Source organism: Gordionus sp. m RMFG-2023, chromosome 2 (assembly GCF_954871325.1).
Source record: "Gordionus sp. m RMFG-2023 chromosome 2, tfGorSpeb1-WG-v2, whole genome shotgun sequence".
In the NCBI taxonomy this organism is placed as follows: Eukaryota; Metazoa; Nematomorpha; class Gordioida; order Chordodea; family Parachordodidae; genus Gordionus; species Gordionus sp. m RMFG-2023.
In genome coordinates, this window is record NC_088776.1 from 44,169,555 (window position 1) to 44,241,643 (window position 72,089).

Genomic DNA, 72,089 nt, shown 5'->3' on the forward strand with positions numbered 1-72,089 from the left:
TTTTTTATATACTTATGATACTATGATCTTGTTAAAATCGACCAAATTTATATATTGCATACAATCATTCCCATTATATTTCAAATATAAAACTTATTTCTTAATAATTTACTGTTTAAATGTAATTTAAAGGGGTTATGTATTCTATCAACAAACTCATATGCATCAAACAATTTACTATAATAATGTGCATGGTGAATGAGGAGGTTTTTAATTATTCATGTTCTAAATAACTCTTTTACATTCATATTATTGATGGTTGGTGGTAAAGTATTGATAATTTAAGTTATTCTTTTTAAAATATATGAAGGAAGTGCCACTCTAATTTATTGGTTCCCTCTAAGAATAAAAATGTTGTCTAGTGTCTACTCTTCTACTCTGATATTTTGGCTCTTTGAGGTTTCAATCTCTGGGAACAACTAGCTATAAAAAAAATAATATTTTCTGTCACTGTCATATTGCTACTTTTATATATCTAACCAGGCTATGTATTTATTAAATAAATTTATTTGAAAATGGAAAACTAATTAAAAATATACTTTTTACAAACAATTAAATCAACCCCATGTCAATTCATAATGTAATTATGCCAGATAGCAGATTGATATACTAAAAATAAAATAAAACAAAGTTGAAATGCATAGCAGATCACTCTAATGCTATAGATGACATACTATTAAACTCTACCGCAATCTTTTATGATTCATTAAGACCATATCTTAATACATTAAAAAAAAATAAAAAAATGAAATTCTCATGGGTCATATGATGTAATTTCAATTTTTTAGAACTAGGCTCTGGTTAAGAAAAATAGGTTCGACGCATACATCCAATTGATTTAGAAATTTTTTTATTAACCAAGATAAAATGCATAATTCTAAAGCTATAGAAAAATTTTCATTTTTGTCAAATTTAAAAGTTGGGATATACTTGGTGGGCGGGTACCCCAATGTCAGCCCGTTTATTGCTTTAAGATAATTAACCCTTTCCCCTACCCGCCTGTCTATTTATCTAAAACATTTTTTTAACACGCCTGTTTAAAAAAATATTTTATTAGTTGAGTCTTTTTATATTCATTTTAATGCGGTATGACTAAATACTGCATTGCTAAACTGTCTCGCTAAAAAGAAATTAATTATAATCAATCATAATTTGATGATATAATATCTTTAAAAAAAATTTTTCAATATTTTATATAAATCAATTTTTAATTAAGTAAAAAATTGATATTAAATATCATATAATTTAAAATTCTATTTTTACTTAATATTATTGGAAAAAAATATATTTACTAGCTAATTACAACTTAAATTTTATTTTTCAATTATAAAATTTAACAAATTTATATCCATAAGAGGGCGTTAAATACATAAATATAAAAATATATTCTTAGGAAACCAGAATAAATATTGGATAGCGCTTTTTTTGTAATTGGGTTACATGTGAAAAAACTGAAATTTTTTTTAAAAAAATAGAGGTTTCTTTGACATTTAATTAATGAGTAGGTTTATAATCGAAAAATAGTAGAAAGTTTGTAAGGAACTGCTGGCGTTATTGATCAAGATCTCTTCATTTTTGGTTTATACGTGTATATTTAGGTGTTAAACATTATCCTAAAAAATATTTTGAAAATATTATGATTTGACGGAATGCCGAGCTCAAAACCGACCACTTACTAAATATTCGATAGACCAAATTTGGTAGTAATATTATTTGGAAAATGTTCATTTTTGGTTAATTTATCTATAAATACGTGCAAATTGTTATCCAAAATATTTTATAAATATCGTGATTCGATAACCGATTTGAAACCGAAATACTGCGTAGCTGGCGCTCTCCATGGAAAATTCTTCATTTTATAAGTGAACAATAAGGTGTTAAGCATTATCTTAAATAATATTTTGAAAATATTAAGATTTGACCGAATGGCGAGCTCAAAACCGACCACTTACTAAATATTCGATCTACCAAATTTAGTAGTAATATTATTTGGAAAACGTTCAATTTGATTAATTTTACTGTAAATACGTGAAAATCATTATCCCAAAAAATATGGTGATTTGACCGATAACCGATTTGAAACCGAAATACTGCGTTGCTGGCGCTCTCCATGGAAAATTCTCCATTTTTGGTTTAATAGTGAACAATAAAGTGTTAAGCATTATCCTAAATAATTTATTGAAAATATTAAGATTTGACCGAATGGCAAGCTCAAAACTGACCACTTACTAAATATTCGATAGACCAAATTTGGTAGTAATATTATTTGGAAAATGTTCATTTTTGGTTAATTTATCTATAAATACGTGCAAATCATTATCCAAAATATTTTATAAATATCGTGATTTGACCGATAACCGATTTGAAACCGAAATACTGCGTTGCTGGCGCTCTCCATGGAAAATTCTTCATTTTTGGGTTATAAGTGAACTTTAAGGTGTTAAGCATTATCCTAAATAATATTTTGAAAATATTAAGATTTGACCGAATGGTGAGCTCAAAACCGACCACTTTCTAAATATTCGATCTACCAAATTTGGTAATAATATTATTTGGAAAATGTTCATTTTTGGTTAATTTATCTATAAATACGTGCAAATCATTACCCAAAATATTTTATAAATATCGTGATTTGACCGATAACCGATTTGAAACCGAAATATTGCGTTGCTGGCGCTCTCCATGGAAAATTCTTCATTTTTGGTTTAATAGTGAACAATAAAGTGTTAAGCATTATCCTAAATAATATTTTGAAAATATTAAGATTTGACCGAATGGTGAGCTCAAAACCGACCACTTTCTAAATATTCGATCTACCAAATTTGGTAGTAATATTATTTGGAAAATGTTCATTTTTGGTTAATTTATCTATAAATACGTGCAAATCATTATCCAAAATATTTTATAAATATCGTGATTTGACCGATAACCGATTTGAAACCGAAATACTGCGTTGCTGGCGCTCTCCATGGAAAATTCTTCATTTTTGGGTTATAAGTGAACTTTAAGGTGTTAAACATTATCCTAAATAATATTTTGAAAATATTAAGATTTGACCGAATGGTGAGCTCAAAACCGACCACTTTCTAAATATTCGATCTACCAAATTTGGTAGTAATATTATTTGGGAAATGTTCATTTTTGGTTAATTTATCTATAAATACGTGCAAATCATTACCCAAAATATTTTATAAATATCGTGATTTGACCGATAACCGATTTGAAACCGAAATACTGCGTTGCTGGCGCTCTCCATGGAAAATTCTTTATTTTATAAGTGAACAATAAGGTGTTAAGCATTATCTTAAATAATATTTTGAAAATATTAAGATTTGACCGAATGGAGCGCTCAAAACCGACCACTTACTAAATATTCGATCTACCAAATTTGGTAGTAATATTATTTGGAAAACGTTCAATTTGGTTAATTTTACTGTAAATACGTGAAAATCATTATCCCAAAAAATATTTAAAAAATATGGTGATTTGACCGATAACCGATTTGAAACCGAAATACTGCGTTGCTGGCGCTCTCCTTGGAAAATTCTTCATTTTTAGTTTATAAGTAAACAATAAGGTGTTAAGCATCATCCTAAATAATATTTTGAAAATATTATTATTTGACCGAATGGCGAGCTCAAAACCGACCACTTACTAAATATTCGATAGACCAAATTTGGTATTAATATTATTTAGAAAATAATCATTTTTAGATTATTCATCTATATATACGTGTAAATCATTATCCCAAAAAATATTTTAAAAATATTGTGATTTGACAGAAAACCGATTTGAAACCGGCCCAATGACTAAATACTGCCTTGCTGGCGTTATACATGGAAAATCCTTCATTTTTGGTTTATACGTGAACAATAACGTGTTAAGCATTATCCTAATTAATTTTTTGAAAATATTATGATTTGACCGAATGGCGAGCTCAAAACCGACCACTTACTAAATATTCGATGGACCAAATTTGGTATTAATATTATTTAGAAAATAATCATTTTTGGTTTATTTATCTAGATATATGTGTAAATCATTATACCAAAAAATATTTTAAATATATCTTGATTTGACAGATAACCGATTCGAAACCGCCCTAATGACTAAATACTGCGTTGCTGGCGCTCTACATTTAAAATTATTCATTTTTGGTTTATAAGTGAACAATAAGGTGTTTAAATAATATTTTGAAAATATTAAGATTTGACCGAATGGTTAGCTCAAAACCGACTACTTACTAAATATTCGATCTACCAAATTTGGTAGTAATATTATTTGGAAAATGTTCATTTTTGGTTAATTTATCTATAAATACGTGCAAATCATTATCCAAAATATTTTATAAATATCGTGATTTGACCGATAACCGATTTGAAACCGAAATACTGCGTTGCTGGCGTTCTCCATGGAAAATTATTCATTTTTGGTTTATACGTGTATTTAAACGTGGTTTATGATTTGACCGAATGCCGAGCTCAAAGCCGACCACATATTTTATTTTTTCTTACTTCTTTATATTTTCTTTTATCTTATTTCATCTCGATTCTTTCTTCATACATTTTTCTTTTCTTTTTCTTTTTCTTTTTGCTACTTTTTATATCTTCTCTCATCTTTTTTCTCTCTAATCATACCAGTTTATCAATGATTTATAGATGAAGATTACAGAAATTTATTACACTCGAAATAGAAAACAATAAAATAAAATATTCGATATTTGCGAATAGATATTTATATAAAATAGCATCATTTAAAGATTTTCTATTACATGAACATTATGTGCGAAGTTTGAAAGCTTTAGAACCTAGAGACTGCAACCGAATATGTTAGTAGTAAGCATGACCAGAACTTCTAAGCCCATCACTATGAACTTCTCGAGAGGGTATAGATTCTAGCCAATATGCCTTATTAGTATCGAGTTACTTATGATCAAAATAAATGTAAATTAGAATCCCGATACTTGAAATATTCAATTTCTTCGCTCGTTTTAATTTTAATTAATCTCTAGAAAAGGTCGATCTTCAAATAATTTCATTATCCATGTGAGAACTCAATCATATATTTTTCGAAGATATGCTCTACGTAATTATAGATTCAGAGCATTGCAAAGCGTCCTTCCTTTTATTATGAAATCCATTTAACTTTAGCCACAATCAAACTATGTATAACATTATAAAATTTAATGACAATAATTAAATAATGATTTATATATATCTTTATTATTTTTATAAAAAAGTGTAGAAAGCATCGTTGTATATTTTTTGATTTTAATATTTTATTAACTAATTAAACACGATGTTACGTTTATAAAAAATATATTTGCTTGAAAGGAATAACATAGCTATATCCAAAATATAAGAGAAGCCAAAAAATACATTAAAAATACAAAAAGTATTTATTAAAGAGAGACTAAATATATTATATATATATAATATTGTTTGTATTTGTTATTAGTCCTTTGTTTTCGAACAGAAACTATTTAAATTCCTCTTAAGCGTGAGTTTCTTGCAAACATAAGGCTTTTAAATAAAAATTTAGTTGAAAAGGTTATCTTTATGTGGATGAAAACAAGAATTTTTTTACCAATTTTAATATTTTATAAATCGATCATACCCTCTCACTCATTGTTAGATAGACTTGATGATATATATTATATTTTCTAAATTTTCTCAAACTACTTGATTTATTAATCGTTTCTATTATACAAGATACCCATGTCCTGAGTCAAATGCCCCGGTCCTAATATCTTATTAAATTAAACATTGACCTTGCCAATTTAAAAGAATGGATTTAATAAATATCAATTCAATAACTGGAAAATCATATAATAGAGAGTTTAAAATTTTTTTCGGATCATATTTTCAAAATTTATAAAACAAAGAAAATTTTTCATAGTAATGAAATATACAAATTTACAGGCCGAGGTCTAAAAATGTTGTTATCGGTCAAATCATGATATTTTTAAAATATTTTTTGAGATAATGTTTTACACGTATTTATAGATATATAAAAAAAATTAAACATTTTTCAATTAATATTATTACCAAATTTGGTAGATCGAATATTTAGTAAGTGGTCGGTTTTGAGCTCGGCATTCGGTCAAATCTTAATATTTTCAAAAAATTATTTAGGATAATGCTTAACACGTCAATGTACACATATAAACCAAAAATGAAGAATTTCGAACGGATAACGCAAGCAATGCAGTATTTCGGTTTCAAATCTGATATCGGTCAAATCACGATATTTTTAAAATATTTTTTGTGATAATGATTTGCACGTATTTATAGATAAATTAACCAAAAATGAACATTTTTCAAATAATATTACTACCAAATTTGGTAGATCAAATATTTAGTAAGTGGTCGGTTTTGAGCTCGCCATTCGGTCAAATCTTAATATTTTCAAAAAATTATTTAGGATAATGCTTAACACGTCAATGTACACATATAAACCAAAAATGAAGAATTTCCAATGGATAACGCAAGCAATGCAGTATTTCGGTTTCAAATCGGTTATCGGTCAAATCGCGATATTCTTGAAATATTTTTTGAGATAATGATTTGCACGTATTTATAGATAAATTAACCAAAAATGAACATTTTCTAAATAATATTACTACCAAATTTGGTAGATCGAATATTTAGTAAGTGGTCGGTTTTGAGCTCCCCATTCGGTCAAATCTTAATATTTTCAAAATATTATTTAGGATAATGCTTAACACCTTATTGTTCACTTATAAACCAAAAATGAATAATTTTCCATGTAGAGCGCCAGCAACGCAGTATTTAGTCATTAGGCCGGTTTCGAATCGGTTATCTGTCAAATCAAGATATATTAAAAATATATTTTGGGATAATGATTTACACATATATATAGATAAATAAACCAAAAATGATTATTTTCTAAATAATATTAATACCAAATTTGGTCTATCGAATATTTAGTAAGTGGTCGGTTTTGAGCTCGCCATTCGGTCAAATCATAATATTTTCAAAATATTATTTAGGATGATGCTTAACACCTTATTGTTTACTTATAAACTAAAAATGAAGAATTTTCCAAGGAGAGCGCCAGCAACGCAGTATTTCGGTTTCAAATCGGTTATCGGTCAAATCACCATATTTTTTAAATATTTTTTGGGATAATGATTTTCACGTATTTACAGATAAATTAACCAAAAATGAACGTTTTCCAAATAATATTACTACCAAATTTGGTAGATTGAATATTAAGTACGTGGTCGGTTTTGAGCTCGCCATTCGGTCAAATCATAATATTTTCCAAAAATTAATTATATAATGATTAACACGTTATTGTTCACGTAGAAACCAAAAATAAAGAAGTTTCCATGTATAACGCCAGCAAGCAGTATTTAGTCATTAGGCCGTTTCAAATAGGTTATCTGTCAAATCACGATATTTTTAAAATATTTTTTGGGATATTGATTTACACGTAAATATAGATAAATAAACCAAAAATTATTATTTTCCAAATAATATTAACACCAAATTTGGTCGATCGAATATTTAGTATGTGGTCGGATTTGAGCTCGGCATTCGATCAAATCATAATATTTTCAAAATATTTTTTAGGATAATGTTTAACACCTAATTATACACGTATAAACAAAAAATGAAGAGATTTTGATCAATAACGCCAGCAATATGTTCTTTACAAACTTTCTACTATTTTTCGATTTTAAACCTACTCATTAATTAAATGTCAAAGAAACCTGTATTTTTTAAATTTTTTTAGGTTTTTCACATGTAACCCAAATACAAAAAAAGCGCTATCCAATATTTATTCTAGTTTCCTAAAAATATATTTTCATATTTATGTATTTAACGCCCTCTTATGGATATAAATTTGTTAAATTTTGTAATTGAAAAATAAAATTTAAGTTGTAATTAGCTAGTAAATATATTTTTTTTCCAATAATATTAAGTAAAAATAGAATTTTAAATTATTTGATATTTAATATTAATTTTTTACTTAATTAAAAATTGATTTATGTAAAATAAAAAAATGTTTTTGAAAATTCTTTTTTAAAAGATATTATATTATCAAATTATGATTGATTATGATTAATTGCTTTTTAGCAAGACAGTTTAGCAAGGCAGTATTTAGTCATACCCATTTTAATGTATTAATATTTTTTTTAAAATTAATATAAGTCAGTTCTGCTCATCAAAATATTTGAAATTCACCTGCATATAACCTGCCCTTTGTTTTAAAAAAATTTGTCACCTCCCAACTCACATGCCCAGTGTTTAAATTTTTTAGCCAGCCCGTTGCAGTAAGCAATTGCGAATAAGGCAAAATATCAACAATATGTGGTGGAAATGAAATCATTTATTTCAAACTTATAGATAACAAAATAAAATCATATTCATAAACAAACCACATGAATTTTTTATTTATAATTTTATACATCGTCCGTTACCTCCTAATATAAAAGATAGTGAATTATAATTATTTTAATACAAAAGTAATTTCAAGGAAATATATAAGAATCGATCAATTTGTCATAATTATGTATTTGAATGTTGTATATTATTTGAAATATTGCCTAATTCATTTCAAAAAAAAATTATTATTTGAGCCATTTTTTATTAAAGTATTTAAAAAAAATTATAAAGGAAAATTATATTATGCAAAACTGCCATAAGGAACATTTGCCATCTCTTGACTTTCATGTTTGTTCTTGTTAAATACAGAGGCTACAGGATAAAGAGCTTTAGTTGTAGACCTAAATCCTGATCTAAAAAATTATATGAATTAATTTTTTTAATATTATCGTATAAGCAAGCATCAAAAAGGATATTTATTTTATTAATTAAATATTCACAATGTATTAAGATAATTCATCTAATTAGTTGCTTTTATGGAAAAATTTTCCATGTATGCAAATTTATTGAACAGTCTTATGGCGGTAGGGTTATTACAATCAGATTAAAATGTTAACTGTAGCCATAGACATGATTTTGCTAGGCGGGGAAGTAAGCTTTATTAGATTTTCTCGCCATAAGTTTTATTCGAGGACTTTAGACTTACTTATACCAAGCCTTTGGCGAGGTTGTGGCAAAACCAAAATAATTTTATGTTTTCACTTTTTCCTTATTAAAATGCCTTTTCTCAAAATTTAAAATTTTAGTCATTATTTGAGAAAATTATTAACTTTTACTTATTTTCTTTAAATGATTGTTATTAATAACAGTATATATACAATTTTTGTGGAGAGGGGTAGGGTGGTAAGGTATAGGAGGAATTTTTGTTAGCTTTAATAACATAATTTATAACTTTTTGGGGTAAAGAGAGAAGTGAATAAGTGTATGGTGGGGATATATTTTATTAGCTAAAAATGATGTTTAAAAAAATAGGCAATACCGAAGGTCCCCCCCCCCCCCACCCCATTTGCTACATATATGTCTAAGGCATTGAAACGCCGTAATATAAGTTGGAACCAAATAATACAAAATATTTAACGATGAAACCATCGGCTGCTGGCGCAATGTTTAAGGTGGCCAGGGTTAAACCTCTTTTTAGCCGCCATCATCAAGAGCGGCTATTACTCATTATTTTTTATATTAACTAATTAATTTATTTAAGATACGGTCAAAGTTATATAAATATATAAATTAAATTTACAATAGTAATAATATATTTTATTTATAGAAAATTCTAATTATGCATTCAAATTTAATTATCGATTTTATCGTTTTAAGGCTGTGTCTTAAATGTTTTGAAAAAATCCTTATAATTTATAAATTTTTGGAAATTAATAACAAAACACACTAGACAATTCAAGTTTTATAAAAATTAAAATATTCAAAATGTTTGATATCATTCAATTATTAGTTATTTATTATATAATATTTGAAGATACGACTGAACATAGAAATAGGCATAGATATTTAGAATTCATGTATATATTATAATTAGAATATTACTAAATATATTATTCATTATAGAGTTCATGGACTTTTTAAAATATTTGATGCATCATTATCCTTATAAAGTCCTTGAGACATTTCACATGCACGTGGAAACTTTTAATTATATTCCAACATATTTGAAGGAAATGGAGACCCCTAAAGTCATACATAAAAAACAATAATAGCATGAAGAATAGGCTTTATTAATCGATCCTTTTAAAAAGATCGATTCCCGATCACGATCTTTTGAAAAAAAGAGGATCGACGTTTTTTTAAAAAAAGGATCGCGATCACGATCCTTTTCTTATTTAAATTTCTGATCGATGCAAACTTAACTAATATAAAAAAAAGCGATGGGATACAACAAGGTGACCCTCTAGGTTTTTTTTGTTCTGCCTGGGCATTAATAGTCTAATACAATACATTAATGACCAATGCAAGCTAAATCTTCATAACTGGTATATCGACGATGGTATACTAGGCGGCGCACCAACTGAAGTTATGAAGGCAATCCAAATAATACAGCGAGAAAAGTTTGGGACTTCGAGTTAATCAAGACAAAAGCGAATATTGTCCTCTTGGGATCATTGACCTTAACCACGATACTATGTTCAATCATACACCATTGAACGCTTAAACACATCTCGGATCACCAGTAGGTAAAGACGAGTCCTTTATCAAGTTCTTTGCCGATATTTTACGAGAGATATCCCTTATGCGAGATACACTATCTCGCCTCCCAGCTAACCAAGCTTTCTTTTTATTAAAGAACTACCTTCTAATTCCAAGAATTTTATATACACTCCGATCGTCACTGATCTTTCAATATGACGTCAACCTTGCAGCACACGAACTGGAGATTAAACGCCTTACAGAAGATATACTCAATCTTAAATTTGGGGAATTATCATGATTACAGGCTACCTTACCAACCAAATCCGGCGGCATTGGCATAAGAACACCTTCACTACTTTCCGTTAGTGCGTTCATACCCTCTCGCCTGTCCTGCGAGCCCATCATACAAACACTCACCAAACATCCTGACACCTTACTCCTACAGGCAATTGATCTATGGAAGTCCCTCTCATTAGTCGATCCTCCATCGTTGGCACTAGAGAAGGATTGTGATAAACCTCTAGTTGGCAACTCCGTTGCATTCCTTAAATCGAGGAGCCAACCAGAAGACCCTTCTCTACTCTTCTCCATTTCCGCAGGTAGTGGATACGAATTTCTTGAGGCTTTCCCATCGCGAAACCTTGACCAGCTCCTAAGCAATGATGAACTACGTCACGCCATAGGTCTTAGACTTAATTGCGATATGGTAACGCCTTATCACTGTATCCTTTGTCAAACGTCGGTCAACTCCAAAGGCAGTCACTCTCTACACTGCAAGCGCTGTAGAGGTAGATTCATTAGGCATTCAAAATGCAATGATACCAATGCCAGGGCCTTAAAATCCGCCGACATCCCATCAACCCTAGAAACTGCTGGCCTTTACAATTCCGATGGTAACCATCCCGATGGTTCGACTATGATCCCTTAGAAGAGGGGGGAATTCCTAACCTGGGATTTCTCATGCATCGATCCTCTTGCCCCGTCCAATATAAATAGAGATGTCATACTAGATGCCGAGGGGAATAAACTAGCTAAATATTCGCCGTCTCTTCCCGCTAATTATACATTCCTACCATTAATCGCCACGACTCTAACGTCGTTCGGCTCTCCTGCCCTGGCCTTCTTTAAAGAGCTGGGAAAACGGATCTCTGCTAGGACCGAGGATCCCAACGAGGGATTCTACCTACGCCAAAGATTAGCCATAAACATAGTAAAATACAATTATCTCAGCTTTATTTTTTCAATATCCGAAACCCCCTAGTTGAACACTATGCATAGGATAGATTTTAGCCATTTTGCTGCCTATTATAATGTTAATGCTAAAAGGGAACTTGAATCTTAATCAATAAAAAATAGCAAGAATTAATGACTTATAATTGTGATTTACTAATATTATTTATTTTTTTACTATTATTTTAACTTACCTTGTAATAACATATTATTATAATATATATATATATAGATTATATATATAATGTTCAGATAAAATCTTTAATAAATTTATTGTAATTGAATAATATAATATAAGTATAACAATTAGAATATATTTATTTATAATTAAATTACCATTTAATAATAATATTTTTTTTAAATTATCTTCATTTAAACAACCACGATCGCTTGATGGTCAAGGTTTGTTATTTTCAATAAATGTTTTTGTTTTAATTAACATAATTATTAAAAATATTCACTGAATCATCATTAAAATAAAAAAAATTTTTAATGGAAAGAGCATTTTGTGACGAGTTTTTTCCCAAAAAGGTATCGATCCATGCATTCATTTGAAGGATTTGCATATGATTGACCCTGTATATTTTCTAAATGGGCAATTAACCTTTGTTTTAGCAACAAATTTTGTAGCAGATTAATAAAAGGCCAATTGAGCTTAAATTTTGGGTGAATTATTGATGTCAATATATTACTGTCTTTGAAGGAAACCTATAATTTTTATTATATGCCTATTGTTATGATCTTCACAAATATAAAAATTGTATTTTTAAAAGAATTAATTACTTCTAAATGCCTTTTTAGGTTTGAACTGCTAATCTTTGAAGAAGATATTTTGTTTTTACATAAAGATCATTTTGCATAGATCATTGTATGGTTACTTCCACCCGTTTCACATAAAGTAAAATACTTACGTAAATTATGAAATGGTAAAAGATTCTCATTCTCACTTATATCTGCTGTCACATCAATAGAAGTAGATGTATCATCTTCTAAATCTATAATGGAGGACATTATTAAAACCTAGAATTTATAATATAATATAATTAATAAATAAATATAACTTGTTCTTACAAAAAATTTGGGAAATTGTTGAAATATAAAATCTGGTGGAATGGTGGTTGATAAAATATGATGTAGATAGATATTTTTTTTAAAATAATATTTAAATTTAATTTTCAAAATTATTATTTTATTTATTGCTTTTTAAGTAAAAAAATAATTTTTAAAAGGATCGGGATCGAATATTTAAAAAAATGATCTTGATCACGATCCACAATTTAAGGTCAGGATCTTAAATCCGAGAAAATTGACAAATTTAGGATCGAATCCAGGATCGGCGATCTTTTGATTCGATCCTTTAACAACTCTGGCTTTATATAACCTTGTGTTTGATTTTTATTTTTTAATAAATTAGTTTAATATTTTTAGATATTTGATAACAGGAATGAATTATAGAAAAATAGCATTATTTGGAAAAATTGGCAAATCATCAGTAGCTACTATTGTTACATCTATATGTAGATTATTATGGATGTCTACAACCCAAGCATCTCTCTTTACCAACAGTTGAACAAATTCTGATATATCAGCAGAATACTGCAGGAAATCTGGTCTTCCTCATATAATATATGCTATTGACGGAAAGCATGTGAGAACAAAACAACCTAAAAAAAGTGGATCTGTGTTTTTTAATTTTAAAAAATTTAATTCGCATGTGCTACAAGCTGTAGCTGATCACAGAGCAAGGTTATTATATATTTTACTAATTTTAATATATAATCTTTATTTTTACCAGATTTTTGTTGGGTAGTGCATATAATTTGTTAAATTTAGCCTTTACAGCTAAAAATTTCTTCTTCACTTGATCATAATTCAAGTTATATGTTTGTCCAATTTCCTCCCAAATTTTCCTATTTTGAATCTCTATTTTAAGTCATTTTTACCAGAGGTTCCTGTCCTGTGCACTCTTATGCTTTCCAAAAACTATTTTCTGATACTAAAATATATTTATAATATAAATGGCAATAATTTTTGGGCTAGTAAAAAATTTATAAACTAATAATATTTATTAAATTTTTATTCAAATTTATTAATTTTTTTTAAAAATAAATTTTTATAAATACCGAAAAATGATATAGGACACCATTTTATTTTACATTAAAAATAGCTTATGTTATTTTTTTATTCAAAATTTATTTATATTTTTTAGTTATGGACTCAGCCTAATGCATAAAAATTATTTTATTCAAATTTGCCGAACATAAGGATAATTTCTTTGTTAACTCAGCTATAGAGAAAATGCTTTGCATAAGTTTTTCATTCTATTCCATTTAAAACATCTACATCATGCGGATGAAGTTTTCTCATTAGAATTTGACATTCTTGCTCCAATTTATATATATATATATATTATAATCTGTGCTTGGAATTGAATGATAACTTATTAGCTTTGTGCCTTCAGTCTTTACATTTACTGATTGAATACCATCGTTCTCTAGAAGTTTAAGATAATTTATAAATGAGTCGACGTACAATTTTGTTATATGAAATAAAAAAGTAAATTAAAATACTTATTCAATATTGTCTGCATATCGCTAATAGAAAATTTTAGAGCTAGCTTTTATTTTAAACATATTTTCTTTAAGTAGAATAATTTTCGAGCTACCATTATTATTTACTAAGATATGAGGTTTTATCTCACTTAAATTCAAGGTAGTCCCTTTTTATGATGAAAGAAATTAAATTGTTTCTTTGAATTTTGAAAGAAATATCAATATATCCTCCACTAGATTTAATGTGTGTTTCAGTTTAAGTTAATATTTTTCAATTCTTAAAACATTATTAAAAAGATTTTTATTAGCTCCAGAAATACTTAAGGCTGTGTCCAAAATCTAAAAATATAAATTTTGAAGAAATAAATAACATAAGCTATTTTTAATGTAAAAATAAAATAGTGTCCTATTTCATTTTTCGGTATTTATAAAAAAATTTTTTTAAAAAAAATAATAAATTTGAATAATAGCTAGATCAAGGTATTAAAGTTAACAAATAAAATGATGACCCTATATTTATTAATAATTAAGCTTCATTTATGTAAATTATCTATTTTTGTTATTATATTATTTATATTACAATTTTATTATATAAAATATAATAATTTATATATATTTTTTATGGAAAAATTAACTTTCTAAATAAAAGTTATTATTGGTTTTCCAACTGTTAATATTGATATAATTATTTACAACATTGTATTTATTAAGTATATAAATAATATTTAAATATAACCATGATCAAATAATAGATTCAAACAAAGTTTAACTGAAAGGTAATATAGAATAATAAATACAATTAAATATTTACATATCTTTTAATAATTAACTAATGATTGAATAATATCAAGCATATGAATATTTTAATATTTATAAAACTTAAATGTGTCCAAAATGTTTTGTTATTAATTTGCCAAAATTTTAAAATTTTAAGGATTTATTCAAAACATTTTGGACAGCCTAAACTATAATTGATATATTGTGGCATCTGGTAGGGACATTAAATTTTAAGGCTATCATTTAAAGGCTATGATTGTGATTATGTGTGTTGAAATGGAATCACCAATTGGAAAAGAGTAATCATGATATAGATCGATGTTATCAAGTCAAGATCTAACATATCCGATGTAAAATCTATTGTAATTTTCTCTGACCTTCCTCACACTCAAATTTAGCCTCCTACTGATGGATATTTTAAAATAGTTACAATTTTTCTTATTCACTTGGATTTTTAAAAGGTACTTTTTTAATGCCATCACAACCGTGATGATTAGCATGTGTTAAACAAAAAGTATAAAAAGATTAGATTTTTAATATTATAATATATAGAGAGAAAATGGAGTTATATTTAAGGATTTCTGTTCTTTTGCTATAAAATTTCAATTTTTTTATAGATTAAAATAATTATATCATTGATTTTGAATAGCATCATAACATTTATCTATGAAATATAAAAGAAACCTGGACTACCTATTTTTTATACTATGGGGGCTATTTATGATTAAGTAAAAGTGATGCTTTTTGCTATTTTGCAACGACTCTGGGTAAGATGGAAAACCTTTATAGATAAAATAACAAATTTAACCTATACAATTTTTTAAATTTTTTTGTCATAATTAATACAAAATCAAAAGAAATTAGAAATGTTTAATGCTCAGCCTGGTCCATGGGTCGGCTCGGGCAAATTATAAAAAAAGTTATAATGGGTTGGCCGGGCAATTTATACTCAAATATTTTTTTGACAGAGTCAATTAATCTTTAATTCTTTTTAAATTTCTAATAGGCCAGCCCGGGCATTAAAATTTTCCTATATTGATATTCAAACTTATCTTTTGATTAATAATTGAAAATAAACTACAATATGCTTATTTCTTTGTATTTTAGAGATAGCTAACTAAAATAGTAAATCCATAATTATATAATAAATTCACGAAAAATTCAACAATTTATTAATGATATCCAATTAACAGATATCAAACATGATTTATTTAAAATAAGCGCCTTAATTGATACTGGGGAAAATTAGATGTAGATATTAAAAATGAGGCCCGATAATTCATACAAAAAGATTTAACCCTCAGGGCCTTACTTAAAATTTTAACGTACCTGTCCGGATAGGGAATTTTTAAAAATTATAACGGGTCGGGCAACTTGTGCAAAAATTCTATATCGTATTAAATTTTCACTTTTCTTGGTGTTATTTCAACTTAAATACCACACTACACAATTCCAGTCGATTTTTTTAAAAATCTTCTTTACATTTTAATAAAAAAATATTATAAAAAGGTAAAAATAATTTTTGACACTTATTTCATTCTTTTTTGTCGCTTGGGCAAAATCTCGATATAGGTCTAAACCAATGATAATATTACCCATCTAAAACAAAATACCTCCTACCCTCATTTATTCCTATTATATTTTAATAACAATTTTGTGATACCCCTCCCCCCCCCCCCCCCCCCGGTGCAAACATGTTTGCTACTATGATTAGATAGTGAATGGGATAATAATTCATCACTGTTCCAATACTTATAAATGCGCTCCGATTATCATTTGGAATGACGTTACCCGAAACGATTTCATCTCTAAATCGATCACTACAAATATAATCGGTAAAAATAAAAGGGTTCAGTGGCTAATTTCAGGAAGAATACTCCCCCCCCCCCCACACTTAAAATTTTCTGTAGAAAAATTGCTCTGGAAGACATTTGCTTCTCAAATTTTCTTGTTTTATCCATTACCGTATAGCCCTAAGGATAATGAGCTAACTTAAATGTAGTAATTTTTCTAGATAAATTAAAAATTTTAAATAGTTTATTTTAAATAGTACTTTTGACTCAAGACAAAAAATACTAAATAAGAAAGTTAGTGAAAAGCGAAAAATAGTTTTTGATCGATATCTCCTGAGTGCGGAGCTTCCATTACTAAGAGAACATTTAGTATATACAATTTATAGAAATATATCTTTTGACTAAGTGTAAACAATTAGTCTTAAAAGATGAGAAAGTTGTATCATTTGCCTTTTCATATCATCTATCATGTAGCCTCGGCTCCCCTATTTAAATTTATTTAAAACATATTATGCGCAAGAGTGATATAATAAATAACAATTTTCCTAGGACAGGAGGACACAAAGCCGACTGACTCACGTCTCTATGAATACTTAATGCTTTTGGAAAAATAAATTTAAGATTTTAAATTCATAAAATAGGTATACCCCTTGTCTTTCATTAGGAAATAACCTCCGAGGCATAAAAGCGTGATAAGAAAGAGAATCGCTATGATTAAAACTATATGGGTTGAACTTTTTCTTTTGCCTATAAATAATTAAACAAATATTCGAAATATATTTGGATTTTATATAGTTATTTAAATCGACTTAAGTCCTAAAAGTTATTTAAAAATTTCTACAAGCTTTCTTATAAAAAAAACTTTAAAAATTAGATTCTTATTTTGCCTTTATGTGTCACAGCATCCCCGATTTTTTCACAATGTGACAAATCATAGGCTCCTTCGAATAGTGTATTAAAATTTTCAGGACATTTGATGCAACTCATTTGTCCCTCTTCGCCTTGATAGTGACCAATAGAACACATCCGACACGTTTTTGTCTGTAGGTCCAATCTTGTACCCTTTGGACATTTTACTATTAGTTTTTGATGAATACATAGTAAAATAAAATATTAATGCAAAATAGTAATCATCTGATGAGTGGTGTCACTAGCCTTTGCAACTTCAAGGGGCTCACATTTTGAAAATTAGCAAAAAAAGAAGGTAATTCTTACTACAATGCGGGAAAAAAAATTTTAGTAAAAAAAAGAAGGCATTTACTTGTAATTTTTTTGAAACATTTTTAAGGGGGCCTGAACCCTTGTACCTCCTTCACTCTACTGCCTCTACAATATTTAAAAAACTAAGTAATAATTTATTTTGTTGGCATTTATATGTGCTTGAATTTCGATGTCAAATTCTTATTACTGCATATTTCATTGTTAAATAAAGCCGATCCATTCATACAATCTATGATGGACTCAGAATTCGTTGGACTTATTGAGAATTTATTATTTGCTATTGAAAACGTGTGAATATAAGCCAAATTATGTCCTAAATTGACAACCCTGTTCGCAACATGAATCCACAAATCCAACAAGTCACTTCTATTGTAGGGTAAGTCGGGCTTGCTAAAAACATTGAAATTATTTATTATTATCCATTTAATATTCTGTTTTCGCATTCATGAAAGAAATCAATTTATTTATTTAGTATAAAGCCAAAAAATGATTATTTATTAATATATAAATATATTTTTAACATTATTTAATTGTCAAAAATGATAAAAAAAACCTCATAAAGGATACATTGATTGGTATAATGATATTTGTATTTTTGAAGACTTGAGAAACATCAATATTCGAGCTATTACACATAACAAAAGAAGCTGTGTACGTCCAAGGACAATCAGCCAAGTACGACATATCTGACTTTATCCAACAATTAAAACTTAATGATCGATTAAGTTTTAGCAACACGTCATAAATCCATGTATTAATTGACTGGCCTAAGTTAAAACATAGAACATCCAGACTTGGAAAATCGACTTCCTCGGAAGTAGTTCTTACTAATTTGAAGTTTATTGTGGTTGATATTATTGAGGGAACTAATATTCCTTAAATAAAATTTAAGAGATAATTTAGATTTTAGAAATTTTAATAAGTTGGCTTTAGAGATACAAATTTTATATTTGGTAAATATTTATTACTATGCGTATATCTTTAAACATTAAAGGTATACTTATATACGGATGTGTGATGTTTTAAAAAATGAGAAGTTTTTAACTCTAGTTGGTAGTTTATTTAATAATAATATATTATAAACCAAGGAATTTATATTTAAAATCATACGTCCGCAAAAGGGAATATTGTTATTAAGCAAGAGTTTTTCGTCTGTTATTATCTCTTTCTTTCCATTCAGTTCCTTCCAAATAAAATTTTCATTTTTCGTGGACTTCTTTGAGCAGGTCATAGACATTATTTCTGGCCTAGCAGGAATAACATTCATCCAATGTTTGGATTCACAACTTATATTACAATTTGAATCATCGCCACATTTAATTTTTAGACTAGGATGATCATTAAACCAAGATAAAGGAGGGCATTCTAAGATATATGTTGGAATATAAGGTTGCGAAATAAATCTATAGTTTTAATGCTATTGAGAAATAAAATTAAATCATTTATACAAAAAATAATTCAATACTAAATAATTTTTATAACTAGAACAGACTAATGGATCTCCATTCCAAAAGGGTTTTCGATCGGCTTCGTTACTATTATTAACAACGCATTTCCTTGTGAAAGGCCCGCTGAGGTAGTTTTTACCATTTTTACATTTTAATTTGCATTCGGAATCTAATTTATTATCAGGGCAAGCCACGTCAATGAATTCACTCTTGTCTTTATTCAAGTCAGAACATATCAAGGTTTCTGTAGGTTAGTGTAGTGAAAAATAAATTATAGGTAAGTTTGTTTTAATTTAAAAAAAAAGCCGTTATTCTTTTAAAATATTTTTACAAATCTTAATTAAAAAACACTGAAAAAGTTTTAAAATGACAATTGTCACCCTTTAATTACATTGTAAGTATAACATAAGTTTCCCCAAAGCATTAGAATTTTATTTTAAACCATTATGGAGTGAAACTAAAATATTTAAACGTATGTGTCACAGCCAATTAAAATCGGCCATGGCATTAAAATCGGCCATAGCCACAACTAATTAAAATCGGCCATGGCTTAGCCTCAGCCAATTAAAATCGGCCATGGCTTAGCCTCAGCCAATTAAAATCGGCCATGGCTTAGCCTCAGCCAATTAAAATCGGCCATGGCTTAGCCTCAGCCAATTAAAATCGGCCATGGCTTAGCCTCAGCCAATTAAAATAGGCCATGGCTTAGCCTCAGCCAATTAAAATAGGCCATGGCTTAGCCTCAGCCAATTAAAATAGGCCATGGCTTAGCCTCAGCCAATTAAAATAGGCCATGGCTTAGCCTCAGCCAATTAAAATCAGCCATGGCTTAGCTTCGCCTATTATAATCGGCGATAGCTTAGCGAAAAAAATTGTCATACCCAACTAGATGGTGATGCAAGTTCGATAAAAAATCGACTTAGTCAACCAAATTAGTCGAATAGTTAGCTAATTTAGTCATTCGGGATCGAAGTCAATTTTTCAACCATAAACTCTTAGTCAACTAAATTTAGTCGTTTAACAACAATAATAATATTAGCGAATCATAACCTTTGCACATTAGTGGTGGTTCAGACCATTTTCCATTATCCTGGCAGGTAATCTTGCCTGTTCCATTTAAGGGCTCATAGAGAATATAATCTACACCGCTCATATGGCAATCAAATGTGCACACCTGACCGGGTGAAACTTTAATATTTTGACTACAATTACCAGAAGTAATATGATGCGAGGTCACATCTGGAATCAAACATATTTTATCCTCATTTCCTGTTTTAAATATAAATAGTTACTTTAAATAAAGAGAATTAATTATATTTCTCTTCTTTAAATATTATAAAATAGAGTAGGGGAGGCCGGGGTTATATGGCAGGTGTTTGATTAGGCTAATTTTTAATTGAATAGCCATCTTAGACTACAAAATAAATTTAAAAAAACCAGAGTGTCTACATTCTATACTTGGACACTATTTAGAATCAAGTAAAGGTTGTGTCTTTTACTATTTATCAACGACCCTGAGTAAAGTGGCGCCCTTTGGGATAAGATGGCAAATATCGAATTTCACCTACAAAACCCCAAATTTTTTATATTCTTATAATTAATATGCAAGATTAAAATAAATTTTAAATATTTTTAAATAATAGTCTTAACAATAAAGATACATATAAGAATAGATAATTCCTTGCAATATAGGATATGCTCATTTAGGACAATTGTTGCGTTATATTAAATTATGACACCTTTTACTAAATAACAATATTACATCCCCAAAATATTTACTAAACACCCCCCCCCCCCCCCATCTTTTGATCAAATCTGAAACAATAAGCTCTAAAGATAAAAAAGAGCTTTTTTTAAACCTCACATGCTGTATAGCTAGGTCTCTCCTAATTGTAGTTGTAACTCCTTGAACTTTAGGTTGACAAAAATGTTATATTTTATATATAATATATATAATATATGATGTATACAATTAAATCACTTTTGTTTTACAATCATATATTTCGAAATTCAAATACTAAATAAAAGAGAGCAAGTGCTTTATAGGGTAATTTTACCTTTGTTTTATCAATTAAAATTGGGCAAATTTTTTAAAAATATTTTATAAGCTAATTTGTCCCCTCCTTTTAAATTTAGTTTTGAATAAATTTTTTTTAATTTGATGATTTATGATATCTATCTGGCCTCACCTTCACATTTCAAAATTGTGTCGTTCCATTGAAGCGTCATGGGATCGCATAAAATATCATTAGAACCAGAAACTCTTTCATAACCGGGAAGGCATTTATATTTGCACAAATTTCCAGGGGCCGGTTCTTTAGGGCATGAAACCATGGTAATATTTAAATTATCCTCCATTATAGGGTATTCACAACCTTAAATATTTTTGTATCTCAATATAGTTTAAATTAATAAATGGGGAAAAATGATAATAAAATGAATTATGGAAAGAGAATATTAAATTAAAAATAATTGATTCATTTAATATTTTAACAAATAATAATGAAATTATTATATAAAATTTAAAATTTTTAATAAAAATACCTTATCTCCCAAAGTTATTAATTTAAATAAAATTTGCCTATCATTTTTTAAATATTAAATAATTTAAAAAAAATTCGTTTATCCCAAAAAATGAAATAATAATAAATGGCGACCAATCTTACCTTAGCATATACAAGCTCTATAATAGCCAAAAATAAATAATCCCAAGTAAGGGAAAGTTTTGTAAATAAATAAACAAATAATTTTAAGACCTTGACATAAAATAGGAGATCCAGACCATTTTCCGTTCAACTGACAAGTTCTAACTTCATCTCCGCTGACGTAATCTGATCCCTTCTTACATTTCATGTAACAATGAGAATCATATGTGTTGTTATTGCATACGATCTTCTCAGCGTTCATTGGAGTACTTAGGTTATCGCATTTAAGAGCTGTCATATTTTTTATTTTATTTCACATATATAAGACTTAATTATAATAACAATTTAATGGTCAATTAAATATTTTAACTTAACTTGGATTCTAAATCGGGTGACCTGTGCCTTAATAATGAAAGAAACCAAACCATAAATGACAATTAAAATTTGGCTCTAATAAAAATAGATACTTAAAATTCTACTTTATATTATGTTAAAAAAAATGAATACCCTCGCATTTCAAGTCAGAGCCGGTCCAGTAAATTGAGGATAAATTTGAGTTTAAATAGCAAATTCTCATCTCGTCACCCCCTGTTTTAATAAACCCGGCATCACATTTATAGTAAACTTCTAGTTTCTTTTTATCTTTATTCACATTTTGGGGTAACGCGTTCTGAAATAGTTGTACCGAATTTGGCGGGGTATTTAAATCATGGATAGAACATAACGCACTTTCATATAAATGTGATTCTGGAACGTATTCATGACTTTCTTTTACAGATTTCCCTAAATAAATGCTGATATCTCTCCTCATATAATTACGAGGTGAAGGTTTCCCTTCGATCATACATGTCATTCCTTTGAAAAAAATAAAATATAGATTTGTATTTTCTATTTCATTTATCTTGTTAGCAAAATATTAGAAATGAGCTAACACCTAATCTTTCAAAAATATGTTTTTTTTTCTGCAAAAGCGGATTATCTAATTCAGTAAAATAATTATGAAACTTACCATTGTCTCCCAGAATCTCTCCATCTCGACAACCACATACTCGTTTTTTTCCTGGCAACGGAAAGCAAAACTGAGAGCAACCTCCGTTATTCATCCATAATGATTTAGCCTTAGTTTGCGTGGAATTATTAAAACCCTCAAAACAGCCATCTGATAATGCATCATGAAGGTCAAATGATTTAAGGTTCTCTAGTTCTTGTAATTTGTTTACCCAATCACTATTTTCGTAGGCATCAATGTCTAACAAGCGTGCAAAACTTGGGTCGGTTAAATCTTGCAAACCAAGATAATCACGAGACACACTCCTAATGGTGTTGGTCATCCAATCCGACCAATAGAAATTTGTGGATGTTACAGCCAATCCAAATGGATGATTTTGAACGTATAGAATCATTTCTACTTTATCACCATTATAATCGCAAGTGAATAAAGCATCTAACTTTGCATCTATCCAAAAAAGCTTGTTCTCTTTTTATTATCGAATATTTAGTGTTAATTCGGGACAAATTTTCAATCTAAGCGTTTGGTAATTTGAGTGTATTACTTTCTGATTTCAGAAAGTTTTGGCCTCAAACAATTTTTCTTTTTTATCAAAACCTTTTATTTTAGAATACTAAGGTAAAAACCGAGAACTTTTTTGCAAAATTTTTGTGAATGTTCAAATATTTGTATATTAGTATTATTAGAAAAACGTTAAAATACATTGGAAGTTTGACATGGCTTTGCCTACTAAAATACGAATCGAATAAATCTTTTTACACTATTAGTATTGGATTCGTGTTTTCAAAACGAATATTATATATAAATTATTCGTATTCGATTCGTATTTTTAAATTAAATATTTGCATTATTCGTATTCGATTCTTGAGTTTGAATCGAATTACTTTGTTATAAATATTTGTTAAATATAAATCGAATAAAAATGAATATCGAAAAACGAATAATTAGTTTTAGGTATACCACCGACATATCCAGGATTTTCGGGAGGGGGAGGGGACTTTGGATGGGGTTTTATAAATTTTATTAAATGTCTTTAGGTTTATTAAAGAATTTCGACTGAATTATATTTATATATTGGGTTTTTAGTTTTTAAGAAATTAAACTTCCTTCTCAAAAATTCCGATATTAGTAATTATTTTAAAATTGTTAATTCAGAATTTATTTTATTCATTTTTTGGGTATTAGCTAATGATATTTGTGAAAGTTTGAATGGAGGATTTCCTCCTCCCCCTTGGTTATGCCAATTAAGCTAACAAATTATCAGATATCACAATATATTTTAATTTTCATTAGGTTGTTTTAATATCATTTAATTTTATTTGAATAATAGAATATTCATTTAAAAATTACATATACGTTAAAGTTGAGAATTATCATTTTATTTAAATTTTAAATATATATCAAAAATGAATATTTTGCAATAGTTTTTATGGTTTCTTTATTGTTAATTTTATTTACCCTACTTAGTCTATCTCAGAGACTAACATTATATAGTATAAAGAATAAATTTTAGGGCTAATCCCGATATATTTTTTTTTAAATATATTTTTTTAATTAATCGCGCCCAGATTTTGTATCTTTAAATCTTTATCATTTACTGCCCCGGAAAAGATTTTATATCATCTTTATCTTATAAAATTTTATCTGTATTGTTTCAAAGATGATTAAAAATATAAGTAGAAAAATAGTTAGATGATCCATATTATGATTTTCTAACTCATTAATTATAATTGGAATGTATTTTTTTTTTTTTAAATTTGTTAAAAATGATATTTTTAAACCCGACCTAGTTTTGTAATTTTTTAAGTTGGTCCCGTTTTAAATATGCCCAGGATCTGCTGGCCTTGTATATCTTATAGAGATCTGCAAAGTTAAGCCCGGCCCGGACTCGGGCCTAATTTTATTTAAAATAATCGGGTTCGGGCCGGGCTGGGCCTAATATTTTTAAAAAAAATTCTGGCCGGGTCGGGTCGTACCTTGGAATTTTTTTTAAATATATCTAAATTTATCACTTTTATATTGAATTTTTTATGTAAAATTAAAATATTTGATTTTATTTATTGAAACTGACATATAACATATGTCTTTTATTTTAAGTAATTATAAAAATTAATTTAAATATTTAAAAAATTTCGGGCCGGGCCGGGCTTGAAAAATTAGGCCCGATGCAGATCACTAATATCTTATTCATTTTTAAAATAATCGTTATTTTTTTTTACAAAGTTTACCAAATTGTTGATTATATGACATGTTTTATTTGCAGTATTTTTAAGATTTTATCAATGGTACGTTGTTACAGGAAACATGACCCATTTGAACACTTAGAATTATTATTACAAAATAACTGGAAAGGAAGTAAAATACAAATAATTTATAAATATGTTTTCATGTAAATAAATATGGTTTTTTAAAATATAAAATCTCACCAGGTTAAATTTAAGAAAAAATTGGCAGGAATATCAATGATAGATATGAATACTCTTAACTTATTCATTATTTTTGAATAATGAAAACTATTAACTTTGTATTGATTTCTTATTTTTGTAACTTTTATTTTTATACTCTTATTCTTTTTCTTATTTTTGTAATTTTTATTGTTATACTCTTATTCTTATTCTATTTTTGTAAAACTAATTTTATATTTTATTTTAGAAAAGATTTATGTATTCAATTATATTAAATTTTATATATAGTAGATATTTTGTAAGTAAAACAGTTTTAATATTTTATGAAAAAATAAAATAATATAATTCAATTTACCTTTCCACCACCATCATATTAGCAATTATAAATGCTAATAGCAATAATTTTATGTTCTATCATGTAAATAAATTTATATGATGTGCAGAGTTAGGAAAAAAAAAATCAAAAATTTGTGATTTCCTCTTCAAAGATTTTTTTGCGCGAAAATTAGCAAAAATTTATTATAAAAAATTTTAAAAAAATATATTTATTTAGAATTTTAAGGTAAAATTTGATCTAAATCTTTCTTCTTTTTAAAAAACTAAAAAATTTGTTCAAACTCTGGTTTTGTGATAGAGAGTGTTTAAGCTTTCATCTTTTAAATAATTTATGTATCATAATATAAACTTGACAAATTTAATATATATAATGTTTTTTGCTCAAATATAATTAGAATAAAGTCATAAGATTCTGATATCGAGATATTATGTTTTTGTCATACATTTATATTATAATTATATGATGTTAATTCTCTTAACTTTGAAATTTTTAAAATAAAATAAAGTGTTGTAAAATGCCCAGTGTTTTTATATGCATCGGTGTTTACTATTAATTGGATAGATGAATTATACCGTTTAAATGTTTAAAGGTTTATTTTGGTTTGATTTAGTCGCAAATTATTAATCGTTGTTTGTAATCCCAAAATATTTAAATTTGATATAACATGATAATGATATATCTATATTCTTGATTTATATACTTTTTAAATTTATTTAATTAGATAAAAATAAAATTTTTTATTCTTTATTGAAGTATAGTAACTTTTTAATAATATATTTTTCTTTTGGAGTTCCTAAATTTGCAAAAAAAACCTTGATTTTGTGAAAGTCTTTCAATTCAATCATTTGATCCAACCATTCAGTCTACTTTATATTTTCTAAATTAATATCTATTGAAATCTAACTCCAACCCCCTAATTCTGACGACAATTTTTTGAGTAGATTTTTAGGACCAATAAGATGTTTTTTTTTTAAATTCAAATATATCACAAATAACCTTTTTCATCACTAACTAATCCATTAGGCCAATAAATGTATTCAGTTACAATCACTTTGCGTTCGGTGCCAGCCATAGTGGCCCTTTCAATTTTAGGAATTTTACCCCACTCACTCCAAAATATGTAGCTTATGATTATAATAAAAATAAATAAAAATTTAATGAAAGAAAGTTAGTGAAAATTTTAAAGTTATAAAATAAAAATATCATGAAACTAAAAGAAAAAAAAGGGAATTTATTATAATTATATACCCTTTGATTCTATTGATTACAATAGATCTAGGCCTGCTCAGTCCATTTGATATCAAATATTTATGATATACTCCTTCTAAGTCATAAACTCCTATAGCTCCATTTTGAGAATCTGTATAATAAAGTAGTCTTCTAATTGGTTCTAGAGCTATTCCATCGGTTAGGCTTTCTAATTAATTAAAGAGATTTAAAGTAGTAGAGATTTGAATGAAGGCAAAGTAAGGGCGAAGGAAAAGAAATAAAATGAGAGGAAAGAAAGAAAGAAAAATAGACCAATTTTTTTATAGTTCAACCTTTATTTCGCTGATCTCTTAAAATCTTTGGTATTAACAAATCCTTTTGATCATTGTATCTGATATATTGTTCTTTCTTTTCTCCATTATTATCATTAAAGTCGACAAACTTTATGGCGCTTGCATATTGAAAATTGTGATTTCCTATATCTGACCATATAAAGTTTTTGGCTAAAGGATCATATCGAATAGCGACTGGTCGTTCGCTGGTATTAATGGGCAGGGCTTCAAAGAACTTAGGATCATTTAGATTTACTATAAAAATCTTCTTAAGTTGACCATCCACTACCACCAAAAAATCATTGATTGGTTTTCCTTAAATTTTTTTTATGTATTCTTTATGAAGTGTCAATCACAAATTTTATAAGAGTTGAGACATGTAAGTAAATATTAATTTTGAATGTAATTAAACAAATATATATCTTTTATTTATTCAGAAAATAATAATTCCCTATTTATTGATATAATTTTTTAAATAAAACTCTGCCTCAATTTAATATACAAATTATTATTATACTATTTTTAAAACTATTTAATTAATTCGTATGTAGCTTTTTTAAGCATATACTCACCTTTTTTTAGACATACAGTGCCTCTTTTCAAAAATATAGTGCCCCTTTCAATATACAAAAGATGGTGAAAAAACATTATGCTTTAAAAAACACCTCTATTCACTATGTGACTTCTTCAAAGTCTGAAAATTCTTGATTAATAAGAAAAATATTTATCGTGGAGAGTTATATATATATTATATTATAAATATCAAAGGTAATTCAATTACTTTAAAACTATAATCCTAAAATATATATAAAGTTATATTATTTTAAAAACTTAATTACCTATTTTCAATCTTGTATGATGCAGGTATAAAAAGCTAAGCTTGAATTGTTCGTATATAATTTATATAGTAAACAGAAGACTGTCCCGCAGACAATTGGTCAAAAAAATTGGCTCCAATTTCTCATATGCAAAATTGGATGATTGGAAGTAATTAAAATTAAATTTAAGGTGATTGGAAAAATTGCAGATCAGAAAATTTTATGTTTTTTTTCTATCATATTTTTCTTATCGAAGAGAATTATATTTTTTTGTAACAGACAGATCTTTACAATTTTTATTAAATAATGATGTATAAAGATTTATCTGGCCCATAACTGATAATGGTTCTACTCAACTGTGTACATATATCGTATTCGATTAAAATATTTCCCTGAAACATAATATATAAGAAAATACTTTATCAAAAAAGATAAGACAAATAACGGCTTTGAAGGTTGGAATAATTGCCGTTTTAATCTTATGAAATTCAATCATCGTCTTATATGGGTTCTCATTCAAAAGATGCGAAGCAAAATCGAAGCAGATTAAGCCCAATTGGAAATAATAGGTGTAGGCGGATGCAATAATAGAAAAAGACACGTAAGATATAAAAAAATATTGGAAAACTATATAAGGAATTTAATGATGGAACTTGCAACTTACCATTAATTTTTATTAGCAAAAAATATCATTAACAAAATTTATATGTGAGGATATATATATGCAAGTAGTGTTGAAAAATTCACTGTAATTTTTATTGTGATGAAAATTTGGTAATAAACGGGATTTAACGGAAATTAATGATATTGCTTAAATAACCAACAATTTTCAATTTTATACTATATTTTATTATATTCAAGTAATAAAGCGATAAATCATAATGCAAATAATAAATATAATGAGAATAAGCATTAAATGTTTAGTAAAATACATTGCCCAAACTCGATTTCACTAGTACTATCATCAACCCTTTCAACGCCATTATCATTTTGAAATTCCAATCTCTGATAAACTATTTTCTTCCATAAGTTTATTGTTTATACTTTGAGTATTTGAGGACAAATGCTGATTTATTATTATAAGTTAACACTGAATTGAAACCAACATTTCTATCTTTGTATTTTCTAACCTATTTCTTTGTTTAGAGTGTGTGCTTCCAATATGATCATATACGTTTTGATGAAGCATTAGTAGGAGGTATTAATAAAATTCTCTGGGCAATTGAAGATAATAAGTTGGTTGTACAAAGTTCTTTCAACCATGTTGTTGGAGTATGATATCTCACTCCATCCTAAATTCCAGAGGTAGAGGTTTTAATAATCAAATCAAGTTCTGATTTTAAAAAATCAGACTAAGATTTTTAAATGAAAATAGATAATATGTCTAATTTACACCTTTTAGAATTATTTATTTAATAAATTTTTTTTGGGGGAGAGGGGAGCATTCTCGAGTGCTAAACAAACATTCAGTAATATATATATGTAAATGCCATAATTTTCCCCTAAAAAAAATAAATTTATTAAAAATTAATGTATATAGCATGGTTTAATTTTACCCTTAAATTTGGCACATATTGTGGAAAAGTTTTTCTTTATTTAATAAATGAGAATGATACATTTTTACTAACATTTAAGCGGAACGCAAAAATAGAAAATGTAAAGAAATTTTGGGCATTATAATTTTAAAAAAATGTAGGCACTTAGTCAGGAATTTTCAGAGGAGGGGTGGGGGGAAATAATTTTTTATATATTTGAAATAATTTATTTTGGAGCATTAAAAATTTATCAGAACTAATCAATATAAAATTTATTATAATTATTAAAAATTTCGAACGAATAATAAATATTAGAAAATACAGAATATTTAAGAGCGAATAGTATATTGTTACAAAATATTAGAGTATAATCGATTTGTAAATCACAGTAAAATATCGATTATACATGATTTAAAAAGAGTTAATCGAAATATCGTTCATAAATGAAAATTTAATCTTTGCTATTGCGCCAATCTTTTAATAATTTGTTCTGAATAGAGATTAATCTCGATGTATATTAAGTAAAGCTAGCCTCACACAATCAATTTTAAGATGTCGTACTTTTGAGATATGTTTTTATTCTTCGTAATGAAGAAAAAATCGTCATTTGTGCTTTTACTAATTGGTATTGTTGTCAAAATATACAGTAATTTTAATATATTTGGGAAAAACCCAAAATATATTTTATAAAAAAGTAATGCTTCCTTGGATGATTATCTACTAAAATTAATTTTTTATACCAAGATTTAAATCCTGAAATTAATAGGCCTTCAGATATATTTCTGTCCTCTGAATAAAATTTATCTAAATATTTAATTTATTAATGGCATTATTTAATATATCCTCAGAAGGATAGATATAGTATTTGTGAAGTGGATAGAGCCTTTTGATAAATCCCAAATCGTTCATTGAATTGCAAAAATGTATCAAAAAAATAACGAGGGTTATTTAATAGTAATCCTCAATTCAATCCAGGTTAATGTTGAAACCATTTGTTTGTATGTGCAAGACAAGGATCTGCAAATCTCAAGAGCGGATCATTTTGCTTTTAACAATCACATAAATCTAGTAACATGTTAATTTAAAAATATTAGTGATTCTCATAGCCTAAGCCGTAGTGTAATTAAATAACTTAGTAATACATTCCATTTCTAAAAAATTCGACTGAATGTAGTAATGATTCTTTTCAGATAAAATATCTGTCAAGCCATTCTAAAATTTTTAAGGGCATTCAAATAGGTTCTTTTAGACCCAAAAATACTGTAACCGCTTGATGTCGAAGGCACCATGTAGGGTTTGCTGCAGTTTCCTCCTCTTGTAGCACAAAAAATTCATAAATTATTCTATTCAGCAAATTAAACATTTCAGTCTAGAAATGTTGCCTAATCATTAATGATAAATTAAATATAATTTTTTCCTTTGATAAAATAAAGTTTATAAAATGTAAGAAAATATAATATATATTTTCCTAGGATAAAATGAATACAATACTAAAATAAATTTTATCTTTTTTAAATTTAAAATAGAATATAGCCTATTTGAAATAGAATTTTTACCATTCACAATTCATGTAAATCTTACATATTTTTTCAAAATTTTTACTACAAGGGGAGGTATTCTCCCCTCCTCCCCTGCTGACTAAGCGCCTGTAGGAATGTTTAATAATTAAAAATTGAAAAAAACAAAAATTTATATTTATAGGTTCAAATTAAACTCAATGCATATATTATTTTAAATTAAAGGCGTTTCGTTTAGTTTATAAATAAATATACTTGTAATAAAATGTTAATATACTTGTGACACATGTTACATTATCGGTAGCATTCAGTATAAAGCCATCCCCGCATCCGCAGACCCTTTTCCCCACAACCTTGGAAGAGGAAAGGCATAGTTGTTGACACTTAGAACATTTTTCTGATGATTTCTCTAGCTGAGATGTTGCTTTGTAAGAGATTTTCAAATTATTATAATTGGCTGCCTGTTCTTTGACAATTAGTTTGTGTGCTATGTTAGGCGTATTCAATGGTGCAACATAAATGTTTGCTTCCTTAGTATTTTCGAAATTGGTAGAACTCCAGTATAATCTGTGCGGGTCAATGACTAAACCAAGGGGATAATAGATGTCCAACCCTTCCCTGATAGTTTTCATTTCGGATCCTATAGTGATGAATTCGATAGCTAAATTGTGGATCCAATAAATGGTTGCTATGTCACCTTAATTAAATTATCGTTTGAAAAAGGTAAGAAAATACTAATAAAGATAAACAATCGGAGTTGTTATAGATTGAATCTTGATAATTAAATGTTGTGTTTGTAACTTCTTTAGATATAATTTAGGAGTAATTTAGCGATTATTAGATACATTCTGCTACCATTTTACCTTTTATTATATAAATTTTTATACTATTTTTTTGCATGATATTAATAATCTGTCAAAATATATTTTTTACAATTAAAACAAAATTTTATTTTCCAAAATGGATCATCAAAAAATCTCCCCCAAAAATTGAAAGATTCTTACACAAAATTCCTACTTTTCTTTTAACTGACTAGACTAATTTTGATGGCTAATTTATATAATTTCACTTACTTGAGATTAACTAAAGTTATTTTTAGCTTAGCTCCCAATTATCACGTTCAATCAAGTCAAATAAATCTAGGAAAATAATTCCCCGGAAAAAAAAAATCCCAGAAAGTAATATCCCGGAAAAAATTTCCCACGGAAAATTATTCCCCGGAAAAAATTACCCCGGAAAATAATTCCCCTATTTTTTGATCCCTATAAAATATAAAATCATTTTTAGAAAATAAATAAATGGGAAAAAAATCCCCGGAAAAAAAATCCCCAAATAAAATATGTAAAATTTTTGAGAAAATCAACAAAAATTCCTTAAAATTTTTCTAAATAAAAATTTCCTAGATAAATTGTTAAACAAAATTATGAATAATAACTAGGTATTAATATTAAACCTAACCAAATTAAATTATTATTAATTAATCCTAACCAATATATAATGTTATGGCCATATTCCGAATCCAGGTTTGGTGAAAATTAAACAAAACAATACTTGTAAAATAAATGAATTGTATACCTAGTATATGTGATATTAGGCAAAATATTATTATAAGCTAAGTAATGATAATGGCTAACCCAGATTTTTTTATTTTAGCCCAGATTTATAAATTCATATCATTTTTTGACCCGTGCACAGTGCTTTAATTAAATTAAAATGTTTTTTAAATTCAAATTCCCTAGAAGATTTGAGGTTTTAAATAATAAAACGAAAGTTAAATAAATCTAGTTCACCTATTTTCATCAACTTTTAGATTTATTTAAAATTTTTTTTATTATAAATAATATTTATTATAAAAAAATATTTATTTATACACAAATTATATCATTTCCATGAAGTTTTTAGAAATATATTAAAAATTTAAATCATTCATTGCCTTCAACAATTTTGTTATGTAATATATGAAGTCTTTTGCTGATAATTTTTAGAATATAAAATATATTGTGTTCTATGTCCTGGGATTCAGACTGATATAAACGTACGTAACAGAATAGTTTTCTAATATTTTTAATGTTATATATATCTTTATAACCATAGTGGCGTGTGGGTTAAAATACCCCCCCCCCCCCACCCCCCTCTTTATGGTAAATTTAATGTGGTTAAATGATTTGTTTTCATAATATCTATTGAAATCCAGGTGAAAATTAGATTATGGAAATAATCTCCTTCTTTCTAGAAAAAAATTTGTTTTCATTTTTTTCAGTTTTAAATTACAACCATAATTTTTATCTATTTCTATAAAAATCTATCATGTTTTCTTTCCAAGATGTCACAATCTATACTTTTATGCTATCTACTAAGTTATAAAGTATCAAAGCTACCAATCGATTTATCAATTCTTATATTTTAAGATTGCACTTTATCGCTTAGAATTAAAACAGAATTAATGCTCAAAAAAAATTCACAAACGTCAAAAATAAATACTCAACTTTCAAATACTTAATTTTTTAGAAATATTTTCGTTATTTAATCGGCAGGGTTATTTTTGATAATTTAAAAAAAATTATTCAGGTAATTTTTTTCCGGTTTTGTTTTTCCAGGGATTTCCCCTATATTAAATTTAAAATCTAAAAAATGGGAAATCTTTTTTCGGGGAAATTTTTCCAGGGGAATTTTTTTTCGGGTTCCTAGGATTTTTTTTCCTTGGAATTATTTTATAGGGGATATTTTTTCCTGGAATTATTTTACTGAGGAATTATTTTCCAGGGGACTTTTTTCCTGGGAATTATTTTCCGCTTACCAAATCAAATTAACGGAACTAAATTTTTGATTTTATTCTGAATTTTTATATACAGTATTTTACCTTTAGTCTAATATTCTTTATAGTTACGATAAGATCCCAAAAGTAGGAGATTCTGGGGCACGTTAGTTTCTTCAATTTAGTAAGACATTATGATATAAAAGTAGAAATTAAGCCTCTTATATCTAATTTTACTGTACATAATTATTTTAAAAAAATTAAAATGATTTTTTTTTAAAATTTTTACAAAAGTTATATGTGTTTTATTTTAGCATATCACTAGTAATATAAAATAAATATAAACTTTATCGTTTAAATTCAATATAGCATTTAAAATTTCAATAAATAAATTAGGAAGTTTAAACCCTATTTTTATATCAGATAATTTTTCAGAGTTATAAAACATGAACTAGTATAATTCCAAATATCATATATAAAATTAGAGAGCATTTTATGGTTAGTACAAGGAACAATAGTCCTATTATAACATATTTATATTTTATTGACATTTTAAACAAATGTAAATATTTTGTAAATAAATCAATCTAAAACATCAATTTTATTATTATATAATGATCTTTTGGGTAGTTTTTCAATTAATTACGCAAATAGATTCTCAAATGATTGTAACTTATTAATTTTTAGAAAAATCTTTAAAAATTTCTAAAAATCCAAATAAAATTTTATCTACTTAACTATTACTTATCAAAATTTTATCAATTAATTATTTAATATATTTTAAATCTTGTCAATACCAAAATATCAAAAAAAAAATTATACCTAGATTTATGTTTTTTTTGTAGTGCAAAAATAGCATGTGTTAATCAACATATATTAAATAGTTTACTATGTTTAAAGGTTTCAGATTATGTTTTATTTATTCAGATTAATTGAATGGTTAAATAACTCAGGTTTAGATAAAAAGTGCCCCAACCTATCAGTCTTCCCCAATGAGTGGGCCAGTATGAAAATGTAGTCAACCTCTTACTTTGTATACCAGGAAATTATCCAATGTTTTACATGGTGTTAGGAATAAAAATGAGTTGAGGATGATATTTATACAGATTTTGATAAAATCAATGTGATGGAATTTCGCTAATCATAAACTGAAAATCGCAACATATATTTTTCTTGAAGCATTTGTATTTTATTTACTACTATATAGACCCGTTTATTTCGCAAAAATGGTCCCTTAAATATGCAACTGAGTGTTATTTATAAAGTATGGCACAACATTACCTTCCAGTGCAATAAATACTTTGTATGGTTAAAAACAAGGATTTATCAGAATGTTTCATTGATAAAAACTTTTAGAATTTTTATGAAGCTGGAAATAATATTTTATATTTATATATTTCATATATAAATAAAATATTAAATTGAATAAAAATTGTTTAAAATTTAAGTAGCAATAAATTTTTAATTTTGACATGTATTTAATAATTTTTTTTATCTATATTTAAATCTATAAGAGTTGTTAAAACTTCCAAGGGTGCGCGTTTCCGAAGGCGAAGTTGTAACTTATCTCGTGGATGGCCAAAGTCAAGGAATAGTTTATGGACTTCAATATAAAATTGCATCAACATATAATTTGCTAAAAAAATATTTTTCACCGCTACAATGGGGGAGGGAGGGTTTCTCGTTTTCTTACAGTTTCTGAAGAAGTTGTTCTGTTTCAAATTCCTTTATGAATGTTAGGGCGTAAATCCCATTTAGATAATTTATTATTCTAGGAACGGTTTCAAGAATCCGGAATATATTGGAGACTCAGATACGAAGTTAAGTCAGTAGAAGTTTGAACGAAAAATTAAATAATAAATAAATAGAAAACTCCACTTTTCAAACAGATCATCTAGATACAAATGCATCGTTTAAAAACGTATCTAGATACAGATACCATTTTATATATGTATCCAGATACAGGTAAATTTCTTCCTTATACTTATGTAAGGTGTGAATAATGATTAAGGATTCTATTGTTAAAATTCAAATTTCGAAGTGAACCAAAAATTTTATTGAGCTAATATCACATCTATATTCAATAATATATTTAATATTGTGGTTATTAGATTTTAATAATTCTTATACAAAATATCAGAGACCTGTAGAGGTACCATTTACACGGCCTGGCCCGGACAAGTTTTAAAAAATAATTTTCGGCCCCCCTGTTTAAAAAAAATTTAGGCTCCTCCTGGGTATATTTAAAAAAAATTAAAATATGGCCCCGTGTACCGGTGTAAGGGCCTGCAGATGTCTACAAAATATATAATTAAATGATTATAGATAATTGTTAGATTTTAATAATAAAACATTCTAGAAATTTTTGTCATTTAGCTACCCAGTTTCCGTATTTTTGCCCACACTAAACTCATTCTATTGGGGCTCAATGACAGAGTGGTTGTTATATTTATTGAATAGCAGCTTTATATTGGTATAATCATTAAACATATTAAGAGACAATCATTTTTGAAAAAATTATTCAAAATTTGATGAGTGTAAAAAATTAAATCAATATTTAATTTATACCAGGGATGTGAACCCGGACCCGGACCCTGAACCCTCTGAACCCTCGTATTTTGGCTGAACCCGAACCCGGACCCAAACCCTTTTAAAAAGTGGAGGGTTCAAGGGTTCAGGGTAAAAATTTTAACATATAAATTTTTTTTTTTAAATAATGTAAAAATATCATTTTTAAAAAATAATATAAAATTTTTATAATTTTATTAATTTTTTTCGTGGAATCATTTATTTTATATTCGCGCTTTTCTTTTGATTTTCTTCCTAAACTTCATTTCATTTTATTTAGAGATTGATACCATAAATTATTTTCTAGTGTAAGTAATAATATTTTATTATGTAAATTTATTAATATGCTTTTTGCCTAAAAAAAAGCATTCATATTCAAATGTCTGAGGAGAATTTGATGAATGCTTTAGTTGAGCTTGTTACAATAAATGGAAGACCTTTCAATATTATTGAGGATTCCGGTTTAAAAAAATTATTGATCCTATTAGTAAGGCAATTGGAACATCAATTAACCGTTTATTAAGGACTTAGTGGTTGATGAATCGAAAAAAATGCAAGCAAAAATTATAAAAGAAACAAAAAACAAATTAATTTCATTAAAAATGGATTCCGCCCAAAGATTAGGGAAAAATATTTTAGGAATAAATATACAATATATTAAAGGAAATATTATAATCTTAAGAAATTTAGCAATGAAGGAGATTAAAGAAAGTTCAACTTCTGAAAATATAAAAAGAATGATAATAGAAACTTTAAATAAATTCCATATTCCTTTAAGAAACGTTTATACCATTACTACGGATAATGGTGCTAATCTAGTCAAATCTATTAAATTATTAAATGAATGTTCATTGGACGAAATGGATGATATAGATATAAATAATGATGATAATAATTTTGAGGACATAAGTGAATTTGACATACCGGAGATAATAAAAGATTTTTCCACTATACTGTATCAGATGTGCAGCCCACACACTACAATTAGCTATTAATGATTCCCTCAAAAATAATATCTTTAAAACTATAATTGACAAAGCAAGGGATGTTGCAAAATATTTAAGAACTCCTACAATTGTACGAATATTAAAATCCATGAAAGGCAAATGGCAATATTAGATTGCACAACCCGTTGGTCCTCTATCTTTATGATGCTAGAGCGATTAATAAGTTTAAAAGATTTCTGTGATGATTTTATTATAGGATCATGTGAAATCATTTTGTCAGAGGATGATTGAAATCAAATCAAAGACCTTACTAGGGTGTTGGTTCCTTTGAAAATTACTACATTATGATTGCAGTCAGAACAGTTGTGTTTATCCGATTTTTATGGCATATGGGTGAGATGTCGATTAGAATTAGAAAAATTTACAAGTTCCTTTTCATACGAAATATTAGAAAACATGAAAATACGAGAGCAACAATATTTTAAAAATAGTGTTGTGTATGCCTCAATATATTTAGATCCTCGATATCAAGTTCTATTAAGTATTGAGCAAAAGCAAATGGCAATAGACCATCTCGACGATTTATGGCATAACCATAACTCTATTATTAACAATATATTGGAGGCTTCAACATCTAATGGTTGTAGTGATAGTAATGATGATAGTAATATTGACGATCTCGAAATTTTATTATTAGATAGAGAAAAAAAAATAAAATTATCATCAGGATCAGATAGAAAGGTGAAAAAAATATCGATTGTATCTTTAATTGAAAAAATTCTCAGAAGTTAAGAGAATTAATAGGGATAAAAATATTTTAACATTCTGGGAGGAAAATTCTCTAATATATCCTGAATTGTATACCTTGTCTAGATTCGTCATGGCTGTACCGGCGACACAGGTACAATAATTTATATATTATAAAGATAACTATCTATTTTAGGTCAGCGTAGAACGTGGATTTTCTTCTTTGAAATACATATTGTCTAATTTATGTGGAAATCTCAAGGATGATATTTTAGAAGATATTATGATCGTTCGATTGAATAAAATATTTAAAATTTAAATTATTTCATTTTGAAATATGAATGTGTATATATATTGAAGTATAATAAAAATGAATGAAAATAAAGTCTTATTTTGAGTCATTATTTTTATGTTCCCTGGACCCGGACCCGAACCCTGGACCCGGGTCCTTTAAAAATTTATTACAGGACCCGAACCCGGACCCTTTTTTTTTGTTGAAGGGTTCACATCCCTGATTTATACCATCTAAGGGGTGCCCAAAAAACTAATATTAAATTATTTGATTTCTTTTCAGAGATTGCCTAGAAATATTGATCTAAACATTGTGATATATATTTTTTTAAATTATAAAATAAATTATAACATAAAATTTACCATGTTGTCATCCATTGCGTAAAATAAAATGTGTCTAGGACATATTATTAAAAGAATATAATTGAAATATTATAATTTAATATAAGGAAGCATAAAAATATAATTTTAACAACATGCATAAAAATATCCAAAAGTAGATACTGATGCCTCTAAAATAGTGTATAAATACAGATAACGATACTTTTTTTTATAAAATTCAGAGACCTGCAGGCCGGCTCTAAGCCCGGCTCGGGTACCTGGGTCGGGCTGAAATTTTTTTTTAAAAAAAATAGCCGTTAAAAACTAATATTAGAAATCACCATTATTAGCTATAATAATCAAAAATAAATATAATACATTTTTAAAAAAAGCCGGGTCAAATTTTTTTTTTTAAAAAAATCTGGGGCCGGGCTGTTAAAATAGTATCTCTGCAGGTCTCTGATAATTCTCAGAGACCTGCAGGTAGGCCCTAAGCTACCCAGGCCGGGCCGTATTTTAATTTTTTAAATATACCCGGGCCGGGACTAAAATTTTTTTAAAAATATCCAGGCCGGGCCATATTTTAAAACCAAATATTTGAAATATTATTAGTTGAAAAAATCAAAAAGAAATATAATATATTTTTAAAAAATCCGGGCCGGGCCTGAAAATTGTTTTAAAAAAAAGTTGGGCCGGGTCGAAAAAATTATTGAAAAAAAACCGGGCCGGGTTAGTCTGTGAAAATGGTACCTCTGGATGTCTCTACTAAATATTAATGCCACAATTTTTTGAAAAGTATTTTTTAACAATGTAAAATATGTCCATACCATATTTACTATATAATTTAAAAACCAAAATTTTAATTTATATAAGTCTGATAAAGTTATAATTCAAGCAACTTTCATAATAAAACCATGCAATTATCATTATAATACCCGTTTCATCAATAGCTAGGGCAATTACAGTATTTGATACTTTGGCTACTAACTTATCATCTGTTCCATCACAATTAGCTATATGTATTCCAGTATTCAATTTTATCCATGAAAATACTTTTTCTTGGGACCAAGCTATAATTCTTATATTAAATAAATTTTTTATTTAATGACTTATTATTAAATATACATTATATTTGTTAATTCATTGACCATCTATGTTATTACAAAAATTAATATTCACCCAAATTTAGTTGAAAGTGCTAAGAACTCAATATTGTCATGGAATTGCAACAAAACTTTATGAAACTTCCCGTCGGTTTTCATAACATTAATCGTGTTAACATATCTTTCAGCATAATATATCAGTTGAGCTGCTGTATCCACAGCTATACCACTAACATTAGCGGCTTTAAAATAATACACATATATAAAAAAATTTCATGATATTATATTGATATGATGAAAACATGTTATGCTTTAAACTTCAAATCTAAAAAATGAATAGTGCTTTTTTATTTTTAAAGAAATACTACATTTAGGCAGACATATCTTTTTTTCTTCCAATAGCTAATTATAAAGACATTTATTTTTCAATGAAAAAAAAACAATTATAAAGAATTACAAGTGTAGCCATCTAACATACTATTCTTTATTTAGCATTTAAATAACGTCAGATAAAAGAAGGCATGGGAAAATGCTGAAAATAGAACTTTTCCAAATTGTAAAATTATATATTAACTTTAACTTTAAATATTTAGAAAAAATTCCTTTTAAATTGAAAATTAAATGTGACTTTAAATTTAAAAAATCAAATATAATTTGTACTATAGTCATTCAAGGGCCTTAAAATATTATCAGCTTCAATATTTTCCTTCCCATGTAATATAAGACCACTTTGAATCTCTTTAGCTATACCATCGGACCAATAAAGCCTATTATTGGCAAAATCTATGTCCATTGCGCTAATATAATGACCACCATTTATTTTGTACACCATACTCTCATTGATCGGTACCGCGTCTTGGAAATCAAAATGACTTAGATTCAAAATTAGGATGGTGTCTTTGACGGAGTTTATTGCTACAAGATATTCCTCTGAAGGATAATCAAGTAAACAAGAATTAGTGTTTGATTGATTGAGGGTATAACCAGGTTCACAATGACATTCATATTTATTAAAGCCTTGAGATTTAGGGTTTGTCATGCAAGTTTGTTCGCAACCTTTATAATTGCCATCGGGGCATTTGGAGGTCTCCCATAATCTTTCTTGAAATACATATAAGAGTTAAAATATGTTTTTTGTATATTATATATATTCAGTAAAAAATTTGTTATTTTCTTAAATATCAATATACAGTTTTCATATTTCACATAACTTACTATAATTAAGTAAATTTATATTGAACAAATCGTTGTTGTTGGAGTAAACTTTGACTTTTTTTAAAAAAAGAATGAGACTAGGATTTGATCCATTATCAAGGCTGAAGTTAGTCAGTGCAAAGGATTTCCCAGTTTAGTGGGTTTAATTTTAAAAGAATATTTAGAAATTAAAATTTGGTTCTATATTAGCATTCTATTACAATAAAAATAGTTTATAGCCCTTAGCTATCTAAAAAAGTTTATTAAAAAATGTATCGACTAGATTTAAATAGATTTATTTTAGAAAATTAGATATTAATTATATTAGTAACTTAAGGACTAGTAGAGTTGGAGATGGGTATTATAGATGAACAATGCTACTTAGGATAAATAATAATACATTTTTTTTTAATTCTAAAAATTAAAATTATTATAGTAATATGTCATTTTTATTCATGTAAAATTCTTGAACTCGACTTCTAATACTATATCAATAAAATATTGCGTACCAAAATATTAATAATTTTAAATGAGGCTTAACAAATACTTTTTGACTAGCTCCGGCAATGATTTTACAGGCCCCACAGTTTTGAATTAGTTGAGGCAAAAATTTATTTTTATTTTAAATTGATTTTAAGAAAAAGTGTAATTAAAGAAGAATTTTGTTAATTTATTATTATAAGTGATAATAGAAGCTATCATAACTGTAAAATCGGATATGATAATAATTTTTTAGCCTATTAAAATTTTGAACAAAATCTGCGCTAACTTACCCTGATCTCTCCTACTATTTGTATCCTCCATAAAAATTTAAGCATTTATTCTTGTCCCTAGTTTCTATTATACCTGTTGTAATATTCAAATGAGTAAGAAAAATGAATAAAAAAGATTTATCCAGATAGATAAAGTTCAACAAGATTATTTAAGTTTGTTGTTTAAACACTATGTAAATGAGTGTTTGTTATGGTTTTTCTTTCATTTTTTTGGAAGAATGCACTTCTTTTATTTTTCACCTATACTTTTGCTTTTTCTTATATTAATTTTATTTTTCTTTTAATTTTTGTTAATTTTTCCTTTTATGTTAATTTATATTGGATTAATTTTATATATAATATAAAGAAATTAGAATTTGTGTTTAATTTTATTTTTCTTCTATTTTATTTCTAGGTACAAAATCTTGTTTTCTACAATACCCATGTTAAAATGTATAAAATGAGAAATCCACAAAGAAATTATTTTTAAATTAATGACTAAATATTATCTTTAATAAATTTTATAATAACCTGCATTATTCTAGTCTCTTTGGAATTAATAACTAAATTTATATTAGAGACCAGAAGAACCTTACTAAAATTCGACTGGATATTCCTGAGCTCGGGGTATTTGGGAGGGGTTTTAAAATAATATTAAAAATCTTGACAGAGCTTGACCCAAAAATAAATAAAAAATTTCAAAGCTGGGTCAGGTTTTGAGATTTATTACAATAAATTAACATTGTTTCAACTAATCAGTTCAAAAGTATATGATGGGTATTTTAAACATCATCATCTCGTTAATTAGATTTTCCTACGAAAAAATTAACAAAATACATACAAAATGACCAAAATTTAAACAATTAAAATGGATCTTGGCCACCAAATAACTAATGTTTTAAAAAAAAAGTATCATCGAAATTTTTTTTAAACCTAGATGGGGCCAGAAATTTAAATATATGATTGTTAATATGAATATTTTATATTTTAATTCTATAAATATATGCTTTTCAAATTATTATATATAGCCCTTCCAGGCACGTAACTGCCCCCCCCCCCATTCTAATTAATCTGTTATCATAAATATCATTTTGAGCTAATAAAAATTTTCCCGCTACACATCCCCCATTCCCTTAAAAATGTATACAATATATTACTATAAAGAAGAATTAGAAACAAAAATGAGTGAAAGTTAATAACTTTTTAAAATAATGACCATAATTCAAAATTTTTCGAAAAAAGCATTTTGATAAAAAAAAATAAGTGAAAACCCAAAATTATTTTTTATAAAATTATAATAGCCAAAGGTCTACAATAAGTGGACCTAAAGACCTCCAATAAAATTTATGTGGAAAAACCTTACCTAATAGTGCCCCCACCCCTAGAAAAATCTTGGGTACGCCTGGCGCCTTTACAATGAGGAAAAATATTTATATTATTATTTATTCAAAAAAGAATTTGAAAGAAAAATTAGTAAAAGTTAGATAAAGACTATAATTCAAAATTTTTAGAAAAAAATAACCAAAATTATTTTTATAAAAATATAATCTAGTCATGCTTACAATAAGTGGACATAGAGACCTCCAATAAAATTGATGTCGAAAAAACAACAGATAATCCCCCCCTCCCCCCCATAAGAATTTCCTGGATACGCCTTGGGTGACTCAATCAAAGATAACTAACAGATAGGTAGTGTTCTTAAACGACTCGTTTTGAGCCGATTTTTAAAAACGGCTAACTCAATATTTCATCCAGAATAGTATTAAGCAAGCCTGAAGATTTTGTGAGCCGTTTAACAACACTACAGATAGGCTAGTAAAAGAAATGGTAAATAATGGCTAATACAAAATAAACCCAACTTATTATAAATTTTAGTAGCAAAAAATTATGAACAAGAGAAAAGTAATAATGCAAAAAAATAATTGCTTTGTCAGGAAATGATAAAAATAAATAAGTATAAGTTAATAATTGTAAAAATAATTAATATTTGATTGAAATATTTTAAAAAGAAAACATAAAAAAGAATAAAACCAAAATAATTTTGAAAAATACATAACTTGGCCAAAGGCCTGCAAAAATAAATAAAATTCATCACATAACCCTAAACTAAATTTTCGATTTTTAGTGCATGCTTTTTATATGGAATTAAATTAAAAGGTATAAATTCAAATTATAAAAAATGAGCGAATATTATATACATAAATTAGCTATTTACATATTTTTATAGCAATTTGCCTCATAAAGGATCATTTCAAACTTGAAATCTATCATAACTTGCAATGTATCCTTTTAAACTTAGTTTCAACTCAATACTGTTAAAGTAGCTGCTGAAAGTAGCTCGCTACATTAGCGGTGATTCTTTTTTGAGGATCGGCAGCTATGGCGGAAACGTTTAGTCGTCTTTTGATAAAATCTCGAAAAATATTTTTTCTTGGCTAAAATCTTAATTTAGCCATTTATTAAAAAGGGCCTAAATCATAGACCTTCATGGGCCGGGTATGGGTCTAATATTAAACTTTCTAGCGGGCCTGGGCCGGGCCTGGATTTTTAATTTTTTTTAATGAGCTTGAGCTGGGTTTGGGCCTAAAATTATTAAATTTAAATTTAGATTATTTTTTAAACAGTTGCTAATTTAAAGAAATATTGCCTTTTTTCCTTCTAATAATAATAAATTTCAGTATTGTAAACAAAATGATTGCCTAAATATACTTAAATATTATTTTCATTAAATGAAAAAAAATTAAATTTGTGGATATGGGCTTGGGCCGGGTTTGTGAATTTTTTTTGAAACTTATCATGGGCTTGGGAATTTTTTTTAACATTAGATATGGGCCGGACCGGGCTTGGACCTAAAAAATTTTTTTACTCGGGCCTGGGGCGGGCTTGGTCAAAAAATTAAGGCTCATGAAGGTCTCTGGCCTAAATAGAGGTTTTTAACAAAACTATGTGTCAATGTAAAACAATAATTTTTTAGAAAAAAAATATATAACGGGACCTGTGTATTTTTATCTTGGGAGAACCCAAGGTCCTCTGTTAAGACTCCCCTGCTATCATACTTCATCAACATCTAATACCAGGGATCCAAACCGAACCTAAACCTCTAAAAAATTCCTAGCCGAACCTGAACCGAACCGCTAAAATGCCTCTGAACCGGTTCGAGTCTCATAATTTTATGCTTATAAAATAATGTGTAAGTTATTACTAGTAGTATATTGTAAAAATTTTAATTATATTCAAATTGTTTTAAAAATTATTATCAATCACATTTGATTGATAAACGTCAGTCATAATTTTTATAAACTTTAAAATATTGCCATTTTGCAATATTTTATAAATATTTTAAGCTTATAAATTATAATGCCTAGAAAAAAATTTAATCTAATATATAAATTTTTACATATAGTATTATAAATGACACATCAAATCTGATATCATACTGGCAATGCCAGCTACCCAAGTTAGTGTCGAAGGATGTTTTTCAAAAATTAAATTTATATTATCTCCTTATAGATGTAATTTGAGTGAGACGAATTTTAAAAATATATTAATTGTGCAGCTTAGTAATAAAAAAATCTAAGTAATTGTTCATATTTAAATTAATCATTGATATATTTATTTGTTATATTTGTGCAATTAATAAAAATGAAGGTTTTTATTTTAATTATGAAATAAAAATTTTTTTTTCCTGATACATAATCCTAATGTAGGTTTGAATACAAATGTGTTCAAACCGGTTTTTAGAGGTTCGAACCGAACCGATATTTTTATTTTTTGCGAACCGAACCTGAACCTTGAACCGTTATTTTTATCCGAACCTGAACCTGAACCAAACCGATATTCGTTTCGGTTTGGCAGTTGTAATTTCTTGTAAATAAATAAATACAAGTAATTAATTTTCTTGTTCTTAAGATTTTTTTAATATTAAAATAATGTTTTAGAAGTCTTAGTCTAGTTCACAGATAATATCTTCTATAAATGCAGCAGAGCATACATTGTAGATAATAAGATTTTCAATTATGGATGATTTGTTATATAATATTTATACCGCCTAGCGACATTTTATCACACGACACTTTATCATGCGACACTTTATCATGCGACACTTTATCATGCGACACTTTATCACGACGACACTTTATCATGACGACACTTTATCACGATGACACTTTATCACGACGACACTTTATCACTCAGTCATTTGATAACGCGACACTTTATCACGCGACATTTTATCATGATATACTTAAAACTTAATTTATTATAATTGAAAAGTTAAATTTTGATAATATCTCATTTTTTGACTTTTCCGTCTAAATTCCAATATTTAAAAAATATAAATTAATTTTTTATGTTAACGCGACACTTTATCATGATATACTTAAAACTTAATTTATTATAATTGAAAAGTTAAATTTTGATAATATCTGATTTTTTGACTTTCATCATGATATACTTAAAACTTAATTTTAAATATTTGAAAAGTTAAATTTTGATAATATCTCATTTTTTGACTTTTCCGTCTAAATTCCAATATTTAAAAAACATAAATTAATTTTTTATGTTAACGCGACACTTTATCATGATATACTTAAAACTTAATTTATTATAATTGAAAAGTTAAATTTTGATAATATCTGATTTTTTGACTTTCATCATGATATACTTAAAACTTAATTTTATATATTTGAAAAGTTAAATTTTGATAATATCTCATTTTTTGACTTTCATCATGATATACTTAAAATTTAATTTTATATATTTGAAAAGTTAAATTTTGATAATATCTCATTTTTTGACTTTTCCGTCTAAATTCCAAAATTTAGAAAATATAAATTAATTTTTTATGTTAACGCGACACTTTATCATGATATATTTAAAACTTAATTTTTTATAATTGAAAAGTTAAATTTTGATAATATCTTATTTTTTGACTTTTCCATCTAAATTTCAATATTTAAAAAATTTAAATTAATTTTTTTTGTATTTTTTTTATTGAGAAAAACTCATATTTTAATTTACATAAATATAATTTTTTTTAACTTAATTATCATCTTATATAGGGAAACAGGAGACATAAGCAATAATTTTCTATTTATACTTTTTATTAATAAGTAACTATAAATCAATAAAACACCACACTTAAATTAATGTGTTTATCTATTGATATTTTTTAAGCTAATCGTTTTTTCACAAAGATTTATAATTTTTACATGTATTTACCCATAAATATAATAATATATTTTTTTCTATATATACCTCAATTTTCTATATTATTATATATTAAAGAATATTTTTTTTATTAATTATAATGTTTGAATTAGGATTTACATCGAAAAATAAACCTACTCTTTTATATCAAAATTACGAATATACTAAATTTAGGACAAATAAAAATGAATCAATATGCTGGAGATGCGCCAAATATAAATCTCTAAAATGCCATTCTTTTATTACAACAAAATTGAATGATATCTTAAAAGGTCCCCTTGATCATACTCATGAGGGTAACATTTCAAAATCTTATGCCCGAAAAGCAATATCAGAAATGAAAGTGAATATTCTAGTCCTTCTTTGGTCCATGCTTCAACATTGTTAAATTATGATAATATGACTTGATGGTTATGCCAAATAAGTCTGCCCTTTATCGATCCTTACAAAGGCATAAAAAATCGATCTCTACCATTATATTGCCTCCTATCCCTAAGGATCTCACTTTCTTATATCCGGAATGTTACAGAGATATGCTCAAATACGATTCTGGACCAGATGATAATTTAAGATATATAATGTTGAGCACGGAAGAACTACTCGAAGGATTATCAAGATCGGATATATGGATATGTGATGGTACCTTTAAAATTGTACCTGAAATATTCTTCCAACTTTCCAACTTTATACCATCCACTTTCAAATTGCACCGGGCGCGAATCCTGTTGGTATATATTGCTTATTACCAAATAAAACGGCGCATACATATGCAAGGATGATAAAAGTAATCATATTATATATTTTAAGAGATGTCTATGGAATAAACACAATTCCACGTAAGAAGGTGTCGCCCGAACAACAAATTGTGTTGAAGGGTGGCACTATGGAATTCAATCCTTATACCAATGTTCTCATCCAACACTATGGAAATTTTTAGATGGGATACAAAAAGATATGCAGAAACATAAAGCTCTATATCTTCAAGTCGTGATGGGAACAACACCGTACTTATCAAAGAAATATGAAGATATAAAAAGACGAATTCAGATTTGTGTTTCAAATTAGATTGTCGGATTCTTTAATATTTTTAAAAGCTATTGCCCATATTTCGTGCAATTAAATATATTATAAATAATTTATATTTTTTACTCGTGATATATTGATTTATAGTTACTTGTTAATAAAAAGTATAAATAGAAAATTATTGCTTGTCTCCTGTTTCCCTATATAAGATGATAATTAAGTTAAAAAAAATTATATTTATGTAAATTAAAATATGAGTATTTCTCAATAAAAAAAATTAAATTAAATTTTTTAAATATTGGAATTTAGACGGAAAAGTCAAAAAATGAGATATTATCAAAATTTAATTTTTTTCAAATATATTAAATTAAGTTTTAGGTATATCATGATAAAGTGTGGCGTTAACAAAAAAAAATTAATTTAAATTTTTTAAATATTGAAATTTAGACGGAAAAGTCAAAAAATGAGATATTATCAAAATTTTATTTTTTCAAATATATTAAATTAAGTTTTAAGTATATCATGATAAAGTGTCGCTTTAACATAAAAAATTAATTTAAATTTTTTAAATATTGGAATTTAGACGGAAAAGTCAAAAAATGAGATATTATCAAAATTTAATTTTTTCAAATATATAAAATTAAGTTTTAAGTATATCATGATGAAAGTCAAAAAATGAGATATTATCAAAATTTAACTTTTCAGTTATATTAAATTATGTTTTAAGTATATCATGATAAAATGTCGCGTGATAAAGTGTCGCGTTATCAAATGACTAAGTGATAAAGTGTCGTCGTGATAAAGTGTCATCGTGATAAAGTGACGTCATGATAAAGTATCGTCGTGATAAAGTGTCGTCTTGATAAAGTGTCGTCGTGATAAAGTGTCGTCGTGATAAAGTGTCGCGTGATAAAGTGTCGCGTGATAAAGTGACTCCAAATCATTTATACATATAGCTCTTTTTCTTTTGAAAAAAGTTATTATATTTCTGAAAAAGGATAGAGTTACTGCACCTTTCAATAACATTATTGTTAGCTAAAAATAGGGCCATTTTAAAAATATCAGCAAAAAAAAGATTCCCAAATTATAATTTTATGTAAAATCTACTTTGTCTTAACATATTGCCCTGTTTCTTTTGGGCTATATATTTTGATTTAATTAGCCCTTGATGCAGGCGCATAACCAATCCCCATAGAAAATTTGATTGTTTTCATAAATATCATTTTAAGCTATTAAAAATTTAACCCCCCCCCCCCCCCATCAAAATTTTACAAATATTTGAATATCAATTTTCCAACATATTATTCAAAAATATTAATAAAATGGAAAAATATTTAGTCAAAGAGATTGAAATCAAACGATAATTTATTTTATTAAATTCAAAATTATCAGTGAGTTATAATTAATAAGTATTTTTAATAATATTTTAATTATTAAAAAATATCTATAATTTTTTAATATTTTTCATTTTTACTTCCATTTTGTAGAACAGAAGAAATAGAAATAAATAAGTTAAATAAGGCTGAGCGTGAAAAAAAGTAATGTGTCGTCAGAAGCGATATCATTATTGAATTCAATTGATCAATCAGAGTTTATCATTGCTGCTAGTTGCATCAATAAATTATTTTTAGCTCACTACTTTGTAGAAATTTACAAAAACCAAATTTAGATTTGGTTCAGGTTATTGATTTGGCGCAAAATATATATGAACAGGTAGATACAATAAGAATGAATGTAGATAAATATTTTATTTTCATAATATTTATCTAGACGTTAAATCAAAGGCTAAATTTTATGATATAACACTAATTAAACCTCGCACCTAGGCCATTATTGAGATGTAAAATAAATATTGGTTTAACTGAAGAATATTATAAAATATCCATTTTCATCCCATTCTTAGATACTTTTTTATTGCAAATAAAAGTACGGAAAAAACAAGTCTTTAGCAATTTTCAAGTTTTATTACCCAAAGATCCTTCTTCGTTTTCTAATGCCACTGTTGGTAAAATTAAATATTTAGCAAAATTTTATTCCTATGTGATTGATACTGAAATAAATTTACTCAGTGAATTCGAATTGTGGTATAAATATTTACTATGTTTATCTATTTTACCTGAGCATTCTATTGATGTGCTCAATTGGTGTAAAGAAACCTTGGCTCAATTTCCTAATATTTTGAAGTTGTTTTATATTCTTGCATGTTTGCCTATTACAACAAGTACGAATGAAAGGACTTTTTCCAACTTGAGAAGGTTGAAAACATATTTACGAAGTACTACTTCCGAATCTCGGCTAAATGGGTTAGCTTTGTTAAATATCCACAGATATTTGGCGACGACAAACGAAATTCTTGATGAATTGGCAACATTCCCACGAAAATTAAAAATCAAATTATAATTATAGTATTTAATAAAATTTTTTGTATATTATTGTATTTGATAAGAAGTTAAAAAAAACTTGTTTTTTAAATTATTTTCTAGTCAATATTTTATACACACTACTATTAGTATTGCAATAAAAATAATATATTATACTTATATTGTATGAGAATTTAAGCTGAGGTTAGTTTTTAAAGCAAATTTTATAAAAAATCACATTAAACTTTATTTCAACTTTACATTTAAAAACTTAATTAAATATAATATATCTTACATAAAATAATAAAAAATAGGCTTGTAATATCCATAAGCAAGAACTAGTAAATAATAGTTAAAAATAGAAATATAATTATTATTAAATTATGAATAATTTAATAGAATAGCTAAAACATAAGACCCGGCCGAAGGCTGGGTGGGAGTGGAAGCTAACCGAAGGCCAGGTAAAAGGGATTTGAGGGCGAAGCCTCCAAAAAATCCCCCCCCCCCCACCCCATATAAGAAAATCCTGGATACGCCACTGCTTTGATGATTCCTTTTCCATATTCTGTTACATGGATCTGGAATCCATTCCGATATCAAAGGTTGATTAATTAAATTTGTCATAATATTTTCACTTTAACTCGTTCGTTTATGTGGGATAATCAAAATCATAAGATAAAAACGCCTTTCCAGGCTATAGAATAAAGTATCACAGAAATTTTTTAAATTTTTATATTAAGATAAGCCCATTATATTTATTTAATATAAATCTTTTTATTTGCTTTTCGCCAAATCGCGCATATAGGTTCTTAGGCAATTTTCTTTTTGAATATAGTATATATCGGAAAGAATTTCTAAAATAAAAAATAATTTTATTTATTCAAATTTTGCCCTTATTTTCAAAGCTATACATTAGATGGGATTGCATGATAATTTCTAGAGAAATTATAAATTGGTCTATCTTTAATCTTGTTAGTTTTCGATTTTTTTAATCGCATATTATTAAATAAATGTGAAATTTTTGATTCGAGCGACATTTGTAAATATTTATCTACATGTAGTGTCTACATGAGATAGGAGGATAGGAGCGATTTGCATCAAATATTTTTGAAAACGGGGAGGGGGGAGGGTAGGGTAAGGTAAAAATAAATATATTTTGTAGATTAAAGATAAAAAAATTTTATTCCATTAATAAATATTTGTTTTTCATTCATTCAGAGATAAATAGTACAGTTTGAAGTTATATACGCTCATGGCTAATATTTAGAATACGGTTAATAACAACTAGTTGATTATTGCTAATTAATGATTATTTGTTATTCAGGGCCTAAATAATCACGAGACCTGAAAGAGTTTCATTAGAATTGTTTTAAGGTTATAACTGGCGCTCATTATAAATTTTTATTGTTAGAACATAAAGGATGGGTAAATACCCCGGGTGAAGGCCACATCAATTTCTGGGGAGGGGGAGGGAAGTGTAGGGGTACATTTTGGAGGGGGGTTGCTTCCAATAAATTTTCTGTCATGTACCCTGTCTACATAATATTTTATAATTGTTAGCATGTTCTTAATGATTTTTTTATATATCAGTCAATCAATAAAAAATTAGTTAATTGCAAAAGGATGAAGAACCTGATAAAAAAATATACTAAATTATTGTTTCTTTCAAAGTAAATTAAAAACATTTAAAAGATTTCATTAAAATTGAACTATTTCTTGCCTGTAGATTTGTTAAATCGACTAAATCCTAACAATCTAAAAAATTCTATAAGCCTTGAGGCAAAAGAGTATATTTTTTTAAGATTGTGTTATCTAAGTTTAAACTTCGATTGAGGCTAAGATAATACCTTTCGCTTAAAAATACGCATTTGACTTTTTAGAATTTTAAAGCTATTTATCACCACTACTTGTTGGAGATGAACCTCGCTCTACACTTTAAAAGCAGACGGCGGCCTAATAAAATTTCTATAAAAATAATGAAAATAAAAATATTTTAAAAGCAAACCTTTTGCTTCTCTATTTTCTATGTGGCTATCAAATAAAATAAAATTTTTGACTATATAAAATTTTTATTTTTATAACAATAAGAATGAGTAAAAGAATTCAATTTTATCACTTTTGAAAAAATGTTGGAATATTTTGGCGGGGAAGGGGCTCCGTTCCTTGGAATCTAAAAAGGGAACTAAGAATAAAAATATCGGAGGGGGGCTTATTTTTGCGTAGCTACCTTCGCAATACACCTCTGGTCTTAAGTCTACGACAAATAATTCTTTTATTAATCTTGTAGCCTGATGGGTTTTAACTTCCATTTTATCTAGATACAGAGGTTTCACAAGTAGAATATTGTAAATAATATGAAAATTTATAGACAAGCTTATTATACAACATTTTAATTGAAATTCGAAAATAAAAATATATTACTGGGTAAATACCTTGTGTGCCAAATATACATAAAAATTACCTTTAACTAACCCGTTAAAAGGAAAAATATATAGCATCCAATCTTATTTTGGCACACAAGATTTATTAGTATATTATAAATAATTGAATATTATTACTTTTTTTAATTTCAATTATAATAATTAAATTTATGATCATTAATCTTATTAAATTATTAGTAAAAGAGAAGTTTTTAATTCTAATATAATAACTTGTTTGCAAAATAATTTGAAAAAGTTATGACAGCGAAGGATGGATATATTACATACAACCTATCAGTTATCGACAAGTATATATGGGATGTTTCACTTCTTAGTTATAATAAGAAAATAAATTTAGGAGTATAAACAAAGATTATAAGCTAAATTCATCTTTTTTTTCAAAAACAATGCTTTTCTGAGAAATTTGGAATTTATATATCGTCATTTTTTAAAAGTTACCAGCCTATACGTATTATTTCAAAAAATAATATTTGTACTACTTATTTTATTTATTTATTTACAAAAGGGGAGTGGGGAAGAGAGGGTCAATTTTATATTTACAAAGCTTTGATAATCTTTAATGAGAAGGGAAATTACCTCCCTGAGTTACATCAATTTTGTGAGCATAAATTTTGAATTTGATCAGTGTTTACATGAGAGAAAAATAATTTGTAGTCAATACGCTGGGAACGAAAATTTTTTTAGAGCCCCCTGAGATTGTAAAGGCTAGCGACCTAGTAGTGGAGCCATTTTTGGGGCGGGTGAAAATTGGAGTTGGGGCATTGACAAATTGAGCACTAGCAGAGATTTTTTTAAAGATTAGGAACGCTAGCAAATTGATCCAACCCATAAACCAAAAACCTTGTATTCATTTCATGTAGTAGTGTCTAGTGTGGTAAAAATGAAAACATTTTTAAAGTTTTTTGAAAATATTCACTTCTTTTTTTTCTCTTATTTTCTGTGATCCATTATAAAAAAAATCAGGGAGAACCAATGGAAATAGGAATAAAAAGTAAATGATATGAATTTTAATAGATAAGGTTCCCATTAGAGGAAAGGAGTTTAAAAGGGGTTTTATAAGCTATAAAATCTTATTTAGAAAATTTACAAAATGGTAACAATATTAAAACTGAGGGGATCTTATCCATTTTAAAAAATATATATTATTTTATGTTAATTTTTTTGCAAATAAATTATTATCAATATAGTATAGTTTTCGTTAGTGATTTATCTCCTAAAAATATCCATTTGATATTTTAACAGCATTGCTTCTTATTCAAACTCTATATAACGATTCATTTTTTCCTCCATATTATTTGAAGAGGCTAAGAGTTTTGGTAATCTTTATACTAGTAAATCCCTCAATCTAGATTTTTTTTTAAAAAATGCGTTTGTTTATTTAGATATAAAATAGATAACTTCGCTTCCTTTTTCATTACTCATAAACTTATTATAAATGTCGTATTATTTTAACTAATTTTAATTCCAAAAAAATTTATAATAAAATTATTAATATTTTAAAAATAATATTTTTTTATATTACATTATAAAAACTCAATGATCCTTAGGATGAATTTAATCCTTTAGTAATTTATATTTACATATTAAATTTAATTCATGAGCGAAAACCTTGTCAATCATTATTATGATATATTTCTGCAAATTTATATCTTTTTGAAAATTTCTTAAAACTATTTTATTTAAGTCATGCTTTTGTACTGGAGCATTTTTCACTATTAAACACATAAAAATGTATGTGTTAGTTTATCAATTGGAGAGGAGCGGTTAAATTTACTGTCACTTATGAGCGTTGAAAAAACTATAGTAAATGTTTCAATAAATGGTATGGTATCAATCAATGATGAATATAAGTTATTATGTCTCATCGTCTTTTTCCCAAATTATTTTACAAATTGCTTTTTTCTTCTTTTTTTAGTTAACATTATCCAAAATTACCTTCCATTTTTTTAGCTGACATTATCAAAATTAGCTTCTTTTTTAGATAATATTTACCTTTTTTTTAGCTAACATTATTAAAATTACATTTGGTATAAAAAAAATTTCAAAATTTTGAGGGGGTTCTTTTTTGAGGGAGCTCTTTTTTGAGGGGACACTTCAAATTTTTTGCCCCTCCCCCTATTGACACTACTGATCGATATCATGAACTAATTTATATCTAAAATTTAAATAAATCGAGAATATATTTTTTAATGAATAGATAAAGGAAAAAGTTCGCTTAATTTAGGCCATTTAAAAATAAAATCGGGGAAAATGCTAAAAGCAAGCAACGACCAACCTCCAAAATATTTTACTAATTAGTCCCCTAAAACCGAAAGTAAATTGCTTATATAACACCCCTTCCCTATTACTTTTGTAAGTCGGTGATATTTAAAAAAAAACTTTTATAACATAAGATATTCAAAACACCAATTCAAATATTATAAATTCAGCAAATATAGAAAATTATAATCCGAATTGTTTTCATCCCTAATCTAAATATACCTTATAACTTTACTTAATAAAATTGATTAGATTACCAAACTTAATGGGTTTAAAATGGATAACAAATAATATATACAGCTAAACTTTTTAAAATATCTGACAAAAGGAATTTGTTTAGAATCTGTTCAAAATAATTATAATTTTTAATGTTTTAATTGCAAAACAAATTTAATAATTTCAAGATTATATTAATGATTATTAAAAAATTAATTTTTTTAAAAAAAATTGACACTTACGTAGCATGACCCCAGATATAAATAAATATGAGGAAGCATAGAATACTAAAAGAATATTAGTAGGTAGAGATAAACACTTATTCAAGTGATTTAACAAATAGTGACACCTATCATTGCACCAGCCTAGCTGTGCTAGCCACATGTTAATATGTCGAGTTGTGGAATTGAGAATTGGGATTAAATGTTATAAAATCAGTATTTTTCTAAAAATAATATTGTCTTTGATTATCGGGCTTAGTAAGAAAAGTGTTGTAAAATAGAAAAAATAAAAAAAAATAATAGTTAATTAATAATTATATTCATTTTATTTACAAAAGTAAATAATATAAGCAAATGGTAAAAAGGAAAATAGACTTATTTAAAATAATATTTTTTTTTACAGGTTATAAATATTTATTTAATAAATTTTTTTAGATGCAATTTCTATATTCAATTTTTAAAATTGTTTATTTATTTAACACAAAAAAATATATCTTTTCTATTTATCGTTTATATCATTTACAATAATTTTTTTTTAATTTTACAGTTTTACCTGAATTTTATCTTTTTTTAAAATTCCAATTAAATTTATAAAAAGTATTACTTTTAAACATATGATTATGGCCCATTCTTATATAGATATATGACCACAATCGACCATTACATCTCTAATTAACTAATAATCGCTCCAGAAAAATATTTTTATAAATTTAAATATCTTATAGATTTATGTCCTAATCATGTATTATGATGTATTGTGATTATGATATTCATAATCATGTGATGAGGAGTAGCTAAAAGGAATTCGATTGAGACGAGAATATTGGCGAGCAGTAAGGAAACACAGTGGAAGAATTGAAAAGTTGAAAGTAAAATGAGATTATTAAATATCAAGGTAAAGAAAAGAAGAGGAGAGGTGGCAAAGAAGAAAGTGAAATCAAATATGTATGGATATATTAAGTCTTGACATGAAAACAAAAATGATAGATTTGTAAGATTTTCGAAAGGTTAAATAGATAGTTTTAGATATATGGTAAAAAGATATCCGAATATTTATTATAAAAATTGATTGAGTTATATAATAAAGAGAGCATTATCAATTTTAAATAAAGTAGTGAAAAGAAAATAAAATCAGGGTTGCCAAATCTCTCGATTTTGGCAAAAACTTTCCGATTTTCTACCCTTGATTACGTCAAAATACACTAAACTTTCTCCCGATTTTTTACACGTTTCCTCAATTTTTTACACGTTTCCTCAATTTTTTACACTATCTCTGATTACATCCTCTGATTTTATAAAAGAAATTTCCGCCTTTCCGCCTTTTCCCGATTTTTATTTTTATTTTTGATTGGTTAAGTAAAATTTTATCCTAGATTGGTATTTTATATTTTATTCCATTAATTTAAATTATATATTACAGAGATTTGAAACGTGCAAAATTAATTGACAAGAAAAGATTTAACTTGCAGTACTTAAATACCTGAAATCCCACTTGATGATAATACTACAATATTCAAAACAGCATTGATCTATGATACGATAAAACATTCGCTAATTAAGTATCTACAGATTGTATTACAAACTTATTGCCTATTCCTTTTCTTGATTCAAAAATAGCCAAAAAAATAAAATGTGGATGAACATTTTCAAAAATAGTGTTATCCTAGTCCTATAATCAAGAAACCCATCTTGAAGGATTTGAAGGAAAATAATACATTTTCTTTATTAATGTAGGCATCAAATAATGAAAATACTAAAATTTCTACTAATGCTGCCCATTATAATATAGAATGAGGGGTTTCAAATAAATTTTTTAAATAATCGGACTTGGAGAAATTGCACTCAGAAAAATCGAAGGATTAACCTTTTACTATCAAATGTAACGGCCTTTTATGCAGATAACATGAGTTGAATTTCGAAAAAGGCAAAATGTGACCGAATTATAAATTATGAATAAATACATTATACTCATTGGTTGCCTGAGTCATACAATACATAATGCAGGAAGAAAGGGGCAAACCATAGAAATAGTTAAGAAATGTTAGGACTATTTAGCAGATTCAACAGCAAGGTATCCGTTTATGGAAAATTATGCATTCTCAAGATATTAAATTGTCAGAACTAAGTTTTTAACTAGATAGCCATTATTATTAATACCGGCCGCCAGGGTGGCCTAATGGGTAAGATGTACGCTTGGAAACACGAGTATGAACAAGGACGCCGGTTCAATCCTGGTAAGAACCATAAAAACTTTCAAGTTTTTCTTCGATGACTGATGTGTAAAGACATACGGTATGATGAATTTCGGAGCTTAGAGATGACACCCCGGTCACCGACAGGCCTGGACAGCCGGGTGCTAAGGATACCTGTCCAATAAACAAAATGAAGAAAACAAATGGAAATATGAATATGAAAGATAGGGCGTTCCCTCCAAGCGACGCGCAGGGTGTAGACCTCCGTCCTGTGAAAAGTAAAGTAAAGGTCAAAGCAAAGAAAACAAGATTAGCAAGTTTGAATATTGGGACGCTTAAAGGTAAGACGAGAGAATTGGCATCAATGTTGAACAAGAGAAAAGTTGATATAGCGTGCATACAAAAGACGAAATGGAAAGGACAGAAGACTTTGATAATTGGAGATGGGTATAAATTGTACTATAATGGACTTGTTAGCAATAGGAACGGTGTCGGCATCATCCTCAGTCAAGATCTAACCTCCTCAGTTGTAGAAGTCAACAGGATCTCTGATAGACTAATGAAGATAAAATTCTGCATTGGTCAATCAATACTACACATCCTTTCATTATATGCTCCTCAAACGGGTTGCAAGGAAGAAAAGAAAGATGATTTTAGAGCTATCCCTGATGAAAATGGAAATCCATAAGGATGATCTAGTCATAATTGGTGGTGACTTAAATGCGCATGTGGGGAAAGCAAGAGATAGCTACAAAAGGCATCATGGTGGTTTTGGATATGGAGAAAGAAATGATGAAGGAGAACATATACTGAAATTTGCGCAAGCCTTCGACCTTACCTTAACCAACACCTACTATAAGAAAAAGGATAGTCATTTAATAACATACGAAAGTGGTACAAGGAAAACACAGATAGATTACATACTAATCTCTCGCAGAAGATTAAAAGATGTAATAGACTGCAAAGTCATCCCAGGAGAAGATATCGCCGCACAACACAAGCTACTAGTCATGGATTTACACATCTCAAATAAATCCACACAAAACAAGATAAAACTGGAACCATGCATCAAATGGGGCAAATTAAAAACAATGACAGATGCTTTTGCAATCAATGCAAACATTGAAACAATAGATTCCTCACAAGTCAGTGAAAAAATGTGGACAGACCTTTCATCCAGATTAATAGCTGCCAAATACACTAGGCTTGACAAGAGAAGGCAACAATATGGTGGTAGAATGAAGAGGTACAACCACTATACAGGAGAAAAAAGCCCTTTATAAAATATGGCACAAATCCAAAAATCCAGATGACAAGACAAGATACAAAAAATCCAAGAGATTAGCTACAAAGGCGGTGGTTGGAGCCAGATCTATGGCATACGATGACATGTACGAAGATCTACATACCAAAGAAGGGCAAAATAAAATATACAGATTAGCCAAACAGCGAGAAAAGAACTCTAGAGATATAAACGGAGCTCCGAAAGTAATCAAAAATAAAGATGGGAAATTGATAATAAAGGAAAAAGAAATAATGAGTAAATGGAGAGAATATTTTCAGGAGCTTCTCAACTTTAATCCGCACATACTGCATCTAGACGAACACTCCCCTTGCCAAAACCTTGTACAACCTATAACACAACAAGAAATAATCACATGCCTCAAGCATATGAAAAACAACAAATCTAGGGGTCCAGACGATATTCCAATAGAAAGCCTTAAAGCACTAGGAGATGATGGAATACATCTCCTCACAAATCTATACAATAAGATACTTGGAAATGAAGAGGTTCCCCAAAAATGGAGGCAAAGCTATCTAGTTCCTATCTTCAAAAATAAAGGGGATCCACATAATTGTCAAAATTACAGGGGCATAAAACTAATGTCACACTGTCTAAAACTATACGAAAAAATAATAGAAAAAAGATTAAGAGATATAATCGAAATAGGAGAGACCCAGTTTGGCTTTATGCCTGGTAGATCAACAAACGATGCTATCCACGCAATTAGGCAAATGAGTGAAAAATACAGGGAAAAGAACAAAAAGCTACACATGGTCTTTCTCGATCTAGAAAAGGTCTTTGATAGAATCCCAAGAAAACTTATCTGGTGGGCGCTACGCCACAAAAATGTTCCCGAAAAATATATAAGAATAATACAGGATATGTATATGAGCCATACAACAATGGTCCGTAGCACAACAGGTACTTCAGCAGGCTTCACAATAGCCGAAGGAGATCATCAAGGGTCAGCTCTCAGCCCACTTCTCTACATTACAGTAATAGATGTATTAGCATAGTCTATACCTCAAACAGTCCCGTGGAATATGATATTTGCAGATGCTATTGTGATACTTGCCGAATCTAAGGATGAAATGAAAGAAAGACTAGTGAGTTGGATAAATATCCTAGAAACGCACGGATTAAAAGTAAATAGAGAAAAGACGGAGTATATGGTGATAGGAGGAGATGAAACAGAGAGTATTGATATAAATGAATGGCAGATATCGGCAATTGAAAGCTGCAAATATTTGGGCTCCACTATACAAACAAACGGCACAATAGAAAAAGAGATAAAGAGTAAGATAAATCAAGGGTGGCTAAAGTGGACTGGAGTGCTATTTGATAAAAGAATCCCACACAAATTAAAGGGAAAAATTTAAAGTTCCATAATACAACCAACTATTCTATATAGTTCGGAAACATGGCCAACCAAAGAATCAGACGAGAGAAGTCTACAAACCATGGAGATGAGAATGCTGAGGATGATTGCTGGGGTAACAAGAATGGATAAAGTGCGCAGTACAAGAATACTAAGTAGTTTAAAGGTAGTGCCCATTAAGACTAAGTTAATAGTAAACAGACTTAGGTGGTATGGGCACACAATGAGAAGGCCTATGAACTACATAGGAAATAAAGAAAAGAGTTTGGAAGTGATGGGCAAACGTAAAAGAGGAAGGCCAAAACTTCAATGGGGCCACAAAGTTAGAGCCAATATAAAGAAGTATAAATTAGATAAAAGAGATTGTATTAATAACATAAAGTGGAGAGAGATGTTGAAGGAGCTTACCACCAGAAAAGGTGAAAGCTAAAGAGAAAAAATAAAAATAAATAAAAGAGCCCCAAAAATTTCCCAATCAATTTTAAAATATTTTTGAACAATGCCCTCAGGCCAAGTGGGACGACATCCGAAAAATCAAGGAAGATGTTTTTAAATAATAATATATAATTTAATTACAACTTGCACAAGTTAGAATTTTATGGCTCGGTTGAAGACAAAATCTTATAAAATGTAATGATCATGATAATATTGTATTCACTTCAAAATGGATTAATAAATTTATTAAGACAAATCGTTTCTTATTTAGAAAAAAATCTGAATTGGGAAAATCTAAGCATTATGACGAGGTTTGAAAACAGTTTTGTTAAATGACTAAATTTAAGCAAATATATAAAAAAAATCAACTCAATATTTTAGTCAGAAAAAATTGCTTAAGCTTCGAGATTTAGATAATAGATGCCCAAACCTTTGTGCTATCTATGTGTAAAATCTTCAAGATAGCGTAATATTTTTCTGGTGATAGTTTGCCATTTTTAAAAATCGGCTCAAATCGAGCCATTTATCACCAATACTTGATAAATTCAAATTCGAAGAAGTTGAATAAATAATAACCAATTTCAATATAAAAAATAATCGAGTTAGATAAATTATTTATTCTTAGCCTTAAATACACATACTTGTAAACATTTTAAGGAATATGTAAAAAAAAATAAAAATTTAATAGCAAAAAATCTTCACTGATTTTTTCGCTATGCGCTTATAATATTTCTTATAAGAAAAATATTTTTGAATTATGGTTAAATTCTCCCGAGTTTAATACGAGTGATTTCGATGTTATAAAATTCTGGATCGAAATAATTGATCAATATATCCATTATTATCTATATATCTTACAGTTTAGCCTAATCAGTTAAAACGTATTGTTAATCAAGACGTGCAATCTTTCAAAATTGTCGGGAATATATGGAATAAGTGTCTTATATGCTGAAATTCACTTCCAGTAAAATTAGATTATCAAAATTTGAAAAGCGCGTTAAATAAATATTTAATGATAAATAGCATTAATGCTTTTTATAAGCAATCTTATTTTGACAAAAATGTATTCCAATATATAATAAAATATCCATCCTTTAAATTTCAGATAATTTAATCATGAATTTCTGTATCATTTTTAATTTATGCGAATTGACTTTAAATCAATAGATAGTAAGTAGTAAAACAATAAAATAAGAATTATATTATAAGCAATTCGATATGACGCCTAGATCTGATTTAGAAAAAAGAGTAGAGAAGGCTAAAATGAGTGTTAACAAAAAAACAAATAAATGAAAGAAGTTTTAATTAACAATATATTGGCGAATATCTAAAATTAGGGAACACGGTAGAGATTGGATTTATTTATATAGTAGTAAATTTAATAAATAGAAAAAGGCAAGGCAGAAAAGAAAACTCAAAAGAAAATTGTAAAAAAATACCACAAATTCCTAATATGATTTAGTAGAGTTCCGGGTTTAGTTTTATAATATAATTTTAATTTAATTGTATGTAATGGCAGAAAAATAAATTTTTATTTTGTAATTCAATAGATCGATAATCAGGTAAATTTTAATATTTTGTGTTGATCTTGACCGAGGAAGTCTTCTGCTTGTTCTCAATAAAATGTTGATCTATATCCCGCTCTGATCTTTTACTATTTAATTTAGATGAAATACTGGTATGGCTGCCTCTGCTATCTATTTCTTTGACCATCAAATTACTAGATTCTTTAATCGATTTTGTGCTACTATTTTGAATTTGAATCGGCTTAAGTTTAATGGAAATATGTCTTAAAATATCGCTTTCCTGCACTACTTGATAACCAGAATATTTGTCCCTGTTCTCCATAATGTACTTCAAGGTATCGGCCACGAATTGTAAATGTGCGAAAGTGTAGACCCTTCTGGGAATCGAAAATCTTTTTGTATGAAAAAATTAATAAATTATATTATAACTTTAGAAATATAATACAATAATATAATATATATATTATTTATTAAAATAATTTGGTAATTAAATTTTATTATATTTTTATTATACCTAACAAATTCTGGGTGCACTTCCCGTTCATCCGGAGCGCGCATTACACTACCTGAGAAAAATTAAATTGAATAAAATTTAGAAATCGGTAAAATCACTCTTATATCTTAGGAATCCATGTGTAATTTAAGGTGAAAATAATGTTCTTATTTCTTATATTGTTTCTTATTGTCAGATACATAGCTGATATTCCATATTATTATGGAATCCTCCCTGATTTTATAAGCAACTGAGCATCCAATTTAAAGTTGACTATAATCTTCGCTTAATCATCTCATATTAAAGATCCATTTATAAAAGACTTAGGTTGAACACGTTTAACTAAGTTATTGGCTTCTCACTTAAATAATTAAACCTTTGAATAATAACTTAGGTAATATTATTCGATGAGTAATATTTAAATTGTTACATTATTATTTTATTATATTGTTAACTTCAAATTGTTGTTATAGCGTTGAGTAAACCTTCATGTTATTTTTTTTTTATCTAAAATTAAAATTTAATGTATGAACTAATTATTTAATTTAATTTGCTAAAATCACAGATCATCGTATTTTAAAGTAAATAAAATGGATTAATATTAAACACAAATATAATTATCTACATCATCGAATTGTATGCATCATACGAATACATTTTAGCTTAATAAAATACAAATTATTCCTCTCACATTGCAGCAAGTTATAGATTTATTTAGTTGGGACAGTCAGTGTATTTCACATATTAATACATTGGAATTGTCATATAATATTTAGTTATCTAGATCTCTGAATAGGTTTTAAATTTTATATTTTAAAAATTAAACGAATAATTCCCGTATTTGGAAATAAATGCTTATGTTAATTTCATCCTATTCCATTTATTAATTTTGCGCATTCTTAAATCAAGGTTGATAAGGAAATAAAATATGAGGAACATATGTTAATATATAAAACATCTAAATGTATTTTTATGGATATTGAGTTTCAAAATAAAATTTTTTCATAAAGAGTTTCCTGCTTCTCCGCGTTAAAATACATCTTTTAAAATAAAGTTGATTAACTAAATATATTTTTTAAATTTCTATATACGGCACTAAAAATAAATTAACTGACTTAAAAGAGCGCTTAAAGCCAAATCAATTATTTTAAAGAAATTTATAATTATTCTTTTTCAATAAACCTATCTCGCATGCTCTAATGCCGCCCTCGATATACAGCGCGCAATATAGGCACCAAGCAGGATGTTCACTCCTTTTGATCCCGGGAAGGGTATCGCTAGCATTGACATAAACTGCGTAACCCGCAGTTGGCAATACAACCGGAATATCCATTTTTTCCAGTAATGAACCAAAATCCTCCACTAAATTTATGTGATAATTCAAAAAATCTTCATTTATCGATTCCATTATGCCAACCGCCATAGCTTCTAGATCTCTTCCTAATTATTTAATTTTTAAATAATTTACCTTAGGGTTTAATCCTGTTTAGGGGATACTGGGGATATAAAAATCCAAATTATAGCGAGCCTGAGACTTTTTTAATATATTATTTTTCTACCTATATAATGCATTATACCAAAATTAATAAATATTTTTAACATCTAAAAACTATTTTATATGTAGGTAAAAAATCCTATTTATAAAATATTAATTTACTTGAGCCAGATGGGTATTAAAATGTTTTTAAATTAAATTTAAGGATAGACAGGATTTATGGCTATTTTTATGAGGTTGAATATTTTAGTAGAATATGACCAGAATAATATTTTTTTTTAAAATAAATAATAATGCAAAATATTAAAATTATTTTAGTTCTCATGATAGCTCCATAGGCACAAGAGTATCCTTTCCCTTGTATGTCGAATGTAATTTGTATAAAAAAAAAATTTCAGAAAAAGAAAATAGCAAAAAAGAGTTTTAAAATCCTACTTATAAAACTATTAAAAAGAGGAACAAAATTATTTTTTTTTAAAAATTTAAAATAATAAAATTTAATTATATATAGGTTTCCCTTTTTGGGACTCACTATAACTCCTGTCTCCTCTTATATTATTATTTTAAAAATTATAAAATATATCACTCTGTAAAATTACGCTCTCTCCAATGTAGTGTTGCTAAACAGTTCGATTTGAGCCGATTTTTAAAAATAAATGGCTAATTCAATATTTTATCCAGAATAATGTTACCCAAGCCTGAAGATTTTGGTCATAGATGGCACTGTAGTTTAGATATCTATTCGCGAAATCTCGAGGCTTATAGTCAATATTTTCTGATGAACTAGCCGTTTTTAAAAATCGGATCAAGAGCCGTTTAACAACACTACTCCAATAATGTTTTTATATGTTTTATCGTTAAACATTTTTTTTTAAAAAACGAAGCATTTATCTAATTTGATAAGTTGGTTCAATTGGTTCTTAAAATAGTCAAGCTCAGCTTGATATTAAATATCTATTGTAAATTATATATAATGCAAAAACCAGTTAACCCGCCATAATTGGGGAACCCTTCATTGAGAATAATATTTTCTTTGCACTTTAAGGCTAATTCGACGTTCTTCATGGCTAAGAATCCTCCCGTATTGCACAGACCATCTTTTTTCATCGATACAAAACATCCATCCGCGAGTGCAAACATATCTCTACTTATCTCTTATATAAATTAATATGATTGACAATTAATTTCAGAGTGTTTATTTTTAATCTGGAAATTTAAGCTCCATCACAAATTTGATTTTATAGGGTACTAAATCAACTTATATGAGAGCCATTAAAAATACTATTATATCTGTTATTATCACATGTCGTTATTTAAAAAAAACAAATATCTAAAGCGTCTAAGATTCTTATAAAATCAAAACTTTAATAAATAAAATATTAAATACATTATATATAATTAATTGCGAAATGTCAATAAGAAGTATAAGAGGCAGAAATGTTATAAATATTAAAACATAACAACTGTATTTAAAATATGTTCAGGGTTTTTAAAATATTAATGTTCAGGGTTTTTAAAAATTAATGTATAGGTGTATGGAATACCCAAGAATGAGATGATGCCCCTTAAACCAAAAGTGGAGTTAGATGGAATCCTATAATAAATAACCAAAAAGAATTCAAAATAATTATATAAAATTTTTTAAATAAAAAAAATTAAAAATAGCTGGTATAAAATTTTGCACATAATAATAAATATTATTTGTTACCCAATAGTGATTTATCCTTATATTCTGGTTCATTTTTCTTAACATAATACACATTTTCTGCATATCTGCAAGCATCTAAAAAGAGCGGAATATTATGATTTCTGCATAAGTTAGCAACTTTGCCCAAATTTTTTAACGATACGGGTTGTCCCGACAAATGAGAATTTGTGACACATACTAAAACCAAGGCTACTCTATATACTTCTGGACCTTTGACATAAAATTTGTCATGAATATATTTTTGTATGATTATAATAATGTTACTACCATTCCTTCTTCCAAAATTCCAACTATTAAGAGAGAGAGTGTTTATGTCATACCTCCTCAAATAAACACTCTAGAAAGAATTAATTATATACTTGTCATATACACATTAGTTTAAACCTATATTTTATAGCATAGTCAAAAGGATACTTAGAGAAATTTCTCCTCACGAATTTGCAAGTTCCCCAAGATATGATTTTAAACTAATAATAATTATTCCCCCCCCCCTCAACAAGATGAATATAATAGATAATTATAAACAAAAAAATACTATTTTAAAAAAATAACATTGTAGACCTCCTTAAAAAGTCAACCTAAAGCTGTCCAACATAGCTATCCAAAAGTTCCTCTCCAGCTTTAGTATAAATTTTTTTAGACAAATAATTGAATTGTAGGAAATAAATAATGGCTTAAAAATAAAACGACCATTTTATATATAATATTATAACAATATTTACTTTGCAAATAAAACTTTAGCTTTTCCAAATCCATGTTTCCCCTAAATTTTGAAGCCACGGGATCTTCCGCTTTTGGTTCAGGATATTCCAAAGCTGCTGTTCCTATATTATCTTAAAAAATATTTTTGAAAGAGTTGATAATAACTGTCCCTATTGAATATCTATTTTTTAAAAAAAATGCTTTATAATTATATTTTTTTCTATTTAAATTCCCTATAATTCTATAAGTGCAGGATTAAAATATCATTGTTATTGTATTAAGTATATAATATAATTTTCATATATTCTGGGCCTAAGTGTGAGGTGGGGGGGGGGCAAAGAAGTGCCTAAGCATTCCAAAGTTTTTTTTAAATTTGGGACAAATTTGATGTGACTAACGAACTTTTGCCTGTTTCGTAAATATCATTTTAATAAAATATTCCCCTGGTGGTTGAAATGGCCATCTTTTACACATTTTTAAAATAAAATCTGAAAGCTTTGAATGGCTTAAACATTTATTAGTACTCAAACCTGCCTGTAGAGGTCATTTAGCCTTTTTTTCAATATTATTTTTACCTGTACCCCTTATTAAAAAAATTGATAGATTTTTTAATTAGCTAAAAATCTAATGACGCCTTTTATCATAAACATGATATTTCTTTTTTACATTCCAACAGCAAATGATATTTTAATAATATGCATAAAAATTTAAAACCTAGGGCACATTTAGTTGTATCAAAAAATCCATTGGAGATCACAATATGATATTTCTTGAGGTCTAGAGCTTGAAACAATATTTTTTCGGCTGCTCTGCCTTGATGGGCGGGTATAACCTCTGGATAACCGGTTAAATGAGTCACCGCAGAATGAAATTTATCAAAACTAGCACTCCCAATATACACTTCATCCGCTTATTTTGAGAAGAAAATAATCAAGAAGATTATATTAAGTAGAAGGGTAAATAAAAAATTATCCGAAATATTAGAATAAATATCTTTTGATTTATGGGAATATATTCACAGAATAAATATTATATTTTACAAGTTATTTTCTAAAAAATTAAACATTGAAAATTATATGATTTGGTTGTGTGTTTTCATTTTAATAATGCATTCATATTGTCAATAAATCGTTTTTCATAGGTTGCCTTTCAAAACTTTCAAAAGCAACGAAACTTTAAGGGAACACGAACTTTAAGGGAACTTAATTATAAAGTTTTAGAAATTTTCATGTTTTGGTCATATTTTTATTTTTCTATTAAAAAGACTTAATTTCGTGTCTTTTTGATAAAGTAAAGTTTTCGGATTAAATTTTTTGATATTTTGGACACAGTCTAATATAAATATTTAAACGTAGTATTATTGTATATTTCTTTATATAATTATAAACTTTTCATATATTTTCCAACAGATCTTTTTAACAATTTTTGTTTTTAATCAAGAATGATTGTAGAGAACTATAAAGATACTGTAACCTTCTAATGTAGCTATTCGGCTTTTCAATCGTAACAACTAAGTTCTAAGGTTAATGTTAAAAATTACATATGAATCTAATACCTTAAGAAATTAGCAGGCGCTTTCAATCTAAAATATTAAGTTCTGACTCTTAATTTTAGATTGTATTAGACCTTTGAAATAGTAAATAACCTATTATAAACAAATATTTATCAGCTTATTATAATTTAATGTATTTTCTTAATGTTCTATTACCTTTAATCATTCCTGACAATTGATTAGTGCTCATGGCAGATATGCCTGAATCGGTCAATAAATCAATTATCACATCTTCAGATTTGAGCAAGAATGGATTGTAGTAAGCCTTTTTTAGGGCTTCCATTCGGTATTCTTTGGTATTTAGTTTGATGGATTCGACGGCTCTTATCTTGAAAGGTTCAAATGAAATGGAAGTTTCATTACCAGAATTAGCACTCCAAGGCATTTTGAATGCGTTTTCTATTGATGAAAGACCAAATTTGTATTCTTAATTTGAATGGAAAAAATGGTATAGAATAAATTTACTTATTATAAGAGTTTATATTAATATATAAATAAGATCAAAACATTATTTCAAAGGAAAAGATCTTAAACAAATATGATCTCTAAAATTGATATGTCATATAATTTAAGAATTTACGTAAACAATTTTACAAAATAATTATCCGACACAATACTATAATAATTTTCTTTGAATGATATTTTTATGAATTAATTCTTCAATATAATAAAAGCTTGGCATAAAACATATTTATTATATTGCCAAATGTTGATTTGTAAACCAGAGCCTGCAAAGTAATGAAGACCCGATAGAAGAAATAATCAGGGATTTATCCCGAACCCGGTGAACCCTCTATTGGTGAACCAGAATAAGAAATAAAATCTGTTCAGGTTTAATAATTTTAATATATTTTAATTAATTATTTAAATTTCTTTAAAATTCTTAAAGGATTTAGTTTTCTTATATTTCCTATAATTGAAATTAAAAGCCAGCTATATTAAATTTTTTTTTTACAAAATTAAATATCCGTATTCAGGAATTTATCTTGGAGGAATAAAGGATTATAGATTTGTATTAGTAACGATTAAGCCAAAATTTCTTCTATATGAACCCTTTCTCTACTCTAATAGTATTAGAAGGATTATTTAATTCAACATAAAATTAAGAGCATTGGGTTAGATATTGTAATATTTTTATGAAGAATAGTTAGTTGTCTCTCAATCGAGTGTGGGCGATAAAAATATTGAGAAACGTTTTTATATAATGAAGCATTAAATAAAGCCCTGTTTGCAGGGGAGAGAGGCTCAAAACTTCTCATTGTAATAATTTAAGGAAGTTCTTAAATTAATATTTAGGAATTAAATTTACAATAACTTTTTTTTTAAATTGGCAGCGGCCCAGAAGAATTTTTTTTAAATTTTAAACCGGGTTCAATCATATTTATATTCAGGCCAAGCTAATTGGACAACTGCCCACCTTATCTCGGGCAGTTTTTCTTTTCTTTTCGTAAATATAAAAAGAAGCATCTAGAAAGCTATCTTTTATAAATTATTTTTATTTTCGATTTAATTTTTTTTAAATATAATTTTAGAATTGATTTCTTTTTTTGCTTACTATTACATTTTTTAAAATTTTATTTGTCACTTTCTGCAACCTGAACATGCTACCTTATGCCTAATTAAATTTTGTTCTGAATTTTTTTTTTGTGAAAAAAGAGATTACCTTTTTAAAAAAATTATTTCTATGTTATTACAATTCTTTAGATATTTAATTTTTTTTAACTTATAGATAGCGCACTCACAAGGTCTTCATGAACCTTTAAAATTAAAATTTTAGTGAGTTTATATAAATTTGAATTCTTTAGTTTATTTTTAAGTTAAAATCATAAATTTATGATATATATAGACTATCATAAAGGCAATATATAGGGCAAATAAATATTCGATTTGAAAGCTTTTTAATTTTTCCTTATTTAAGCATGTTCTCTGTTATTGCGAATAGGGTTTAGAATTGTATACTAATATAAATCAAGAAATATTTAAATTTAAAATAATTATAAATATTATTTATAATTTACTAAACATGAATAATATAAATATAAAAGCTATAAATGTTATTAAAATATGTACATCTAGTTTTAAAATAGTTGCAAATTTTAAAATATTTCATATAATTTTATTATCACATTATAAATAGATTTTAAATAAGCGAATATAATACGGTTAAAAAATAATAAACCGGTATCTAAATCACAATAAATATAAAATTAAACATTTTATAATGATTTTAGTCAAAATATCCGTCATATGAAAATTTAATATTCTTTGCGATTCGGCCAATTTTTTAATAATTTTTTGTGTTGGGGATTAGATCTCGATAAAAGTTAATATATTCAATAAATTTTAAGATGTCATACTTTTGATATAGGTTTTTATTCTCTGTAGAGAAATTCCTTCTATATCATCTCTTGGCCTTCTAAGTTATAATATATAATAATATTAGCGATTCTCATAACTTCAGCTGCTATTTTTTTGAAAAATATTGCATAAAATTGTTGTGTAATAAATAACTTAATACATTCCAATGAAAAAAAATCGGCAGTCTTATTAAAACTAATAATATATCAGCTTCAGATGAAATATGTATTTTAGGTGATTCTGATTTGCAGTTTTTTTTTTCCTGTAGCACAAGAAGTCACGGAAATAATTATATTCAGTAAATTCTTTCTATTTGCACATCTGAACATTTAATACATTCTAGAAATTTTCTAATCAATGTATTAGTATAGTAGAGATAAATTAAATAGAATTTATTTTGGTTGATAATATTTCTTATATCTATCAATGTCTAAAGTTAAAAATATGTATGAAAATATACTTAAATTTCCTGAGGTAAAATATGAAAATACAAGAGATATATATTTAAATTATTTAACTTTTTACTAATATTTAGAATAGAATATAACCTATTTGAAATAGAGTAATTTTCAATTCACAATTCAGGAAGCCCTTATATATTTTAATTTTTGCCCTAAGGTGGGGTTTACTCCTCCTCTCCCTTCCTGCTGATTACGCGCCTGAGCCCTTTTATATTTTTTCAAAAATTTTTGCTAAACTCTCCGCTGGCTACGCACCTGAATCACACGAACGTCCTTCATCAATATAGTTAATTTAAAAGGTCGCTTTACATGTTTTAATAACTTTTGGATTTGTATTATTTATTTTAAATAATGTTTATAATATTTATAAATTAATTATAGGTACATTATTAAAAAAAGATCTAGGCCTGTAAAGGTCTTACCAGAATTTAGGCCTAACCCACCCTACCCGTTAAGGCTTTATGGGAAGTCACCCGTCCCTAAAATTTTGTTAATACTAATTTTCCGGCCATAAAATTTTAAATATCTATATAATATCTATGATTATATCTGTATAGATAGTGAATGTGTAATTGTATCATATCATAAATAATTTAATTTTTTCAGCTCTTACAATACAAAGAAATAACTATATTGTCAACTATTTTTAAATAGTATTAATCAAAATGTTAGCTTGAAATTCCAAAAATATATTAAAGTTTAATTCCTGCGCTG

The 72,089-nt window shown here is 27.1% G+C and overlaps 2 protein-coding genes across 3 annotated transcripts; both read right to left on the reverse strand.

The window, feature by feature from the left end:
• Positions 1-18,901: 18,901 nt before the first annotated feature.
• LOC135924367 (low-density lipoprotein receptor-related protein 4-like) lies at positions 18,902-40,948 on the reverse strand. Its single transcript, XM_065459423.1, has 15 exons — positions 40,777-40,948; positions 40,193-40,358; positions 39,949-40,091; positions 31,662-32,081; positions 27,515-27,829; positions 27,222-27,390; positions 26,970-27,097; positions 23,232-23,699; positions 22,730-23,077; positions 22,334-22,513; positions 21,767-21,952; positions 20,628-20,846; positions 19,612-19,821; positions 19,240-19,494; positions 18,902-19,056 (listed from the first exon to the last, which is right to left on the reverse strand). The coding sequence occupies exons 1-15, from the start codon at positions 40,946-40,948 to the stop codon at positions 18,902-18,904; spliced, it is 3,534 nt and encodes a 1,177-aa protein (XP_065315495.1).
• Positions 40,949-62,602: 21,654 nt separating this feature from the next.
• On the reverse strand, positions 62,603-68,952 carry LOC135924807 (tryptophanase-like). Of its 2 annotated transcripts, none has more exons than XM_065459921.1 (8): positions 68,713-68,952; positions 67,719-67,913; positions 67,025-67,126; positions 66,303-66,512; positions 65,578-65,748; positions 64,282-64,539; positions 63,121-63,172; positions 62,603-62,998 (listed from the first exon to the last, which is right to left on the reverse strand). In XM_065459921.1, exons 1-8 carry the CDS (start codon positions 68,939-68,941, stop codon positions 62,650-62,652), a joined length of 1,566 nt encoding a protein of 521 aa, XP_065315993.1. In that variant the 5' UTR covers positions 68,942-68,952; the 3' UTR covers positions 62,603-62,649. The 2 variants fall into 2 exon arrangements, with proteins under 2 accessions (XP_065315993.1, XP_065315992.1); XM_065459920.1 differs by having other exon boundaries at positions 67,025-67,135.
• Between the last annotated feature and the right edge of the window lie 3,137 nt (positions 68,953-72,089).

Coding starts and splice junctions, on each gene's coding strand:
- LOC135924367 (XM_065459423.1), bottom strand. CDS start 40,948: ATGGTGTACAAAATAAATGGTGGTCATTATATTAGCGCAATGGACATA. Junction 20,847..21,766: donor CACAATTTTGAAATGTGAAG/GTGAGGCCAGAT, acceptor TATTTAAAACAG/GAAATGAGGATAAAATATGT. Junction 19,057..19,239: donor CAATATTCCCTTTTGCGGAC/GTATGATTTTAA, acceptor GTATCTCTAAAG/CCAACTTATTAAAATTTCTA.
- LOC135924807 (XM_065459920.1), bottom strand. CDS start 68,941: ATGCCTTGGAGTGCTAATTCTGGTAATGAAACTTCCATTTCATTTGAA. Junction 67,914..68,712: donor ATTGTCAGGAATGATTAAAG/GTAATAGAACAT, acceptor TCTCAAAATAAG/CGGATGAAGTGTATATTGGG. Junction 65,749..66,302: donor TAAGGATAAATCACTATTGG/GTAACAAATAAT, acceptor AATTTATATAAG/AGATAAGTAGAGATATGTTT.